A 72,089-nucleotide genomic window follows, 5' to 3' on the forward strand; every position below is an offset into this window, starting at 1 on the left:
TCACAATACCCAGACCCAAAGATGATGACAAAATGAATAATTTATTTTTTTTTAAGCTTATTTTTTTGGGGCATTTTAGGCCTTTATTTGGACAAAATGAATAATAATAATACTACTACAATAAAATGAAAAGTCATCAAGAGTGACACTTCCAAGAGGCATCAAGTGTGATTTTTATTCACCGTGTGAAACAAACAGGTTTTGTTTGAAGGAGAGACAAACATGCGCGCCAAGGTAAAGCGTATTCATTCTATTCAAGCTCAGAGAGAACAGAGAAAGAAGAGCGACTGAAAGAGAATGTCACTAATAGGACAGAAATAATCAACAGCGGTGCCGCCACACATGCACGTTCATATGTTAGAGGGCTGTGGCCAGTCAGCCACATAATAGAACAATCACTCTGTCACTCATCCTCTTGCTATTGCTGTGTCTGGTACTCCCGTTTAAAAATTACAAAAAAAGAAATCCTGTGTTTTATCCTCTTTTGTCCGTTTTTTTTCTCCTGCTGTCATTTTCGTCTCCTTTCTCTGTCCTGCTCTTTGTTTCCCTGTGTTCCTTCTCTCAGATCTGTCCTTGGTCACCGTCTTCTATTATTCCTCCGTCATGATGCATTGTATGTCAATGGCAACCAACTATTTAATGCATCTTCCTCACTCCCCAAGTAGGTTCAAACAAGAATCTGCTTTGATGTGTCAGGATAAATCGCATGGCAGGGATGAAACGCGAATAACTCATGCGTTGTTGTGGAATTATTTTAAGTACATATGAACAGGGTTTTTTTGGGGGTTATGAGGGCATGGAACTTTTCAGGCATGTCAAATTTCAGTTTAGATTCTTCAAAAAGGAATGTACAATTAGACAGCAGGTATTAATCATTATTTGGTATAGATCCAACTCCAAGTAAATACACGGCTAATATCGCCGATACCGATACGATACCGTTACCTTTTAATAATTAAGGAGGATTTTTGTAATTTTTACATTTGGATATTAATACGTTAAAACCAAGGACAGAATTTTCATATGCTTGTTTAAATTTGTTGTGTTACCACTGTATCTTACAGCCTTTTTACAAATTATACAGCTTGTTGTTGTTTCATTTTCGGCCTGAAAATATAGCTCAATGGTGTTTTTTGCCTCCAACGGCGCCTTCCAGGCAGCTAACCCTAACCTTAACCCTAAACATAACCATTGCCGCGCTGCCTGGGAGGAGGCAAAAAACACCAAAGACCGAAAATATAGCCACACAGCGCTCCTGTTCCTCTCTGCCATTCTTGTCATCCTCCATCTCTGTCCTGCTTGTGTGTGTGTGTGTGCTGCTGCCGGGCCTAGCTGCTTGCTTGCTTGTTTGCCCGGTGGAGTCATGTGACGGTACAACATCAAATCACAAGAGGGGTGAGGAGGAGCAAAGTGTGCCTGCACTGCACTGTGACAGGACTTGACCAATTTAAAGCAGCGGCACTTACCCAGACACAGACAGCCAGCTCTTTGATGAAACTGCAGCGGTGCATACTGCAGAGAAACTAAAACTAAAGTATTGATCTCATTACACTGGTATTAATAAATATCAATACCAACGTTGGTATCGATATTATCGATATTTGGATCGATCCGTCCACCACTAGCAGGGATGAGTAAACTTTGCACCTTGCAGAAGGTTGGTGCTTTGTGGACAGAAACAGCCATGACCTGGCTGTTACTATGCAATATGCAAAGAGACAACCAGTCAACCAGACAACCAATAAGCTTTTTTCCCACTGCACAATAAGATAGGAATCTTATTGTGCAGTGGGAAAAACACAAGAGGATACTGTACAAAAAAGCTCAAATTCAGATTTCTAATTTCTCTTATTCTAGTCAAACTTAGTCTAGTCAATGAAAACTGAACATTGTAGTCCTATCTTGTTCAAAGACAACCATGAACAATTCTAGTGTAGTTTTAGTCAACACCAAGTAAAAGCATTTTAGTTTCAAACACAGTTACAGTCCGTGAGGTAAGTGACCTGCAACAGAAACAGTCGGTGAGTTTGAAAATGGAACAGGAAGTGACTGAAACTACACACTGAAAAACATGACCTAGGCATGGGAGCTGTATGTGAGACTACTAAATGACCATGCGTAATGTGAAAAGGGGTCTCTCCTATTGATTAAAGCCCTATTCGCACCACATTAGTATGATCTAGGGACCTTGTGTCATTTAGAAATACCCCCCACATCTGAGTTTCATGTGGCACATTCACACGGGATAAGCAAAGCTTGCTTTTACTCAAATTTACTGAATTATCTGTACCCCAAGAGTTGGATACCTGGAGGCGTGCGGAGGACAGCCAGGGCTAGACCGCCGCACCGCACTTGGGTCGGGGATTCCGTATCTTTGAGGGCCAGGCCCTGTAGCCACATTTTTTTTTCCAACTATGGTCACACCAAGACCCACCCTTCAATAGCAGCTCAATTGGTTGGGGATAGGCGTTGACTTTGAGTGGTTAAGGTTAGGATAGCAGATTGGTCAGGGGCTAGGACCTGTACAAATCAGGTTATGTCACCTTGCGTAAGCATGGACGCCTGGCCAATAGTAGTGTGTGAATGCTATTGAAGGGCGGGTCTTGGCGGGCCCGGTAGAGGTATTTCAGAGGCGCAAACCCTTTTATCCCCACCGCGGCGGCACCCACACAGCATCACCGTCAGCCCTCGGACGAAGCCGCAGGGAGCGCTTTGACTCGGGGACAGAGGTCTCCGGTCGGGCAGTGGTCCAGACTAGGTTGGCCATGAAAGGCCGCAAGGTAGGATTGGGCATCAAGAACCGGTTCCTACTTGGAATCGTTATAAAAATTACAATTCCAATGGAATCGTTTCTTTATTGGAATTGTTTGGAAAATTTGGTTTTGAATCCGATCATTGGTTTCAAATTTAACACGCGGAAGCTTTGGTTTCCGTAGCGTCCAGGCGCTTGTTGTGTTGCAGCCATGGAGCACAGTAAGCAGTGCTCTAAAGTGTGGCTGAAAAAGCCCGGTAAAACTTTAAATAACCATTGAATCTAAATAAAATGTTACTCTTATCTGTGAAATAAGCTTGTGACCCGTTTCAACTCCACCACTCAAAGAATCGGAATCGAGAATCGATAAGAACCGGAATCAAAAGGACGATTCTGAATTGTTACAATCAAAACGATGTCCAACCCTAATGGTAGGTCATTTGCGGGGGCATTTTTTACTTGACAAATTACAGACATGGCCGTTTCGCACAGGATTAAGATCACAGATCACCTCCGTAATTATTACACATGACTAGAGGTCACCAGGTAATACTAATCCCGTACGAATAAGCAACAGATAATTATTACATTTCAGCTCATTGTTTGGATTTTAAGACCTGCAACTGCACTGTTTTGGTCCAGTCTGACCATCATTGACATCCTATCCAGCAGCAGACAGCTGTTTTATGTAGAAAAAACGAATAAGTGGACACTCCACTCCCTCGCTCGAAGGCTCTGTGTTTTATGTTAGCCTCACTAAATATACATACAGCACATTTCTAATCCTGTTTCAGAGTCACATAGTTCCTAATAAACTTATATTTAGCTGCAAGGCCAACTACACACTCACCCACTCTTTCTTTTCATAATTTGGCTCAAATATCAACCTGTTTTTTTTCTTTTCTGCTGCCGAGCCGCGCTGTTGCTATCACTTATTTTTGTGTTTTGTCTCGTCAAAGTGTGAAAATGTACACGGAAATAAACACAACCCTAGGCATCACCCAACCAGGAGAGGAAAGAAAAAAAACTTCCCTTTTTGTTTAATGCATTCCTGTATTTCTTTCATAAGTATACCTCCTCACTCTGGTGGCATATTTTCAATCATTATTAGAATGCTGGCAGCCCAAGGCTTGCAGGCTTTAACCTCTGGTATGTTTGGTGTGTGATAAAAGGCGAAGGCACTATCAATCTTTATTGTCTGGCCCGCACACTGTAATTGCATTCAATAGTCCACTGATTCTCTTGTCTGCGCTAATGTCGGGGAGCAGAGAGGAGCCAGATGCTCTGACTGCACACACAAACACATATGCAGATAGACACACAGGTGCGCAAACACACAGTTCAAGCTTTTATATCAAAAATAAAATAAAAAAATACTCACGCAAGGGTGCTCATACTGGAAAATGCACCGGGAGTATGCTCTGAAACACACACGCGACACACGGGCCGCGCTACTTGGCCCCGGGTTGATAAATTGTTGACAATATAGATTGTGAGCAGCTGTGCTTCCAGAGTGTATATAGAAGAAGATTCATCCTCTAGTTTGCCAGTCAGATTGTTTATATATGTCTGTACAGTTATATACATTATATGTGTGTGTGTGTGTGTGTGTGTGTGTGTGTGTGTGTGTGTGTGCGCACGCTGGTGATGTCACCGCTAGGCCAGGTCATGTATTATTCAAATTTAAGCAAGGGAGGGGAGGGAGGTAAGAAAGAGGGGTGGAAGAGCTGGAAGAGTGCCAAACACTCGATTGGATCTCAATGAATAGTAAAGAGGCAGACAGCGGGAAGGGGGGAGAGAGAGAGAGAGAGAGAGAGAGAGAGAGAGAGAGAGGGTTGGAGGAATCTGGAGAGAGAGAGAGAGAGAGGAGAGTGAGGTGGCACGAGTGAAAGACTGGACAGAAGAGGAAAAAAAGACATAGACCTGTATGACAGTAGATGGAGTTATGTGAATAGCCTCTTGTAATACTTCATCCACACTCTAATGAAATCCAACTATATAAGCCGGCAGAGTTTACCGGAGTATGAAGCGTGTTTGTGAGCTTTGTTTGTGCATATGTCTGCTTGTGATTTGCGCGTGCATGAGCGCTTTCATTCCATATATATATATATATATATATATATATATATATAACCAATCCTTGGCAAGCGCCTTCAAGTCAGGTGGCAGTGCATATTGCAGAGCCTCACACTGTGGCCAGCCTCAATAAGACACACACGCAGAGCTCCAGGTAATAGATTCGGGGCTTGTTGTCATATCCACACAAAGGCTCCAACCCCGAGGATCAAGCCGGAAAAGCTGGCCTTTGATATTGGTTATGCCGAGATCACTCGTACGTTGTTTTTGTTTGGCTTCTGAATGACACATGCTGTACGAATATATATATATATGCATGATTGTTGTTTCTTCTCTGGTGATCTGTCAGAACTTGTGTGAGGGGAATTCACAGCCGTAGTTTACAATGTCTGTGGTTTTGTATTGGTGGGTTATATATGGTGCTAATTACTGCTTTCAGTGGTACTGTTTTTGTTGCACTTTTAAGTGGGCCAAGGCTAACAGGCTAACTAGCATTAAATCCCACTTGGCTGGGCTCTGTCCTCCATCCTACAGTCATGCAGTCATACATTAGAGGTTGGTTATTTTTTTTTGGCCAGCGAGGCGAACAATCTTGGCACGGATCTGCCGGGTTTACCATAAGATCATGATCATCCATGCAGCGCTATACGTCCACTTTATAATGTTGTTCACCGCTACGACTTCTTTGGGCTGCTTGTGTGCGCATACATTTGTATGTTACACACACACACACACACACACACACACACACACATTCACTCAGAGCCATTGGGGCATGCAGCTTGCACACTACATACAGTAATACATTGCTGAATATCAAAGGAAATTACCCTTCACCTTGGTGCATGGATCTTAGCGTGTTCCTTAACCAGAGGAATGGGCTTTGAACCAGGCAGATTCCCCCAGGGCCCGTATCCCGGCCCCTCCCAGGAACGCCACGCCGGATAAGGGCCGTAATTCCCACTTTTAGGTTTCCATTAATCTGATCCTGACACAGGGGAGACGGGCTGCTTTGCATATCGCCTTCCCAAGATGGAGGGCTATTTACATGATCGCCTCCAGATTGAATATGATCAGTGGCCCACCTCCTCCACCGTCCTCTGCGGCTGAGACGGAGAAATGCAGATTTCTTTTTTTCTTTTTTGCAGCGGGGTATTCACTGCATTATCACGGATGAAATATTATTCACTCAGGTATATTCGCTATAGCGTTTTCGATATGTCTCAAGTTAGACTTGATGGATATGTGTTGCGGATATTACGGCGCCGTGCTTGATTCCCTTGACGAAGGCCAAATTTTCTTTTATGAATGTGACAGCAGAGATGGATAGATTGACCCATTTATCATCGCTCACTGATAGCGCTAATGTGAAGAGGACTACCTCCCCTCCCCTCCCTTTCTCAACAAATGTGAGGAACACCAGTGAACAGTGCTCCATTTGAAACCGTGAAGGCAAAGCCCCATGTAAATGTATCTGTAATGAACGCTGCGTACAGGAGGTGCATTATTCTCTTTCTGCTACATTTATTTCTGAATATCAAATGAATATGATAAATGTGGAGTGAGGGGGTGGCGGGGATGCGGCGGGGGAAGCAAAGTAAGCCGAGGATATGAGATGACTGATATTGTTATTACACCACCGACGATGAGCCGCAGAAGTTGAGATGGTGTGAGACTGTAGCGTAGGGGTGAACACACACACACACACACACGTCGTATCCTTGTCCGTCTGTCATTACCCATCCCTTGAAGTACCTTCAATTTTTTTTTCAAGCCGAGACACAATTCCACAGTCATGTGAGTCCCAGTTGTGAGCTGATACGCAGCGAGGCAACAACAATGGAATGCGGGGGAAAGAAATAGAATATTACTGTACAAACACCACCGCTGTTTAGTGTGATGAAAGAGCAAATCCTCGACTCAAACGGCGCCGGTGAAATATTGGTGACAAGGCGGAGCAAATGTGCAGGCTCTTGTCTGTCACTTCAAAGTATCTCCACTCTCAGCAGGGAAAGTAGTAGGTGGCTGTAATCAGACCAGAGGTGCAGCTGCTTTTCGTGTGAGACACAAAGGTAGAGATGCATTTTTTCCATCACAGCCTCACTTCCGTTACATTATATAGGATGAGGTCACAGAATGTGTGAGCCACCGTCCGACTCGATAATCACCCACCAAGATTGTGGGCGAGGCGCTAATTGTCACTTCGGCACACACACTTCATGTAAACAGTGTGATAGAAAGCCGTCGTGTGTCCCCAGTCACTTTGTCTCAGGCTGTCTCGGGGCGCAGGAAAAAACATTCGAGCTTCCCTCTAAGTGCATTTCATGCTTTTAATTGACACCGTTGCATGTTAATTCGAAGCATGTCACGGATGTGTCACACCAGTATGCCGCCAGTGTCCGACCTCATGTAATGTCGAATTACATTCCTGCTGCTCATCGCCGTGACAATAGATAAGCTTCTCCTAGGCAACGCCAGGCGGTTCAAACAGTCACGTGTAGCTGAGGTTGATTTTTTCTTCTTTTTGTTTGTTGGCCTCTTCACTTAGGAGGTGGCCAATAAACGGGCTGCATGATGTTGTTGTTGTTCTTCAAATCTGTTTCCCTGCGTCTGATCAATTTCTGTGTGAATCTCTGAATCTAATTCTTCCTCGCTTGGACTGTATCATGTATCACAGTAGGAATGGTCCATTTGGACCTTGAAAAAAATGTCAAAATACAAAATACATCTGCATAGGCCAGGGGTCAGCAAGCTTTGCTATCAAAAAAGACATTTTGGCCATAAAAATAAATTAAAAAAAATCTGCCTGGAGCTGCAAAACATATGAGCCTTGTGATAAAGGTAACAGCCTATTAAGTCTAAATGAGCATATCAACATTACTAATAGGTCTAAATGAGCATTTATTAATATGGTGATATTTGTAGCCATTTTTATGGCCCTGTCTTTTGACCATTTGATCTAATTCTTAAAAGTACATTTGCTCTCTTTCTCTCATCCCCAGACGGATACCTTTTTAGCAAATGCAGTGTGTTTGTTCTGGAAATGTCTTTCAGTATTATTTTTTTTAGATTTGGAATCCATAGTGAGTCTATGTAAACTCAAGACCGCTATTGCAGTTCGGCAAAATGTAGTAGTAGCAGGCTGGCCCACTGAAATGTTATGTAGCCTAAATGGAGAATGTAAGAATCACTTTAGGCCTACAACAATGATACCTGATAACTAAAATGTTAAAAAAAAAATACCCCAGCTAAATTACCCCTGGCCTAGGTAAACAGCTGCACCTTCACTCCTTAAAAGATGTTCTATAGCAGAACATGGTTCTGTAGCCTTAACCTAGCCCATGTTGCAGGTTAACCACCACTGTTGATTAATAGGTACATAAAGCACTCAACATATGTTTATCATTGTTAAAAATGTCTCAAAATAGTGTTAAAGGCCAGTTTTTGTCGTTTTTGGTATTAGTGGGTTTTTTAACGCAATTCGGTGATGACGTCACGTTGGGGAGACGTGCCTCAGCCTAGTACTAGAACTATGGTGACTGACTGGGATGAGGAAGAGCTGTTTTTACTGTCAGTGAATAGCACCGAGTGAAAGTCAATGTTTTCTTTATATTTAGTGACAGCGATCATGTCGTTAGTTCAGATAAGTACCGGTAAACTTATCTAGATCTAGAAATAGAAGGCATCATGTTAGCTATGGGCTAACTTGCCAGTCCCACCTGTGAAATCCCCCGACGTTGTAAACACATTTTTGATTAGATATCTCACGTTTTGATGGTAGCCTACTAGCTCCAGTAAACAACATATTTGCCTAGTGTTTATTTATTACTTGGACGGGGATGCTGTTCGGCTTTTCACAAGTTTAGACAGCTAGCTAACGCTACGCCGACGTTTTGCTAACGTTAGCGCAACAGCGTTAGCCTAGACGGCTAGGTAAATATTACGACTGCCTTCAGAGTTTCCTATATGAGATCCCTATGAGATGGGTGGGTTTTTGTTACGTTACACACAAAGCTAACTGGCTATAGTTAGCCTGTACGTATGCTAGCAGAATTAGCTAACGTTGCGTAGCCAGCCAGCTACTTCGGCAGTAGTTTCAGCGAGCTAACCACGACAGCTAACACATCCACAAGTGTCTCTATTTCAAACATCACTACAGATTGACTGCTTTTAGCAGCAGAGGTTGATTGTGGGCGACAATACTGTTGTGGTTAGCTCTCTGAAACTACTGCCGATTGCCGAAGTATGCAACGTTAGCTAATGCCCGCTAGCATACGTAAAGGCTAACTATAGCCAGTTAGCTTTGTGCGTAACAAAAACCCACCCATCTCGTAGGAGCGAAGCTTAACATTTAATTCAATAAAAGTTTGGTACAAAACGAGCACTAACGCCACAGGTCTTATGTTGACAACATGGACGCAGATATAGGAAACTCCGAAGGCAGTCGTAATATTTACCTAGCTAGCAGTCTAGGCTAACGCTGTTGCGCTAACGTTAGCAAACGTCGGCATAGCTAGCTGTCTAAACTTGTGAAAAGCCGAACAGCATCCCCGTCCAAGCTGTGTTTCACTTTCCCTCCAATATTATTATACACATAATAAAGACACATGGACTCGGTCGAGACCAAAAGCCATATTTTGCAAGACCAGTGGCACAGACCGAGCCCATAGACAGTGAACCGAGACGGGGCTTTCGTCTGTCGTCTCCCCAACGTGACGTAATGCAATGCATTGTGGGGGAAAAGGGAATCATTGCAAACCGCTGTAAAATAGCACAACTTTTTCGTATTTTATTCCATTTTGTCATATCCATTGTATTTGATGTTGTTGGGTAACAGTTTAAATGTTTATTACCAACAAGCAAATTGCGCAAATTCGTTAGAAAATAAACCCTGCAAGATGGGCTTTAACCTGTTTTATTGCTGCTGTACACAAGACATTCCAGGATTTCCTACAGTGATGGCTCTCAAATGCCACTACTTACAACTTTTATAAGTGCCTATACACTTACATCACCATCATAAAGGGGTGATGGGCGCTTAAAAGGTGAAAAGCATCCGTTTTCTTTCATTTCACTGAAGATAGGTCAGTAGGGACAGAGTGAGCCAATGCAAGCCCCATGGCAGACAGGGCACCAATAAGCAGCATACATATGCCACAGCAGTAATCTCTCTCTTGTTTCGGTCTTAAATAGTGCACTTTGGAGGTATTCTTTCTTTGGCCAGCTGATAAGACACAGGCAGTGTTAGGGGAAAACAAAACATTTTGATTTGCCATTTGAAATGGACACTTTGGCACCCAAGACAAAGCTGAGTATGGCCCTGGTTCACATGCTGGAACCAGACAAATTAAAAGAGTCACTACACCAAAGCAGTTAATATGATTAAGTACCAATTTAGCTCAATTTGAACAACATGGCATTTTCACTAAGCCACTTCCTAATAACAAGTACTATGCTTCTGTCACTGTGGTCTTTGCAGAGCTTTTACAGACAACTGATAGTGTACACTGATGACAGCACCTTGCAAACACTATGAGGGGAAATTAGAAGGATGCATTTGCAACATTCAAAGAACAAAGGCAAAGACAGACATATGTACAATCCAATAAATTAAGCTGAGCTTATACTTTTCTGTCATAGCCAAGATGTGATGAGATGTCCAATGCCATGAGGGTCCGTGCGGACCTGTGTAGATGTCTATGTTCAGTCCAAAATGTATGGCTGTGTAGACCTTACGGGGTGACTATACTTGTGAGTACATCTCTGCTTATAGACACACATATTGTAATAAAAGAAGACCCATACTGTGGCTGCTGTCCATTGTACTGTCCCTCTTAAAATATAACCCTTAAAGAATCTTTTCAGCTTGGGATTACAGAGAAGGATCACATAGCTATAACCTACACATAGGCCTATATTTTCATATTTAGAAGCCCAGTCCATGAATTTAGTGTTGGACTTTCATAAAGTTGAGGGACCCAAAAAGAGACAAAGAATGGTCAAAATCGAAGCAGCAGAGGCTGAGATATTCTGACTTTTAGGCTTTAGTACTGGATCATTCATTTCCCATAATGCAACTCAAGAACATTTATTCATTAGACCCTGCTTACCTGAATTCCCACGGCCCCAGTTTGTAAAGCAAGCTTTTTTGTAGTAACTTTTACCCAAGCCAAGACATTGATGAAATGAAACTATGACATCAACTGGGTTACTTTTTTCAGACTTGACAACACATTCTCACGCCCAACTAATCTGCACCCCTTTGCATCATGTTTTAACGCTCTGGGTCAGGACTGATTTCGGGTCATTTTTCAACGTGCAGGGTAAAACCACTTAGTTAGGGTTAGGAAAAGATTGTGAGTGGGGTTAAAAAATGAGTTGGGAGTGTTACGATTAGGGAAATGGCGGACCCAAAAATGCAGAGACAACAGGGCAGTGGTGAGCTTGAGGATTTAATAAAATAAAAAGTGATACAACAAAAGGAGTCCTGAAGAAAGCAGACAAAAATGGTACCAAAAACTGTTGAGGAACGAAAAGACCAGGCATCCAAAACTAAACTGGCACACCGAGACAATGGGGTAGACTTACACACACAATGATCTAACAAAAGACAAAGCCAACACTGAGACTAAATACACAAGGTAACGTGGGTGAAACAAGGCACAGGTGACACGAGGGCTCAGGAACAGGTGAAACACATCAGGGCAGACAATCACAAAGGCGGGAAAACACAAGGCAGGAAGTAAAACAAGACATGACATGGGAGAAAACAGACTACAAAATAAAACAGGAAACTGAAGCATAAAACATACACAAGGATGAAAATAGGGTAAAATGCAACAGAGAACACAGAGACAGTAAACAACAAGGAAACGGGGAATAAATAAACACAATACAACAGGAAAACTATAACAGAAAATCACAACCATGACAGGAAGTGAGGACAGGTTGGACTTGACAAAGTTCCCTTCAGGGCCACAATAGACATTATACAATACATTGACATGTAAAACCAGTGCAGGATTTTACATTCATTAACACACCTGTGGTGCAAATGGTTAAATACTGTATGAATTTAAATGTTACATTGATCTTAAGTTAACATTTCATTCGACCTAGCTTGCTAATGTTGCCAGTTACCAGGTACCATGTGTTTCTCCCTTACTTTTACTAGAGCATTGATCAATTGAGAGATGATGCAGCAGCTGGTAATTACTGTGTTCACAATGAACATAATGCAAGCTAACGTGAATATTCGGTATGGATTTACAATGAAAAATCACGCAGGGCAACGTCATTTGCTTGCCTTCACTGAGCTAAATTGCTGTGTTCTAAAATCAAAGCAAATTTGAAGATAAGAATCCTCTTAGAATGATATTTTACAGCTATACAAAGGACAATTTGCAAGGCGCTTTGAGATGTGTGAGTAATACGAAGATAAGATGGATACTTCCAAGTAAACAACCAAACTGCTGATTAGTATGCTGTTTTGTCTTTAATTTATTGAATCTGACATGGTTTACCAAAACATCACACATTTTACAGAACATTAGTAAACTAAAAACATCAGTATGTCATATGTTTCACTGAGTGATAACTGAAAAAGATTCGGGAAATTAGTAGTGATCATACTGTTTGGACAAATACTCCCATCTGGCTCTGTGACACCACCACTTGTCACCAAGGTCACACAGTTGTCTCAATCTCATTTGCACCATTTTACAGTTCCAAGTGGATCAAGACAAATTCAAAATGGCCGCTGCAAAATGGGACCTGCGAAAGCGGATGATTGTGTGTCTCACACTGCTGTATCTGGTTGAAGAGCGATAGCACTGGCCCCAAGAATAGCTCCAAATTATTCATAGCGAGGTATGACAAGCTCTGGAGAAAAATATGACTGTGTCTGAGTCCATTGCTGCAGGCCAAGGGAAGAGATTAAATGTAAAGCTGTTAGCCAGTAATACACTATCAGATCAAAGGACAGCAAACTATCACTGAACAGCAACTCTGTGACACGGGGACAATATCCCATAAATAAATGGTCATCACCCACTTCTAAATCCATTGATAATCACTTATCTACTTCCATTATCAGGACATAAAAGTATGTCAAGAAGGTGACTGACCGTTGAATTGTGTAAGCATTACTGAGTGGCTTCAAACAACAAACTTTAGAGCTTGGGGAACTTATCAGAATGAAGACGTGACTAAAGACAGCACCAATTGCAGTCAAAAGTATTATTGTTCTATGTTTTGTTCCTGATTCACTGTAGTGACGAACCCACAAAATCATCCAACTCTGCAGTTTCTCTCCGCTCTGCAGAACTTTTTAGCCACTTTTAGCTCATTGTTTTGGTTTTCTAGTGCACAAATTCCGCTTTCTTCGACCCCATTTCAAGCCGCAGAAAACATCTGTTTTTAGTAAAGAAGACTAAGAGTCTACAGGCATCGTATCGGCTCTGTAACGTTATACTTAGGCATAGCGGTGCTTTAAGCTAAATGCTTTCGTCTGCTTGCTAACATGCTGATGTTAGGTAGGCTTATAACGTTTGCCATGTTCATTAGCATGCTAACATTTGCTAATTGGCACAAAAGTCAAAGTACAGCTGAGGCTGATGGGAATGTCATACGTTTTGTATGTATTTGATCATAAATCAAATTTGTAAAATTGTAATTGTGACTTGACAATCGTGCTAAATGAAAAGTTAGGAAACACCCTGAGTGGGACATACATGTGTGTAGCAAAATTCTTAGCAATCCATCCAATTTGCTTATTCACAAATGTCCACTTCATTGTGGTGCTAGAGGAAAAGTTGTGACCACCAACATCAGGATGATACATAGTCTGGGTTTGCTCCACAAAATGCCATGGCAATCCATCCAAAAGTTATTGAGATATTATAGTCTGGACGAAGCCGGAGCTCTGATAAATCCACCCAGCACCAAAAGGTAGCAATGTTAGTTGGTGAGCATAGTAGAGCACTTAGTAGCTACCTTCCTCTTTCTTTGTGTTGCCATTCTAAACTCCGGTAGATTTATGCAGGGTAAATCCAGACAGCTAGCTAGACTATCTGTCCAATCTCAGTTTTCTGTTGCACGACTAAAACAACCTTTGAACTTACACGTTCCACCAAAACAAGTTCCTTCCCGAGGCTATTTTTGCAGCGGCACCGTGGCTCCGTCCGGCGCTTAGCACCGCCCAAGACGATTGTGATTGGTTTAAAGAAATGCCAATAAAGCAGAGCATGTTTGGGCGCCTGGGTAGCTCACCTGGTAGAGCAAGCGCCCATATATAGAGAACGCAGCGGCCGCAGTTTTGACTACACCCTGCAGTTCCTTTTCTGCATGTCGTTCCCCCCTCACACACACACACGCAGTCTCACTCTCTTACCCACTCGCGCACACGCACACACACACACACACACACACACACACACTGCTCACTTTTAGCCCTCAGGCGTTGCATTTGAGAGTTTCATTTACTTGATTAAATCATATTTGCATATGGAAATGGTTTGGAAATTATATTAATTTGTTATATTAAAAGGAGAATTACTTTCTCATATTAAAGCTAAATCAGACAAAGCCTGCGAGAGTGACAGGTGATGATATTGAACTTTACTCAGTTGGCGCCTGTCGGCGTAACCACACACACACGCACACACACACAATAGATGCATGTTTTTTTGTAGGATATAAGTCAGTTAACTCCTGCTCGTCTCAGGTGGGTATGCATCTACGACCAAATCCTCCTCCTCCGTTTCAATTAAGACGAAGGTCAGTTGCTCAGCAGCGAACGGCAAGATTTTCCTCGACCTCTTGTGTTGTGTCCAGGTGTGTGTGACTGATGTAGCTCGACGAGACGTCACCGCGGGACAGATCTCCTCCTGAGCCAACTTAACTTATCAGGAACACGGACCAAAAAAAAAAAAAAAAAAAATCAGGCTAATTAATTAAGAACAGTATTAGAAGTAATGGGATATTATAATATAAATTGCTACATTCTGGAACCAATTTAATCCAATTACTGGAACCCCTCATGAATATAATACCTCCAAAATCACTCCGTCAGAGTCCAAAGGGAGATGTGTCTGACTACTAAGACTGAAAGAGAAAAGAAAAAGGAAAAAAAAAAAATAAGCTGCTCCTTTTTAATGGCGAACACCAACGACGATGAAAATTGTTAAGAGGAACTGTTAATTTGAGCAATAAACCTAACGATGATTTTTTTCTTCTCTTTTTTAATTGACATTTCGACCATTTACAACCTGAGTAGGTTTTGTTTGAGCTCCCTTGTGCTTGATAAAGATGAATGACTGGAAAGGCTGATTGGTGCTTTTTTCCCCCCTTAATGGCTTCTACCCAATTTAGAAAAATGTCTTAGAAGAGGCAAAATAATACTATTCTCCAGCAGTTAAAGTGGAGTGCGTTTTAGAGGAGTAGATAGGATAAATTGACATAAAAAAAAATAAAAAATAAAATAAAATAAAATCATAGGAACTTTACTGTAGAGGCTCAGAAATCATTTCATGAGGGATAAATCCACGTTACAGCATATAAAATGATACATGAGTGCTTAGGAGAAGATTTAGAGTTAGGTGACAAGACTCTTACTGAGCATCCTATAAATGGGAGCAAATTGCAAAGCAGTTTTTAGAGTAACATTCCTTGTCTCAATGATGGGGGCTAATATACTTTAAACCTTCCTACCATTTTGTCATTGCCGAGTAGTGGTGGAAGAACTACTTACGTACATTATTTAATTGAGAGTAGTGCTACTACAATGTAAAAATGCTTTATTACAAGTAAAAGTCCTGCATTAAAAGCAAAATGTTCTTCTAATATTTGAAGGTGCTGTACTGAAAAACAAAGTGGGCTGGGATTGCCTCCACACGGCTCTCATAGAATGTTCCCCCAACTCGTCAAATACTGACGCTTTTGTCACATCCCTTCGGCATCTGATACCGACGCACAAGGCACTCACATGCACGCACTCACATGCACACGCAGCCAGCTATCAAAACAAAGAACACAGAAGCTCATATTGCAACACACAGAGGGAGTGTGACATCATTCTCAGCTCAGGACACCATTACGCTGCATACATCTGCACTTGCCGTTCCATTGTTTTCCTTGTGCTCTAAGCGATGTTATTTCTTGTTGACGTTCGAAGTATTGTCGAACAAAACGTCCCGTTCTTCCCGCGTGTAACGGAACCATACGCCCACCCACGACCCTTTCCTAAACCCAACTGTCCCGTAGTTCCCGCATGTCACGGAACCGTAAGCCCAACCACAACCTTTTCTTTAACATAACTGCGTCAAAAGGGACGGCAATAGTCCCGCCCAAGCGTGTTTACTTATAGCACTAAAGGGACGGCAATTGTCCCGACCAAGCGCGTTTACTTATTACGCTAAAGGGATGGCAATAGTCCCGACCAAGCGCGTTTACTTAAAGTGCTAAAGGGACGGCGCTAAAGGGATGGCGCTAAAGGGACGGCAATAGTCCCGACCAAGCACGTTTACTTAAAGCGCTAAAGGAGACTTTTAGCGTCAATAAGAACGACAAAGGCACCTGACCAAGCGTCCATATTTTACGAGATGGGTGTGAGAACGTGTTGGAAACAGACATGAACGCACATTGTTGAAGTAGCATACGTGCTAATGCTGTAGCGGTAATGGCTCAACGAACTCCTTCTTGTTGGCTGTTGGCTGGAACACTGTTTGTTTTTTTGAGCTTTGCCTCTCTGCTATGAGCCGTGCCTCGCGATTTTTCCGCGGATCATGTATAGGCGGCGTTAAAGTACTCAAGCACATATTGACGGAATGGCCTCTGTCAGTGTTATGTAAGAAATCATTGACAGTGGTGGAATATAACTGAGTACATTCGCTCAAGTACTGTACATAAGTGCAGTTTTGAGGTGCTTAAATGTTTCCATTTTATTTTTAATTGATCCTTGTACTCCACTACTCAGATGTAAATATTGTTTTAAAGTATATGTGATGAGTTAAAAAGATATGATGGACTGATATGGATTAAACTACCCAGCAGTATATACAATTGTTACATTAAGCACCACTGGACCAACTACAACAGTAAAGGGGCTACTTAGTATTAAAGTAATTTCCATATATTATCCATAAAAGACCAATACTTTCAGACTGCCCTACCCTGGCTGTGGCATTCAGACACAGGCCCATTGGTTCCTACTGAAGATGCAAATCTTAAAAAAACACAAATGTATAGTTTCACTTTGGAAAAAAAAAGCTAAATCATTTAAACAGCTGGACAAACAGGAGGAATAAGTGCATTTGTTGGGGACTAGTGTCGTAAATATCGTACAAACCCGTTCATGACATGTATTTACCTTCACAAAAGTGCTCGCTTTACCAATGACAGGCTGAGATTAATATTCTAAGTATCTGACAACATTATGGAAAGGATTTCTAAGGAGGTCGGCCTTTCTGTTAAAGAGTAAGATCCTTTTTTTAAACATAAAAACATCCGTGAAATTGTGTTCGCTGAACCCACAAAACTCTATGTAAATAAACAGTAATTTGAGCATCGTAAAATATACTTCATTCAAAGTCGACAAAAACAAAACAAAACCATAGAAAGCCGTTTTGGGTCGTCTTTCCACTTTTCCAACCATCACAACTCTAGTTTTTGTTGAAATAAACACATAGTTTACCGATTTACGTGTAAAAATACGTTGGCTCTATACACGCTAAAAGTATTGCTTTTTTAAATGGAGTCTGGTGGGTTTAGCACTAGCGAACGCAGAGCGGTTTCTGGTTAAACAGAAAGATCTCAGAAATTTTAAAAAGGCCTATCGCTGTAGGGATCCTTAACATAATGTTTTCAGACACCTACAATAATAATTTAAGCCTTTTAGTGGCAAAAAAAGCACTTTTAGTGCACCAAACTGACGCTGAACATTTGCCCCATAGGGTTACATTGCAGCCTGGTCTGTGGTTGTCGGTTACAGCGTTCATGCTTTATACTGGTTCCTATCAGTCACTTACACACAAAAACATATGAAAATCGGGTCCAGGTTGAAAAGAACGGTAGTTACCCTTTAACATAGGTTGGTTAGATCAAGGTAACACTTTCATCGCCTGTATGAAAAGGGTTATTGCCGACCACTTAGTTTGGCATTCGTGTGTATGCTCATACATGTGCATAAAACCCATCAGAAGCACTGACACGCTTCTACAGGCTGGGAAGAAAGTGACTCTAAAACTTTCCAAAAAAGAAATGAAATTATTTTACAGGAAAAAAACAAAACTTGGTTGCGCTTTTAATCAGCGACAAATTCAACCATGCCTTAATGCATATTTAATTACATCAACTTTGCCTTTTTTTCTATCAAAGCGAGAGGGAAGATCTCGTTAAACGGAGGCATATGGACGTTAGTGTGAAATATTGAGAAGTATATGAAAGAGGAGCCCTGTATTCCCCGGTGGATACCTCAGACAATCACTGCAAAGAGTGGAGCGGAATGAAGTGAGGTGCTTGTTGTTGTTGAGAGAATTCTCTGCTCGCCAGTAAAGCTATTATCCCATACTACCAAATACAATACAATTTGAGTCAGTTCAGTTTTATTGGTACTCTCACGAGCAATTTAGCAGGTAGTGTTGGAAGTAATAGAGCAACATCTCATCCCACCTTATTCACAACAATCAACAGATAATGCAATACTAGACCATGTAATTGTAATGGTAGATGCAGTGGAGAAACACCATACACCAATGCTGCTTTGGTGGTATTATCATATCATATCACTTAGACATGGTAAATATCCATAATATATTTCATCTGAAATGCCTCAACCCTCTGAGGTCTAAGGGCATTTTCATACATACTGTATCTTCTTAAATTCACCTTTTTAAGGGTATTCTCATATAATTGATGCCCATGTGTTTCATATCAAAATGTTTTCGGAACAAACTTTCTGCTTTCTGTATAGTGAGTCCCGAATCGGTCCTAGAGCAATGTGTGAAGAGGTCATTTGGGCCTAAAGCTAAATTCTTGAAGTACGCTTTTTGAAATTCTTCAAATCTCTTCTGAAAACCAACCTTCACTCATGTGGACGAATACGTTTTGGTGCTTGAAATGAGTTTACCATAGGTTAAGGTTCACAAAAACGAACGACAAACACGTCCAAACCCCATTTCTGCTCTGTATAATTGCTGGGATATTATTAGAGACATTGAAAAAACATTGTTTGTCGCGCCCACGTCAGTCGTACTCAGAGGGTTAAACAGCTTTCTACTATCTGTTGCTGTTTTTCTGTCCAGTAGATTAAAGAGCCCCTATTATGCTTTTATTTTGCTTGTCTTGTATAAAGTACAAAAAAAACATATTTCACTCCAAATGGAGCTTTCTCTCCCACAGACAGCACTTGGTTGAAAACGGCTCGCCCACAGTCCTGTTTGAAATTCCTCAATTAGTGATGTCACTGATTGAGAAAGCCAGCCCAGTTTTTCATATGTAGGTGCTGCCTGAGTAAAAGTTCAGCCCGCCCAGTGGCTTGTTTGAATTTGGTTGACCAATCACAACAGAGTGTGCCAGCTGACCAATCAGAGCAGACTGGGCTTTTCAGGAAGGCGGGCCAAGAGCTCAGAGTGTTTCAGGTGGAAGCGCTGCAGCAACAGGCAGTATGAGAAACATATGTTTTTGAACTTCAAAGCATGTAAACCTATTCTAGTAAGAGTACTCCAAGAGTACAAATATGACGCTGAAAAGGAGTATAATAGGGGGCTCTTTAAGTCATCTCTCCAAACAAAAATACACACTTTAGTTAGGGCTGTGGTAATAATGTTAAATGCAATGACTTGTTGGACCCTCTGATTTTAATTTAGAGAGAACGATCAATGTCTCAAAAAATATTTAGTTCAAAAATGACTTTGTTATTGGTTTTAAACATTTTCTCCATCCTTAATCAGTTCTTTACAGCATTGTAAAGACCCAACACACTCTCACAGCATTACTTGATGCTATGTTTCAGCCATTAAGCCCCTAAAACTTAAGGTAAAGTATTTCTCTTACGTTACATATTTATGACAAAATAAGCAACTATAAAGGTTTAAAAACAGCCTTTCTTTCGTAATTTATTTTATTTCAAACAAATAAATAAATAAATATACACACACACATATATATATATATATATATATATATATATATATATATATATTTTTTTTTTTTATATAAATATATGTGTAGTAACACCAAAATGAAAACAAAAACAAAAAAACAATAACTATAAGGTGTTACAAACAATATGACAATATGACGAAGCTGAAGCTTGTTATTTTTCCCACCCCTTATACAAATTATAAACATGAAGTTCATTATGTGTTCTGTATGTTGAGCAAATTTGGGTGGCTGTTATAATGCTATGTGTGTTGTGTGTAATGCTTTGATCAACTGTACATAATGTTAAATAATTATGTCACTTTCTTTTTCTGATTGAATTCTCCTCTCAAACCTAGCCTCAAATTTTTTTTTCCAATTCAATTTTATTTATAGCATCAAATCATAACAAGAGTTATCTCGAGACACTTTACAGATAGAGTAGGTCTAGACCACACTCTATAATTTACCAAGACCCAACAATTTCTTTAATTCTCCCAAGAGCAAGCATTTAGTGCGACAGTGGTGAGGAAAAACTTCCTTTTAGGCAGAAACCTGGGACAGACCCAGGCTCTTGGTAGGCGTGTCTGACGGTGCCGGTTGGGGGTGTGATGAACAGTGGCAATAATATTCACAATAAAGATAATGGAACTATGACTAGAAATAGTAGTCGTAGTAGTTTATGGCGTAGCAGGGCACTGCAGGGTGTAGCAGGACGTAGCAGGGTGTAGCAGGGCATAGCAGGACGTAGCAGGGCGTAGCAGGGCATAGCAGGGCACGGAGTTTGCCCAACACTGCCTAGATGTAAGCTGGGTCTGATCTGTTCGCAGCACGGTGCGCAAGTACTAGTGTCATGAAGCGGTTAAAAGCCATGGGTTTGGGCCGCCCGTGTGAATTGTGCAGCGCCATTACATACAAAGTCATGAAGCGGGTGCCAGTCAAGTTTGCCATACTTACGTACTATGTTAAACGCTGGCCCCTTTGGCTCTGATGTCAGCCTTCACAGCGGTTCAACCTCCACCAGTGTTTGTGATTGAAGTCATTTTTAGCGCAGGTCTTTGGCAGGAGGCAGAGAGGTGAATCTGTTTGAAGCTGCTGATTCTTAGCCACATTTTTTTAGCCATACAGCGCTAATCACATCAATGCAAGCCTTTCGTTACCGTGTGTACGTGTGTGAAAGGTGTGCATGTCTGTTTGTTGGTCCAATGTTTACTCATCTTCCCACATGAGCTAACTCTATATGTGACTACTATATATATGCTTCACTGACAATAGCACTGGTGACTGTGTGTGTACATGTGTGGCTTTGTATTTAATAATGTTTTATATATATATATATATATATATATATATATATATATATATATATGTGTGTGTGTGTGTGTGTATGTGTGGGAGGAGATTTGGCCCTCTTTGCTTTGTGATTGTGACTTTATTAAAAGGTGTTTGTTCAGTCGGGTGGCAGAGACACAGAGGCAGCTAAAATGGAAAGCACATAATCTGCACATTATACACATCATGTGTCAAAATATAGAAGAGTGATTTATGTGACAATCCCAATCCATGACATTTGGCTGCTTTATGGTATCAGAATGTAATGATAAGTATCATTTATTATAAGCACGGCATGAAATTACCATGAATTGGTAGCCAAATTCTGCTGAATGGAGGATTTGGTTGTTTATCTTTCAATTATTTCATCCCAGGGAACATTGTAAAAATATCCAATGAGACATTTAAGCTAATATTGCGCATAAAAACAAGTTTAAAAAAAAAAATGCTAGTGAGGAAGGGAATTTGTTAATAGTACAATTAGGTTTATTTCAAGTTTTCTTTATTCAGTAAAAGGTAACTTACTGTAGTTATATACAACTAAATGGGCAATTTATTGCTGTAGCTTCCTATACAGTGTTTTGCAGCTCTGACAGTAGTTTCAGAATCATTCATAGCATTGGTCTCTCGAGATTTTAATGTTAGCCACAGGTATGAGCAGCTAACAAAAGCAATGCACTTTTGATAAGTTTAGTGCAAAAGATTCAATGCTTCAACAAATTCTTATGAACGGGTTTGTATTATATCGTACGAAAACTGATGCTAAACAATTTGTATAATATCTTACAAAATGATGGCCGACCGGTCACTCTTAGGCCGACGTGACAGTTCAGTTTAGCCACCAAAAGGTGACTTTGAGATGTCTACCGGTCACCGTAAGGTCATTACAGTGCTTTTAACATGTCTATGCACCAAAACAACTAGTCAAGATTAAACATTTTTTTTGGTTTGGGTTAAAACACCAGCCCCCTTAAGTAAAACTTTGAACATGCCATTTCCTGGGTGAAAGTCTTCTGTTTTCCCCTGAAGTTCTTCCGGGACACGGACTTCACAACAGTTTTCAGTGGTCACCTCTGTTCAACCGTCACTGTCTTCAGAACCAGCTGTCCTGTCAACCTCTTCACCATTTGAATAATGTGAGGAAGTCAGGGGATTCAAAATAATCTTTGGGTTAACTACATGACAAGTATATCGGAAGTAAAGTGCATTGTTTGTTGTTTACTTATTGACTCACGCGGTTATTGTATTACCTCTGCCCACCGTAGCTCTATATGCCAATTGTGAACTTTTTAGGAATGGGGGACATAACTCAGGCGCAGACTGGAGAAGGTGGTAAAGAATCTTATTTATTTGAAGCAGTGAGTGTGGGCTGGCAGTGGGGGTAAGATGGCTGGGTCCGAAGATGGCTGGGCTGGCAGAAGGGGTGCTGGGTCCGAAGATGGCTGAGCTGGCAGAATAGCTGTTCCAGTGCGTGGCGTGGTTATTGGCAGCAGAGGATTCTGAAGGTGGGTTATTTCGAGGACAGAGATCTTCCAGTAAGTAACGTCAGGAAATGGAGCAGACAGGTAAATACAAAAACAAGAAACTAGACTAAATACAAATCTCGAACGCTGATGAATACGCATACTCAGCGGTAAGCAACAATCCGGCAGGGAGAGGAAAGACGGGCTAGTATTTGAAGGCAGTTGAATGAAGCAGGATGAGTAGCGGGTGCGCTGATTGGGATTGGTGCCAGGTGTGAGGAGAGTCTGCAGGGGGGGGCATGTCCACACACTGTGGAACATGCAGGCGGAAAAAGGAACACAGACAGACAGAAAACCAAAACACACCAAACACACGGCAGGCATAATAAAATGAAGAAACAAAACCCATCCACACACACACCAGACTGTTACCGTGTAGAAGTCACGGCAGGCGGGGGCGTGACAGAACTGGAAAGTTTGATTGATCATTAAACGGAGTTAGTGTGGACTGTGGAGTGATACATTTTGTCGCTGTCGGGTAAAAACCTTGTATGTCCAAAAGTGTTGCTTCTCAGAAAATGAAAAAATAAAGGCTTATTTGAAAACACGTTATTGAGCTATTCACCTCGCCTCGTCGCTGTTTAAATATTTGTAAAACCCACAGACTTAAAGGGTGACCAATAGAATTGATTTATAAAAAGAAATGAGTAAATATGGAGATACAAGGTTTCTGCCCGACAGAGACGATTTGTGATTGGCTGCCGTAGTCATGAAAAGGCATTAAAAAGATCATCTTCTGGCTGTAATCTGCTAACAACTCTTCCTAGTTAGACAGCTAACACATCACTGTTCTGAGGAGATGTTAAACTGGTTTGAAGTTAAAGACTAAATTAGGGATGCACCGAATCCAGATTTTTGGGGTTTGGCCGAATACCGAATCCACTGGTTAAGATTCTGCCGAATCCGAAACCGAATACCAAATCCTCGTCCCATCCTCAGTCCATGAACACAGTAAACACATTAATGAAGTAAACAGTGACTGTCCTTCCTTTGCCGTACCTGAAGTTGCTGCATTTTGGCTGCTGTCTGTAGATTCCTTCATGCACAACTCCTATTCTTTCGGATGTTTCATACGCAAATGTTGTAACAGCAGCGATGTTGTGTATAGTTTAGGGTCCTCGCCACCACGAGACAAATCGGCATTGCAAATTGAACATGTAGCTGGACTTGAATGGCCTTCCACCTACGAAAATACCTTCCCGTAGTCAAAAGCGGCGTCATTACGTCGACCAGCGTAGTGCGCGTAGTGCAAGCGTAGGGTTTGGTCGAAAAAAATTCTAAGGTTCGGCAATAACCGAACCCCGTCAAAAAAGCCCAATATTCGGCTGAATCCGAAGCCGAATCCTGGATTCGGTGCATCCCTAGACTAAATGGAAAGTTTAGTAGAAATGTTCAGCCATCATCTCCATATCTACTTTCACTATGTTGTTAAAAGTGGACTAAAATAGAAGCAACACACCAAAAATGGAATGAGTGATGTGTTTGTCAGTATAAACTGAAACAAATTCATTCCTTGCTTTCCCAGCTAGATGTTTTCTCCTAAAGTGCTATTTCAAAAGCATTCTCTTGCAGTGTCTTGAACTGATCACACATGTGAGTGAGATTATGCTCGCCCCCAACGTTTTGCCTCATTTCTTAAACCCTCTCTGTGTGGTTATGTCAGGGCCTCCTGCCATACACCTCTCATGCTGGACGCCCACAACTGATGGCATGTAATTGAGCCACTGTAATTTCTAGTGATTGACCCAGTGGGCTGGCTATTAGCAATTGTCAGCTGTAATGATAGATCCCTTTAGCATTACAGAGCCGTCCCCAGTGTCCGCACCCGCTTAACTTGTTATTTATAGATCATGTCAGGCCTGTAATAAACATAAAGCATAAAACTGCAGCTAATGTGCTGCTAATGAAATCTGGACATGACTTTATGAATTGAAATAATTCACAGGACTGTTTCAGTGACGCTGGGTACCTCTAACTCAGGAAAGGTTAGCACATTGTGTGTGTGTGTGTGTGTGTGTGTGTGTGTGTGTGTGTGTGTGTGTGTGTGTGTATGTGTGTTCTTGTTTAACTATATTCGTGGGGTCCAAAGACCGGGAGTCCAGTATACTTGTGGGGTCCGGACAGCTTTGTGGGGCCAAAATGCTGGACCCCACAAGTTTAAAGGGCTGTTTGAGGGTTAAGACTTGGTTTTAGGATTAGGGTTAGAATTAGGTTATGGTTAGGGTGAGGGTAAGGGTTACGGTTAGGCATTTAGTTGTGATGGTTAAGGTTAGGGTGAGGGGCTAGGGAATGCATTATGTCAATGACATGTCCCCACAAAGATAGTGCCACACACTATGTATATGTGTGTGTGTGTGTGTGTGTGTGTGGTTGTTGACATTGCTCAAGGATGCAAGTCCCCTCTTGGCAACTTTAAAAAATAAATAAATTAAAAGTATATTTGTAGTAATATTAAAGAAAAAGACCATTTTTTCATTCAACCTTTATTCATGCTCAAGAGATCATTGAGGGGCGACCCTCATTTAGATAGATAGATAGATAGATAGATAGATAGATATTTATCTAAATGTCATTTGTAATGTCATTGAGTCAAATTACAAAGACAAAACATAAAACAACACATAAAACACCATCATAAGAAAAATAAAAAAAAAAAAGAAATCTTTCTGAAACATTTAACCTTAAAAGTAAATGTTCTATTCTATTTTTGTCTATTTTTAATCACCAGAAACAGAAGTCCTTGATTGGAGGTCCCCTTTTGGTAATGTTGACATGTACGTGTGTGTGTGTGTGTGTGTATGTGTGCGTGTGCGTGTGTGTGTGTGTGTGTGTGTGTGTGTGTGTGTGTGTGTGTCTGTGTGTGTGTGTGTGTGTATGTAGAGAGAGAGCTGCCTTGCTCATTTGCAAGGTGTAAATGTACAGCAGCACAACTACAATGCAGTAAATGGGACTCGAATTTGCTGTGCTAAACTGTTACTCTCTCTTTGGATAAGTGGTTGAAATAACTACATTTAGTCTTTTTTTTCAACCAAAAGTATGACCTCCATACTTCAATAGTGAAATCACTTGTGTGAGGAGTGCATTTTAAGGGAGCCATCTTGGATCACCGTGGCTTTGGTTTTGCTCCAAAGAGCTTTTACTGTGATGAAACTTAGAACCTGACGCTATGTATTATTTTTTTTATTTTTAAATATAGTAGATACAGAGGTTCCCTGATCATCTTCAAAAACAAACTGTTCAAAAAACATCATTATATCCTTATATACTATTCTGAGCAGCTTGAATAACCTCGACTCAAACGTGAAATGGTGCTTTTCTTATTTTGGGAGAGTCGCTACACTACTGAAGGAATTCCATGTAGTTAACCCTTGTGTTGTCCTCGCATCGACCATGCAATTTTTTGTTTGTCTGAGACAAAATTTAAAATGAATCCTTTTTTTTCAATATTTTGGTCGTCTTTTTCGACACTTTTCTCGCTTTTCCCCCGATGTTTTTGTCACTTTTTCTGATCTCTCTGTCGATTTTATTTCTGCGCCTTTTGACGGTTTTGTGTTTCTTTTTTTGTGTTTGGTGTTTAAAGCCCCCAACATCGTCTTCCAGGCAGCGCTGCCTGGAAGACACTAGGATTAGGCAATGGTTAGGCTACGGGTTTGGGTTAGGTTTAGGGTTAGGTGCCTTGAAGTCGACAGTCACAGCGCTGCCTTGAAGTCAACATTGGGGGCTTAAAACACCATTGAGGGTTTTTTTTCCCCCACGTTTTTGAATCTTTTTTCGACATTTTTGTCACTTTCTTCAATGTTCTTTTATGATTTTTTTTCTCAAAAGCTATAAAATAGAATCAAACACCCAAATTCAATGTAAGTAGTCAACTGATCATTTATTTTAATTATAAAAAGTTGTAGGGAACCCTCTGTGTCACTTTTTTTTTGTTGAAAATTTGGTTGAAAGAAACCCAAATTTCTGATATAGAAACTTTTTGAAAATGGGTCAAATTTAACCCGAGGACAAAAGGAGGGTTAAATGTAATCCAAACAACAACAAAATAGTTGGTGTTATGGTGTGTTTCAGTGGATTATCCTGGTTGCATTTTGCCGTGCTATATAGGACTATATACGTACATTTTCATGTAATGCAGGTTTTAGATGCACATAAAAAGAAATAAAAAAAAATACCTGCAGTCACTGGCCGCAAGAATAAGCAGTCTCCTGTTTTTGAATGCACAGCGCGTAAAATCACACAGAACTCGCACAGCTTTATGTAAGCCTTCCGACACACCAGTAGTCGAAACCTCGGCGCTATTTTACATGCTCACGAGCTCAGGGAAATCAGTTGTAAAACTGCAGCTTTTGTACATGTTTCCTCATGATCCCAATAAATACATTTAGTGTCGTTGGGATTTTTCCATGAGTTTATGTACTGTAAGTAAATCTCGAATAATGACTTGAGTTGTGTCTATCCTACCGTCTACTTTATTTCCTTATGCCAATATTTGATGTTGTCTTTTTTAAACTTTATCTTTGCACTGCTATAGTTTTTATATTACTATGTCTACATTATTCTCTTATATTGTCCATAATTAATGCTGGTCTCTAGACTCCATCCTTGCACTATTGGACTTATGACACTCTCAGAGCACCTTACCATTCATACTGAATCACAGGGTCAGTCCCTGTCCTATCACTGCAAGCGCCTCATGCTTATACATCCCTTATTACATTCATGTGGATTTTTTTTATTTATTTATTATCTTTTCTTTTGTTGTTCATATTATTCATGTGGATTTGTCATTTTATCATCCTGTTTATGATGTATGTGTATGTTGTCTGATGTCTTTAAGCTATTGGGACCTTGAATTTCCCCTTGGGGATCAATAGAGTATCTATCTATCTCTATCTAAGTGGCCGGACTGTCACGGTTTGTCAGGAATGGCTTGGACCCAAATGCAGTTTAGAGGATTTATTTAAACAAAAATGAAGTACATACCAAGAAATCCAGAAAAAACAGGCAAAAACTAATTCCAGAACAGAAGAACAGGATCTCAAAAAACTGGAACTCAGAGACAAAGGGTCGACTCCAGACACAAACAAACTGACAGAACGCAGCAACAGAATAAACTGATCCAACACCAGACAAAGACAAGACAGAAACTAAATAAACCAGATAACGAGGACTAACAGGGGACAGGTGACATTAGGCTGGGTGAACAGGTGAAACAGGTGAAACACATTAGGGCAATCACAAGGGAGGGAAAACTAAAGACAGGAAGTAACCTAGAAAAGACAAGGGAGACAAGACGGACTTCAAAATAAAACAGGAAACCAAGCAAAACAGAGAAACAAGACTACACAATAAAACAGAACCAAATACCAAAACCCTGACAGTACCCCCCCCAAGGGACAGATCTCAGATGTCAAAAAAAAAAAAAAAAAAAACAGAACACAAAGGCAACCCAGGGAGGGCGGAGGGGGACCGGAGGAGGGACGAACGGAGGAACCAAAAAAGTCAAACGGGGCTAGAGAACAGAGAGTCACAGGGAACAGAGAGCATAGAGGGCACTCAGGGGAAACAGAGGGCCGTAGAGGCCCAGGGGAAAACTGGGGGGCCACTTGGGGAAGGGAACAGGAAGGCCCCAGGACAGGGACAGAGTCACTGGGGCACAGGGAAGGCAGAACCCTTCAGGCGGCGAAGGCTGAATCCTTCCGGAGGCCGTCCGCGAAGGCGATACCCCTCCGGAGGTCGGTGGCGAAGGCAGCATCCCTCAGGCGGACAAGCAGGACGGCCAAGGCTGAATCCCTCGGGAGACCTGGCAGGCCAGCGAAAGCTAAACCCCTCTGTGGGCCGGGCAGGCGAAGGGTCAGCTGGGCTGGAGACAGGCGACAGGTCAGCTGGGCTGGAGACTGGCGACGGGTCAGTCGGGCTGGAGTCAGATGGCCAGGCAACCGGGGCAGAGGTTGACTGGGGTGCCCACAGGACACGAGGGGCAGGAGTGGGCCTGATCACCGACAGGACACGAGGGGCAGGAGTTGGCCTGACCGCCGACAGGCAAAGTCTCATGGGGGCAGAACAAAGGCAAAGTCACTAGGGAGGTCTCTGGGACGCCGGAGACCGGCAAGGCCTCAGGGACAGTCTCTGGGGCGCCGGTGACTGGCGAAGTCAATGGCTTACCCATAGACGAACCCTCTGGGAGAGCGGTCGACGTAGACTCTGGGAGGTCTGTCGACGTAGACTCTGGGAGAGTGGTCATCGAAGACTCGGGACGACTGGATGACTCTAGCAGAGCGGTCATCGAAGACTCTGGACGACTGGATGACTCTAGCAGAGCGGTCATCGGAGACTCTGGACGACTGGAAGACTAGCAGAGCGGTCATCGGAGACTCTGGACGACTGGAAGACTCTAGCAGAGCGGTCATCGGAGACTCTGGACGACTGGAAGACTCTAGCAGAGCGGTCATCGGAGACTCTGGACGACTGGAAGACTCTAGCAGAGCTGTCATCGGAGACTCAGGACGACTGGAAGACTCTTGAAGAGCTGTCATCTGAGACTCTTGACGGCTGCACGTCAGCGGAGATTCTAGAAGACTGCACGTCAGCGGCGGTTCTGGAAGGCTGCACGTCAGCGGCGGTTCTGGAAGGCTGCACGTCAGCGGCGGTTCTGGAAGGCTGCACGTCAGCGGCGGTTCTGGAAGGCTGCACAACAGAAGGTTCTGGAAGGCTGCACGTCAGCAGAGGTTCTGGAAGGCTGCACATCAGCGGAGGTTCTGGAAAACTGCACGTCAGCTGGTACTCTGGAAAGCTGCACGTCCGCTCAGGAACAATGGTGAACTTGGAAACACTGGTAGCCTCAGGAACAGTAACTCTGGTCCGCACGGACTCAGGACTGCTGGACAGCACGAGCTCAGGTCCGCTGCACAGTACCGGCTCAGGTCCGCTGCACAGCACACGCTCAGGTCCACTGCACAGTACCGGCTCAGGTCCGCTGCACAGCACGGGCTCGGAACCGCTGGTCAGCTCAGGCTCAGGAACACTGGTCAGCTCAGGAACACAGGTCAGCTTAAGCTCAGATACACTGGTCAGCTCAGGCTCAGAAACACAGGTCAGCTCAAGTCCGACAAGAGGTTGATGCAGGGCATGGCGCTGGGAGCCATGTTTTCCCCTCCTCCGTCTTCGGCCTCCACGACTCCCAGAAAACACAGCCAGGCGGGTCCCCTCAAAGAACTGCTTGCTGTTGGGGGTGCCCGCCAGACAGGCAGCAGTAGAGCAAACAGAAAAAAGTTCCGAGGAGGCAGGCTGGGTCAGGAACAGAGAGCCAGTAGCTAGGAAGCTAGTAGGCCGTGAAACAGGCAGGCTGGTTGTCTGCTGCACATGAGGCTCGGAAAGGCAGTCAGGCTTGAAGACAGAGAGGCGAGTTGGCTGCTGAAACTCTGGAAGACTGACAGGCTTGGAGACTGAAAAGCTAAACTCTCTCTCAGTAGCCTGCCAGCGAGCCTCCATGATGTGCCTAGCAAGGGCAGGATCCTCCTCATACAGGCCACGAAAAAATTCAATCATGAATTCACCATCAGAATCCAACGGGTGAATGAGAGGCTCAAAAACTGCTGGGTCCATTACTGGTCGGATCATTCTGTCACGGTTTGTCAGGAATGGCTTGGACCCAAATGCAGTTTAGAGGATTTATTTAAACAAAAATGAAGTACATACCAAGAAATCCAGAAAAAACAGGCAAAAACTAATTCCAGAACAGAAGAACAGGATCTCAAAAAACTGGAACTCAGAGACAAAGGGTCGACTCCAGACACAAACAAACTGACAGAACACAGCAACAGAATAAACTGATCCAACACCAGACAAAGACAAGACAGAAACTAAATAAACTAGATAACGAGGACTAACAGGGGACAGGTGACATTAGGCTGGGCAAACAGGTGAAACACATTAGGGCAATCACAAGGGAGGGAAAACTAAAGACAGGAAGTAACCTAGAAAAGACAAGGGAGACAAGACGGACTTCAAAATAAAACAGGAAACCAAGCAAAACAGAGAAACAAGACTACACAATAAAACAGAACCAAATACCAAAACCCTGACACGGACTGCTTTTCTCATAGTATTTTTTTGCATTGTTGTGCGCATGTAAATGTCCCCTAATATGAACCACTTAAAACAACCTCTTTTTAATTTTTTAGATGAAATATAGTTGACAGACTAGCGCTTAAAAACTTGTCTGAAGATGAGCCCCAACAGTTTTCTAAAATAACTTTGTGCATACATACTGACAAATGTACAAATGAAATGCAAATCCAGCATAGTGTTTTCTTTGAGGCGCTGTATAAAATAAATGAGATGATTTTCAAATTCCGAATGACAATATTCCAGATAATAATATACTGCTAATGTACTGCTGTACTGTATATCAATCTGGTGAATATGATGTATTTTACACTCGGCTCATTAAACCAGTGATCTGTCGTTGGCTTTTAAAGGAGGAGAGAGGACGAGAGGAGTTGATGTTGATGTTGGAAGTAAGTTTGTTACTGGAGGTCGCCCCAACTCTTCCTGCTATATGTTAAGAAATATAGGAATATTTTTTTTTACCATTTTAAAGAATTTCTTGAGAACTAATGATGAGACAAGAAATCTTGCTCAAAATGGCAGCAATACCAAGACATATTTATAGATGATATTATATTAGATAGACTTTATTAATCCCAAATTGGTAAATGTCAGTGCTGCAGCAGCAAAATATCACACAGCACACAAACAGAATATACAATAAACAATAAATAGGATAGAATACAAGATCAAATATTCAAAAACATAAAGCTAAAAAAATACAAAAGAAAATAGTGTACAAATGTGTATATAATTTGGGAATAAAAATGTACAACTACTTAACCCTCCTGTTGTCCTCAGGTCAAATTTGACCCATTTTCAAAAAGTTTCTATATCAGAAATTTGGATTTCTTTCAACCAAATTGTAAAAAAAAAATAAATAACAACAACGTGGATGGTTCCATACAACTAGTAAAGTAAATTATCCGTTGACTACTTTTATTGAATATGAGTGTTGTATTAAATTTTATGACATTTGAAAAAAAAGTTTTTTGGGATAAAAGTGAGAAAAAAAAAACGCTGAAAAAAATGCCAAAAACATCGGGGGGGGGAAAGCGACAAAAGAGTCGAAAAGAGACGACCAAAACGTTGACCAAAAAGTTTACATTTAAAATTTTGACCCAGAAAAACAAAATGTTTCTGGTTGGTCGACGGGAAGACAACACAAGGGTTAAACAGTATTTATAAAGATGTAAGTAAAACCTATGTCTGTGCAAGTTGCACTTGTTTTTCTGCAAACTGCAGTATTGTGATGTTTATGAGTCTCATCTAACGCTGTGATGAAGGGTTAAAAAGTTGTATTGCCACGTTTGATTGTTATGCTTTGTTGCTTTGGTCAAGTGAGCCATTCACTGACTAAATTAAATATATATTTTGAATTTCCTTCATCACATTTAGCCTATATCACATTAAGCCTTGTGTCGTCTTCTCGTCAACCATGAACTTGTTGTGCTTCCAGGTCAAAATTGAAAAAGAACTTTTTCCGATGTTTTTTGTCGTTTTTTCTGATGTATTTGTCAATTTGTCCATGCTTTTGGCGCTTTTTAAAAAAAAACCTGAGCTGGCTTAATAATATGTTTTACACTTACTCTTGGAAGTCTTAGTCAACAAACGTCATTTATATGAAATTATACATACGTTTTTAGTTAAAAAAGCAGAAATCATGAATTATTTTGACTAATAGTTAAGTGTTGAGTGGATCACAGATGGGTATATGTCAAAGTTTAGTCCAGATACTGTTTTGAAACCATTTAAACATTTTTTTTCAAATGCTTTTTGAATAAAACACCCACAAATTCAATGACAGTAATTATTAATTTTACCTGAAAAACGTTGTATGGAACCATCCATGTTATTTTTGGGCAATTTGGTTGAAAGAAAACCATATTTCTGATATAAACCACTTTTCACAAAGACGGGTCACATCTGACCCGAGGACAACACAAGGGTTAAATGCTACAGATAAAGTCAGAGCAACGCTTTCTAATCATTTGGAAGTGAAGAGAAAAAAAAGAAAAATTGTCAGCCGAGCAGTTCATCTTCCAGGGAGCTTTTGCTCGAGGTAAGCGTGCCGTCTAGTGCAGTGTATTTGTGTGTTTGGATGTTGTTCAGATCAGTGTATTTTCCAGTGTGCGGCGTCAAAGCTGCTTGTCGGTCCACGCTGTCTTGTATTTACTCTACATGGCTGTCTACGCACACATGCACACAATCCTGTTTGTATGTGTGTGTGTGTGTGTGTGTGTGTGTGTGTGTGAGTGTGTGTGTAAATCTCCTGCTGCCCCCCCCCCATCTTATTGCTTTCTTGAAATCCTGTTGATTCGCCCAGTCCCTGAGGCTAGAGACCCATACACAGCAGATGTTCCGCTGAAAAGGCCATGAATGTTTAATCATTTGTGTTATTGATGCCGCCTTTTTGTTTGTTAGCAAGTGTGAGCGACTGTTAGGTTTCTTATATGTCTATTTTTGCGTGTTACGCATTCATCATTTGCATGTGTGTGTTTGTGTGGCAAAGAGAGATATCTCGGAAAGTTTACGAACATCCGTGTTTTTCATTTTCTGTTTCTAAAAAAAAAATCTCACATGCCTCGCAATGAATGAATTATGAAATCTATTCAAAATGTTATTCAGGATCATTATTGAGGGTGCTGCTGTGTCAAATATCACATCAATGCACTCACAAAAAACAAGACAATCTATTTTTTTTTTTTTTGGTCAAACAGAAAGTTAAACCCTACTTTCGCCCGATCATGGATGAACAAACTGGGCTCCGTCTCTAAACTGTGATTTGTTGGACTTAAAGCTGCTGTTTTAGTATTTGAGCTGACAGCCAGATTTGATCATAATTAGACAGCATGCCGTGGGCTTTGATTGGCACGGTAATTGGATTGTCATTGGGGCTGAAAAGCTATTATCTTAGGATCATGCCCCATGAAATTTGTTGGAAAAACTTCTGTGGCCGTCATTAAGTCGGCCATCTTGGGGGCCTTCGCAAATTAGCTTTTTTTTTTTTCTTGCAGCCAGGAAGAGAGTGAGAAGAAAGGAGGAGGAAAAAAAAGAAAAGAAAAGCAGTACCTGTGCACCGCTGGGACCCTTGGATCCTTCGTATCGCAGCGAGGACAATCTGGGCTCTATTGATTAATGATATTAGCGTAGCAGGTAGCGCTAAGTCGAAAAGCGGCACGCTGGGTTATTGCCCATCGCTCTCACCCACTCGCCAGTAACGGGTGGGGGTAGGCGGGGTGAGGAGGGGGGTGGGATGCAGAGGGTGAAGGAATGGGATAATGAGAGAGAGGTAAGACTGGAAGGAGAGCAAGGGAGGGGAGCGATAGGAGGAAAAGGGGAAACTGCAGGGTGGCTTTTCATTTGCAATTGTTTATGTAAAGTATCAGGTGCGATACCCATTTCAGAGGAATAAGTAGCAATATGAGGTAATGGAAATGAGAATGGAGATGTGAGAAGGGAAATAGGTGGCATTTCTCAAAGCCATTTGGCAATTAAGTCAACTTACACACCTCTGAAACCTTGTAAAAAAACACCAGCAAAGATATCTGACTCCCAGTTTCTCACATTCTCGGTTTCTTTGCACCTCAGGGGCCATGAGTCACGATCAGACTTTTAGGCCTTAGTGTCTACAGCAAAGTGAATCACTGGATAAAAATGGACCGGATAATATATTTCAGAATATTTATTACCTGCTTTTCCAGACTTTGGAGACAGTGTTAGCACACTAAAACACATTCAAACCATTCCAAGTTTGTCACTACACCCAAGCCTTTTTCATACCATTTCATGTAATACTGACATTCTTAAATCATCGTACTGGATAAAAATACTCATTTTCCACTTCTCTCAAATCTCTGAGCTCACACATTCTGTTATTCTCCTGAATATTTTCAAATCTGCCAACCTCAACAGCCAAAGGGAGAAAACCAATTCTCAGCTGTGCAACTAAAGATTCCAGATATGTGAGATGTACCCAAAAATGCAGGGCCATACTTCTGCGTAATGTGCAAATACGTATGTTGCTAATTTTGGTTTTGACAAAATTGTTTGTTGTGTTTCTTCAAGCTTGAATACACTCAAATGCTTTCTGCAGGCTTTATTTAAACAGCTACTTTGAAATCACTCCTCCCTACTCACAAACTCAGCAAAAAACACTAAAGACTAAAATAACTCTGATTCATGTCTCCAAGTTAAGGGTTAACGTTAGTTTGGGAGAAGTAACTTTAGGACTTAACTTTGGGACACCTTTGTGTTTGTGTGCGTGCCAACCCGTTCTCACTCACCCAACTCGTCAAATACTGACGGCAAAGTCACCCTTTAGCGTCTGTATGGGACGCACCGGGCAGAGCAGCAGTAGCGAGTAGTATGAAAGACTGAAAATCCACGTAAGTGGATGGGTAAAACAACACAGGACTTTCACCCAGGAGACTGGGGTCCAGTTCCGGGGTCAGCCCTATGTTCCCACAACCCGATGGTCCCACAGCCCTATGTTCCGTCATTTCTAAGATTTTTTTTTTTTCACTGAAAATTAGGCCCTATGTTCCCACAGTCCTATATTCCCACATTTCTAGTACATTCTTAAAATTAGGTCTTGTGTTCCTACATTTCCCTTCAAGGGGTTAGGGAGGGTTAGGGGTTAGGCGAACAAAGGGCCTAATTTTGGAAAATAAATCTTAGAAATGTGGGAACATAGGGCTGTGGGAACATAGGGCCTAATTTTCAGTGAAAAAAAAAATTCTTAGAAATGTGGGAACATAGGCCTGTGGGAACATAGACACACTCCCTGTGTCCCATTCATGTCCAGCGTGTCACTGAAACATACATTTTGTAACCCCACCCACAATATTTTCCTAAACCTAACTGTCCTGTTCTTGTGCCACATGTCAGTTAAACATACAGTACGTCCCGACCCAGAGCGTCAAAAAGTGACGCCAAGAGTCCCGACCAAGCGAGTCTAAAAATGACGCCAAAGGGCTAGCCGCTAATGGAGACTTTTTGCATCAGTAATAACAGCAAAGGCACCTGACCCAAGCGTCGCTTTTTGGCGCGCTGGGAGTGAGAATGTGTTGTGTGTGCATATGCATGTGCACTGTCTCCGTGCCTCAGGCAAATGGCTCCTAATTTGACATTCCCACCCATCAAGGCCAATTCCTGTGCTGTAAATCCTCCGGGGGGCCAGGAGGTGACAACATGGCAGCACTACACACTGTTCCCACACAGAAAAATGATGACAGTAATATACTTGAATAAAACACTGTGTCATGCATTAGGGGGCATTATGTTATGCTGTTTCTTACATAAAACTTAGGGGGAGTGTGTGTGTGTGTGTGTGTGTGTGTGTTGTGCTTTGCAAATATATTAATTCTGGTTTATGATAAAGGCTTTCTGTACTAAACAGAATGTTTTGCATATGTTGATGCACAATTTATGCAAGATAATGAATGCAGCTGTACATAATATCTCATAGGTGTAATACAGCAGGGAAATGTTTTGTCCTGCTGATTGCAGCTCTCTCTGTGTCCCCCCCTTGTCTTCCATTGTGTCTGTGGGTGAAAGTTTCCATGCAGGCACTGTTGATCATGGCCTATCAAGTGTCATCTGATTTGCATTCAGTGGACGCGTCATTATTCACAACATTTGATGTCCACGAAAACACATTAGACCTCTCTGTTTCCGTGCCGAGTGGCGTTGGCCGCGACCGCACAGGCATCATTTGTGAGCCCAAATAGTCCAAATGTAAATTGATATGTAAGAAAATGCCCCATTAACTTTTTCATTAATGGTTATAATGCATTCTGAGTGTCATCCGCGGGGCGGTGCGCTTCCCTGAGCACGGCCACGCACACACGTGTGCCACACACACACAAACAACACAGAGGCACACAAACACGCTCAAACACATGCATGCAAATAAACAAACGCACACTGATAAACCGTACACACACTGAATGGGAATAATAAATACACACACACACACACACACACCTATATTATCAAACTTCACTTACATTACAACTGATGATTGATGATTTATGATGATTATATAGCAGTGCCAAAGGGGTAGCTTCTGCTTCTTCCTTTTCCTTTTCGGACTTGTTAAATTAATATTTTGTTTTTGTTTTTTTAGTTTTCATTGTATTATTTTTTTACGTGTTCAAAATAAAGCATTCATTCATGTATTCATTCATTAATCCATTCAACTGTAGATATTGAGAATAATTTCATTTTATCTTTGTTCTCTTTTATGCCATTTTACTTTGTTGGACCATTATTAAACCTTCACTAGTCTATATCCGCAACGTTCCACTTCCAGGATTGCTCTGTTGCCTACGGAAATTCCGCCAGACTTCACTCATTTAGGCCGGATATCCGTTACCTTGGGCTTTCTTTGTGTTGGCGTTTTACGAGGTGGATTTACGAGGAATATGGGTAACTGCTCCTCAGATCTCTGCAGGGTAAATCCAGACAGATAGCTAGACTATCTGTCCAATCTGAGTTTTCTGTTACAAGACTGTTATATCTTCTAAGGAAGAACCGAATGTCCACGACATCCAAATACTTTTGCAAGTTTAATACAAACGGGCAGGCATGACATCTTACAAGTTACTTAGTTACTTTCACGTCCCTCGCTAGCAACAACTTCTTCGGTCTCTCTTAACTAGAGTCAACATCTGGTCAGATGAACATACTCTGATTCAGAACTCAATGTAATAGCGCCTCCTTCTGGAACATCCGTTATTAGCAGCTAACTTCAGAAACAAATAAGGAAATTAACTATTATTCTTCATAGCTAAGTAACTGATATAGCTTACAGATAAGCATTCTTGTAACTTAATATTACTCTTAAGATATTACAATTAGGATACCACATCTCCCCCCAATTTAAGTTAACAGCTTATTACCTATAGAAGTTAACACCTGTAAGCTATAATGCACAATACATAACTTAAATGACATCAAATATTTGGAACATAAAACTATATATATATATATATATATATATATATATATATATATATATTTTTTTTTTTATATGTATGTATATGTTAAACTAGGAAGGTTCGTCCTTCCAGTGAGATCAAAGCGTATTGTTGCTCTATTCCTGAAACAGATCTCACTCTATTTAACAAAGTCTTTGAGATGCCCAGGCGAGCGTCTCTCCCGCTCGGAGCGTCGCACCGCTGGTGCAACGGGCAAGTCCAGTTGGACCCGAGTATTAGGAGCAAGCTGAAGATCTGGTGGCTCACTAAGAGGAGGTTCTCCTATGTCGTCCAAACTTGTAGGCAAGGGGCCCACAAAACCTCCAACCGTGTCCAACAAGGTCTCCTCTTCACTCTCAGACTCAGAACTGGGAACAGCGTCAGCCAGTCTAGCTCTCACTTGGTCCACGTGCCTCTTCATGGTTTGACCATATCCAACGATCACTGTATACGACACTGGGCCTGATGAGCTCTGGATGACAGCAGGGATCCACTTAGGACCATAAGAATAGTTCCTGACAAACACATTATCCCCGGGTGAGAAACTCCTCACTTTTCTGTTTGTGTAATGAGTCTGTTTCTGTTTCAGTTGCTTTTGCTGCACTTTTGATTTCACATCTGGCATGAGCAGGTCAAAAGCTGATCTGAGCCTCCGTGACATCATCAACTCTGCAGGTGACAAGCCTGTTGTTGCATGAGGTGTGATGCGATAACTGAACAGAAACCTTGACAACCTGGTTTGCAACGTATCATCCTTCATCTTCTTCATTCCCCCCTTGAAGGTCTGAACAGCCCTCTCCACCAAACCACTGGAGGACGGGTGAAATGGCGCTGACCTCACATGACGGATGCCATTCTGCTCCATGAATGACTCAAACTCTGAGCTTGTGAAACAGGCTCCATTGTCCGATACCAACATCCTTGGTATAGACCAAACACACTGAAACTCTGCCGCAGTTTCTCTATAGTAGCCTGGAATGTGGATGACTTCATCGGGTGGATGTCCATCCACTTTGAGTGAGCATCCACTATAAGCATAAGAACATTTGTCCTAGGAAAGGCCCTGCATAGTCCACATGAATTCTTGACCATGGTGACTCTGGCCATGGGTGCAATGGTGCAGTGGGAGGTGCCTTTTGGTGTTTTTGACACTCTTCACAATACTGCACTTCCCTTTCCACATCCTGATCCATACCTGGCCAGCATACATAAGATCTAGCCAGACCTTTCATTCTTGACATGCCGGAGTGTGACTGGTGCAGTATCTTGTCTCTGCCCTTGGTAGGTATGATTACTCTGGCTCCCCAGAGCACACAACCATCCTTTACACTTAATTCCATTCTTCTTTGGTGATATGGCTTGAAGTGAGCATCTGTCTTTTTAGGCCAACCTTTCAGGACATATTCATGAATTTGGGACAACATCACATCCTTAGCTGTTGAGTGCTTTATCTGGGTCGTGTCCACTAGCTTATCATCTAGCAGATCTATCATCAAGACTTGCTCTTTTGCCTCATTATCTTGCACTGTTTCTGACAGGCAGTCTGCTCAACGCGTCTGCATTGCTGTTGTTTTTTCCTGGTTTGTACACAATTTTGTACTCGTAGGCACTGAGGTGCACAGCCCATCTTTGCACTCTCGGGGAACCCATTTGTGGAATGGGCTTTTTTTCATTAAAGAGAGAGATCAACGGCTTATGATCCATGTAGATAATGAAGGCTCTTCCATACAGATATTTGTGAAACTTCTGAATACCAAACATAATTGCCAAGCCTTCTTTGTCCAGCTGCGAGTATTTCTTTTCAGCAGGTGACAATGTGCGTGACATGAAACCCAGGGGTCTCTCACTTCCATCATCCATCAGGTGTGATAAAACAGCGCCCACGCTGTACGGTGAAGCATCACATGACAGTATTAATTCACGGTCGGCTGAGTAATGAACTAACACCTCTGCTGAGTTCAGCAGGGCCTTGGATTTCTTGAAAGCTTCTTCCTGCTTCTTTTGCCATGCACAGCTCACATCTTGTCGTAACAGTTCATGCAGTGGAGCTAACAGGGTTGACAGGTTGGGAAGGAATTTATTGTAGTAATTTAGCAAACCTAAGTATGACTTAAGTTCAGTCACATTTGTGGGAGTGGGAGCCTCATTGATGGCTTTCACTTTCTTCTCCACAGGGTGAAGCCCCTGTGCGTCCACTCTGTGTCCCAGATACTCCACTTCCTCTTGCAGGAAAGTGCATTTATTTCTCCTTAAGCGTAACCCAGCCTCCTCCAACCTCGTTAACACTGCTGTGAGGTTCTCCAGGTGATCTGCTTCATCAACTCCAGTTACCAGGATGTCATCCAGGTACACCACCACCAGTGGAATCCCCCGCAATAAACCCTCTATGGTCCTCTGCAATATGGCTGGTGCTGATGCAACCCCAAAAGGCAGTCTGTTGTAGGTCAACAACCCTCGGTGTGTGTTTACTGTCAAATATTTTTTTGACTCATCATCCATGAGTATCTGCTGGTATGCGTGACTCACATCCAACTTGGAGAACTGTTTTCCTCCTGACAGTGCTGCAAACAGGTCCTCTACTCTGGGTATAGGATATTGTTCCAATGAGGAAACTGTATTCACAGTGAGCTTGTAGTCGCCACATAATCTTACAGTTCCAACAGGTTTCAGGATCGGAACAACAGGTGCTGCCCATTCTGCATATTTCACAGGTGTGATTATGCCTTCTGTCTATTTCTTCATCCACTTTCGCCCGCATGGCGTAAGGTACAGACCTGGGACGGAAGAATCTCAGGACAGCGTTAGCTTTTACATGGATGGTGGCTTTCGCTCCTTTCAGGGTGCCCATCTCCTCTTTGAACACATTCTCGTGTTTGCTCAGCACGTGCTGTAGTGTTTTCTTTTCTGTCGTCATGTGTTGCAACTATTGCGCTTTGTGTTTGAGTTTGATTTCCCTCCATCTGAGATGTATCTCTTCCAGCCAGCCCCGCCCTAGTAAGCTGGGGCCATTCCCTTTAACCACAATGAGGGGCAGTTTTCGTTTTTGCTGCTTGTATTTAACCCTCACGAGGGCTGCACCTAACACATTAACATGATCGCCTGTGTAAGTCTCCAACTGGATGTTAATTGGCCTCAAACAAGGGATTTTTGTATCCTTCCACACCTTTTGGAATGCATGTTCATTCATAACTGTGAGACTACAGCCAGTGTCTATTTCAAAGTTAACACCTTCCCCATTCAGTTTCATCTCCACCATGTAGGGGTCTACTTTTCTCAGGTGTACTTCACTCATGCGTCCCAATCTTAACTTTATGCAATTAAGGGTGAACGTGTCATCTTCTGAGCTATCACTTTTGCTTCCACCCTGCTTTTCTTGCACTTTGTGAGAACGGTATCAACTCTTTCCTTTCTTTGAATCTGCAGGTCTCTTCTTACACTGATTCTGTGCATTTTTGCTACGGCAAGCTCTAGCAATGTGCCCTATTTTTCCACAAGCATGACATTTCTCTTCTTTGTACTTACAGTCTGTTGCAACATGCTTAGTTCCTTTGCAACGGTAACACTCTCTTGTTGCTCCTCTGAATGTACCCGCGTCCTGTGGGCCTTTGTTGACCTTGAAGTGCTTCACTGTTGCAACTGGGTTTTGCCGATCCTGTGCATTCTTGTTTGCGGTCTCCGCTGTAATGTGTCACCGAATTTGCAATTCTGCGCTAGCCGACGTAGCTCTGCCACATACTCCATTACTGATTCATTATGCTTGCGATTACGGGAATCAAACTTGTATCTCTGCACGATTTCACTCGGCTTAGGATCGAAGTGATCTTTCAACAGGCTTACCAGTTCTTACGTTTTATCCTTTGGCTTTTCTGGTCTGAGGAGGTTTCGCATCAAGCTGTATGTCGATGCTCCAGTGACGCTTATGAGTATGGCTCTCTGCCGATCTCCATCGTCAATCTGATTGGCCTCATCAAACTGCGCCAGTATTTCACAATCCTCTTAATTAATTAATAATTAATTAGTTCATTTACGCTCTCCCCTTTCCAGCCGAAGTAAAGTCCGCGCCAACCTGCAGCTCCAACGTCCAGTATGCCACTCAATCCACCTGCATCCAGGCCAAAAAATGTATCCTCGTCGCCAAAAAGATGTTATATCTTCTAAGGAAGAACCACGACATCCAAATACTTTTGCAAGTTTAATACAAACGGGCAGGCATGACATCTTACAAGTTACTTAGTTACTTTCACATGTCCCTCGCTAGCTTCTTTGGTAGACTAGAGTCAACATCCGGTCAGCTGAACATACTCTGATTCAGAACTCAATGTAATAGCGCCTCCTTCTGGAACATACGTTATTAGCAGCTAACTTCAGAAACAGTATAAGGAAATGAACTATTATTCTTCATAGCTAAGTAACTGATAGAGCTTACAGATAAGCATTCTTGTAACTTAATATTACTCTTAAGATATTACAGTTAGGCTACTACAAAGACTAAAACAACCTTTGAACGTACACATGTTCCACCAAAACAAGTTCCTTCCTGAGACTATTCTACAGTGGCACCGTGGCTATGTCGGGCGCTTAGCATCGCCCAAGACGATTGTGATTGGTTTAAAGGTGCAGACTTATAAAACTAACTTTCTGACATGAAGCAGGTAAAGAAAGCTTCAAGAAAATCCAGCTCCTCTGGCACCATCTACAGCCTGTAGTGCGATTTGCAAAAATCCACCGCTCCCTGTTCAGATGCACCAATCAGGGCCAGGGGGGTGTCTAACTGCGTGTCAATCACTGCTCATGCACACGCATTCATTCTCCCTTGTGGGGGGAGGGGCTTAGGAGACCGTTTTGGGCTTTAGCGGAAAGGGGGGAGGGACTGAGAAGATGTTGATGTTCATGTTTTTTGGCTAAGTCCCGGATCTTCGCAATCCTACCTACAGCACCTTTAAAGAAATGCCAATAAACCAGAGCAGCGCTGTGGAGGTAGGTATGGCAATGTGAGACTAAACCTTCACTAATTCCTACTGCCAGATGTGTTTGCAGCTGTGTGAATAAACATCAGGGGGATCATGTTGGCTTTATTTTTCACCACTGCCCATTGCAAGAATATTCTTCACTCCTTTTAGCTCTGTTTTGGTCTCCACCTCTTTCTAAGAACAATCTCTGGCTCTTTAGCTGCTAAATGCTCCACTGTGTTCACCAGCAAGCTGCTAAGTATGTCTGTCTGCTGTTTGTGCTGGGTATGTAGTGTACAGTGGGTTTATCAGAACCTTTTCACTCCTGGAAACAAGGTTTATTGGACAGGAAAACCAGAACAATGAGCTAAAAAAGGCTGAGGGTGTTTTCACACCTATAGTTTGTTTGTTTCGGTTTGAATAAGTTGTTGAGTTTGTAAACTTGGAGGGTTTTACCCTTGGTTCGGTTTATTTTGACACGGAGAAAAATCCAAGCATACCAAAATGCATCACTACCAGCGCTTATTGGTCTGATGTGTCTTCAGCGGGAGCAATGAAGTAAATACAGAAAGAAGGTCCTGTGTTCTGGGCTAGTGCATATTTCTCGCATCTCCATGGTCAAACAAGCTCATTCCATTTAAATCATTTTTCAGACGTTTCGCAAGCGATGTCACCACCGAGACTTCGCTCTGCTCTGCCGGCGTCTGTCTCCAACTTCAGCATTTTGAACATGGAAATGCAAGCGACAGACGGTCTATTTCTGTGAAAGAAACAATGCAAGCTGCTACAGTTTGCATGCTCTGCCGGGGAGCGTGCCTATGTTCCCACAGCACTATGTTCCCACAGCCCTATGATCCCACATTTCTAAGATTTATTTTCAAAATTAGGCCCTATGTTCCCACAGTTCCCACATTTCTAAGATTTTTTTCCATAATTAGGCCCTATGTTCCAACCCGGTCAATCAATAGATTAAATAACGTGACCATTTCACGAACTGCCATGAAACTGGGCTGTATGTTCCCACATTTCCTTTTTCATAAATTTGTATCAGATTGTATCCCCCTTTCTCCCAATTTGGTAGCCAATTACACCTAGCCTATTATCCAGTAGCAATGGACTACAGATGGAATGTAACCCTAACCCTAACCTTAACCCTAACATAGGGCCTAATTTTAAGAAAAATCTTAGAAATGTGGGAACATAGGGCTGTGGGACCATTGGGCAGTGGGAACATAGGGCTGACCCCCTGTGCCGCATCGCAGATTGCAAAGCACACCTGACCACAGGAGCTGTTTAACTCAGATGGCCAGATATCCTGGCTATGGCCCTTATGAAATACTACATTTTTTAAATGCCTTGATCCCCAAAGATGACGATAAAGTTAAAGATAAGAAAATCTGTGACTTTACAATATATCGTCAAGTTTTTCCACTTTATCTCTTTTTCAACTACCTCCTACCTGTGTTACCCTTTTTATATATGTGTCTTTGCACACACATGCTAACAGTGTGTACACACAAACACACCAAGCAGCAGTCACTGCACCAGTTACTAAGCCTATTGTTTGGCGAGCACATCAAGCACTCATCCCTGAGTGTTTGCAGGCGGCTGAAGGGAAAGAATTAAAGGTGAGTATGTGTGTGTGAAACATTCACACACGCACACATACATACACACACACATGTACGCAGGTCGCTAGGCTGCAAAACCATGGCAACATTTATGGGATCAAGCAACTGTGAGAGTTTGGTTTATGAAACCGTTGAAGCATGGAGACTGCATATAACTTAGCACAATGTCTAAGTTGGCCACGCAGCAGAGAAACTCAGATCCATGGGTGCTTCATGGGTTAGACAACGTTATTAACCAGTCAGTTATGGTATGCATAGGAAAAATTGGATGATAAAAAAACAACAACAAAACAAAAATATTTAACTTGTTTTGTGCATCTTTGAGTGGCCTCCACCCTATTAACTTTTGTAGACACAATTATTTTCTCCTGCTTTGTTCCCAATAAAGGGACAGTTCACCCCAAATCAAAAATAGCCTATGTATTTTTAACCTGCAGTGCTATTTATCAATCTTGATTGTTTTGCTGTAAGTTGGCCAGTGTTGGCGATATCGGCCATAGAGATGTCTGCCTTCTCTCCAATACAATGGAACTGAATGGCACTCGGCTTGTGGTGCTTAAAAAAATAAATAAAAATAAAAATGCATTTGAAAAACTCAATGCAGATGGAAGCACACCGATAATGCTAGCTCACTGAGCTAGCTAACGCTACAGCTCAGCTGTCACGAGCCTCTCGTCCATGTATAAAGTACTTGATAGCAATACTTGAATAAAAGTACAAGTATCTTACTAGAAAAGGACTTTGGTAGAAGTTAAAGTCTCCTATTAGAATATTACTGGAGTAAAAGTCTTAAAGTATCTGATATTTACTGTACTTAAGTATCAAAAGTAATTTTCTGATAATAAATATCTAGCAGTTTTTCCACTGCTAGTACCAGCTCTACTCGGCTCGGCTTGGCTTGACTCAGCCGCGGTGCCCCGTCCTCCATTTTCCATTGCAGATTTAGTACCGCCTCATGCATGAGGCGAGCGTGGCTGGTCGTCATAGCGCCGCCGCAGGAAACTGCTGTGAGCTAACGCGACACACACACAGAACGTCGAAGGTGTGTTGTTGTTGCCACAGCCAGAAGACAAATTTAGTTTCAAAAGAAGCTGGAGGCAGCAAAAAAAAAACAACAGCTGGCTAAACTATTTAAAAATGGCGGGTTTGTTCAGGACATAGGCGCTGATACCGAAAATACTGAGCACCCAGTGCCAGACTGCCAGTAGGCTACATTCATTTAAAATTAAACATTGCAGTTGGTGCTAAGTGGAGTGTCTGTCATAGTGTGATTGGTTATGTCGGTGGCATTGATTCTTAATTTCCCACGAAGCTGATCACGGTTACGTGTAGATAAACTTTTCATCTCCAATCCTATCTGTATTTGTGAGAAGTGGCGCTGTCCTGAGTTAAAAACCTACTTTACGGCTTTATTAAGTCAATAGGCGTGTGTGTTCATGTCGGCCGCTGTCCATTTCCTAAGGTTCTGAAATGCAAACATTTTTTGACTACTTTTTTTTTAAAGGGCGTGCACCCGTGAGTACCCACGGAGGACAACATAAATCGGCACCTATGGTTCAGGACACCCCCGTCTGTCGCTAGCAATGCTGATGCAGTGATTAGTGACGATTCTTTCTGACCAATCAGTAGTCTTGCAGGTTTTCACATCACCTTTTGGTATCGCCTCAGCTCGCTTGGAACCTCGACGGAGGTGGTACTACAAAAAGTACCTGATAGCTGGTACCAGGGACTTTTTTTCATAATGGAAAACCAAAAAGGGCGAGTAGAGTCAAGTTGAGCAGGTACCATGTAATGGAAAAACGTCATATCAGTCATTATGCTTCCTTCTTTTCTTCTTTAGTTTTGGCCTATGTTTTTTTTTGGCCGCATGGCATCAAACAGACATTATTAATACATAATGTATTGTTTTGGGCGCTTTGAACACCACAAGCCGAATGCCATCTATAGGGGCATTACATTGGAGAGAAGGCAGACACCTCTACGGCTGATATCTTCTACACTGGCCAACTCACACCAAAATAATTTAGATTAATAAACAGCAGTACTGGTAAGAGGACAAATATGTACTTTTCATTTTGGGGTGAACTGTCCCTTTTAATGATGGTACAGGTTTTGGAGTGTGTTGAGTAGCATGTTCTTTCTCATATTTACAGGCATTTACCGCTTTGCTGTTTTATTTTATTTGATTTATTGCAGTGTTGTGCGAACCCTTATGCAACTCACCTGAGTGATACATTGCTTTACACAATGGAGTATTAGGGGTCACTATATTAGGAAATGTAGTAGTAAAGATAGATAGTCGGAGTGAGAACGGATTGGTCTCAATAGGAGTCATAAACTGTATATGCACATACCCGTTTTTATGTGTTTGTGAAGTCTGTATTACTGATTTTTTCTTTTCCTGCAGCTGTTTATGTTGCTGGTTCCTGCACCAATAATGCAGTTGATCACAACAGGTTTTGGATGAAGTCGAGAGACGCTGATATTCTCTTAATGTAGCCTTGAAAATATAAAAAAAAGACATATTTATTCACAAAAACACGAAGCAACATTAATCAGTGATGATGACTGCCAGCCAGCTAGCAGTCGGCGTATTGCAGCCATCACAGGAACAGCTGGATCCAGTTGTGATCATTTGTCCCTTTTTATACTTAGAATAGATGCATGAAAAACAAGAAAGCTTCAATATTGTTTTATTCTTTTCTGCACTTGTTCACCCACTCCCTTTTAATCTTCCTATTAAATTTACTGTTGAGGAGTGAAGACATTAACAGAGAGAACGCAACAGATAATGTGGACATTTCATGCGTAAGCTGCGTTATGAGCGATGTATTAATGGGGGGAAATTATTGTGCATTCAATTACGGCACAATGCCTTCCAGAGATGTTTGTGTGATTTGGCTGCGGCCTGCCGCGGCGGGGGTCCTCTCCCCTGACTGATGAGCGCCCTAATCTGCTAATCTCGTGACGAGGTGACGAGCGAAGAAATGCCTTGACTCGCTGCCCCGCTAACAGTGGCCAATAAAATTAAAGAGCCAGCGCGTGGCCGGGGCGCGGAGGAAGACGAGAGAGGAAATCAGAGATGGATAAACAAATAGAATCATAAAAAGGCAGGGGCGCTGGTGAAGTGGTAATTCAGTGGGAGTTCATTAGGAGAGAGATGGAGGAATGAGGAGCGGAGGGCTAAACTGTGGATGACATTACCTCTAATGTGGCTCCCCTGCAGAGTTTGTGATAGGGTGGCCGTTTCCGGCGAAAATAGTTTTTTTTTTAGCATGACGCCACGCTCACGGAGACAAACTCCCCGCTAAATAGGAATTTTTTTTGTTAAGCATTGTACTATTTTAGGGCTTCTCGAATGTGTTCAGGCATATAGCCAAGTTGAAACAACATGGACAAATGAGTTTTGTGGCATGGCAAATTTTGCAGGGCTGCTATGCAATGTTTGGAGCGGTAAAATAAAGCAACCTTTTTCTCTCAAAAAAGACCCCACCACCACATCAGTTACATTCCATCAATTGTAGTGTTTAATGTGAAACAGAAATAGTTTTCTTCTTCTGGATAGAGTGTCATTGCTGTCTCTAATAAGAAGCTGCTGAACATTCATTTTGTACACTTTTCAAAGTCAGTGAACATAATCTAATCTCATAAAGGGCCGATTCATTCATAAAAACTGCTCCCAAAAACTGATTTATGATTTGTGGTATCCATCCATGCAGATATATTTGGTTTGATATGTTCAGGTATTGGGGGTACCGGTCTCTGAGATTTCTTCTTTTCTTTCAAGAAAATGTGATTGTTTGCACAGCCCTACTCCATAACGTACAGTAAATATCAAGCTCCTAACGACAAACCCAACGCCATACAGCGTTTGTATCAAGAAAATGTGATTGTTTGCACAGCCCTACTTCAAGAAAATGTGATTGTTTGCACAGCCCTACTCCATAACGTACAGTAAATATCAAGCTCCTAACGACAAACCCAACGCCATACAGCGTTTGTATCATTTTGACTGAGTTGATACGCCATCCCTCTCTATCTTTATAATGCTGATTTTCCATCTCTAAAGCAGCAAGAACACACACTGCCCCCCAAACATCATACACAGCTAGATAGTCTTACAGCTTGAATCTTCATAAAACTGGTGAACTCTTATCAGTGTAAAATGTGCTATTTTTAGAAAAAGTATTTTTTTACACTAGCACCGGATGCAAGACTAGTCGTTGTGTCGTGTGTCGTCCTGTTCAGTATACACACAAAGTCTCGGAGGATACTGTAAGCAACCAAGCATCCAAAAATGAACTGCCACACCGAGACAAACGGGGTAGAGTTAACACACACACACACACACACACACGCAAAGTGAAACACATCAGGGTGGGGTAGACAATTGAAAAGGCGGGAAAACACAAGACAGGAAGTAAAACATGACATGACATGGGAGAAAACAGACTACAAAATAAAACAGGAAGCTGAAGCATAAAACATACACAAGGATGAAAACAGGGTAAAATGCAACAGAGAACACAAGAGACAGTAAAAAACAAGGAAACGGGGAATAAATGAACACAATAAAACAGGAAAACTATAACAGAAAATTGCAACCATGACAGTGTCTTAACCCTCTGATGTCAAAGGATTTTCTTGATTTTTAAATATATTCTTAAATCTACCTTGCATATAACCTGATCCCCATGTGTTTCATATCAAAAATGTTCAGAACAAACTCAGCTTTCTGTATAGTGAGGACCAAAAACGTGGCGATTAAGCTGAAAAGTTGATGTTATCTTTTTGGAATTCCTCCAATCTCTTGTGAAAACATTTACACCTTTAGTCATGCGGACAAATTGTTTTGGGGCTTGAAATGGGTTCAACAAAGTCATAAGTTCACAAAAGTACTGTAATATGAATAAAACAGTGAATGTATAATAAATGTCTTAAATAAAATATTGTAATATCGCTTTCTGAGTAGGAGTGTTGTCGGTTGTCCAAAGAACTTATTTTGGTGGAACATGTGTACAAGTTGTTTTAGTCGTGCAACAGAAAACTCTGATTGACTGGTGAACTCTTCGCAGTGTGAAACGTGCTATTTTGTCATCTATTTTTAGAAAAAGTATTTTTACACTGCCACCCGATGCAAGAATATTACAATGGTCATTTGTGCCATGTGTTGTTCAGTTCACTACACACAGACATGAAATCACATTGACTTTTTCTGACTTTGACTCAAATAAATATCCAAGGAAAAATCACTTGAGCTGCTCATAACGCATGTCTAAATTGCTTGATTCCCCCCCCACACACACACACAAAAACATAAAATTGGAAACCACTGGCCTAGAAAATGTATATACAAATAAAGGAGCTGCAACTTAAAAGGATACATAAGATTTACAGCCAGTCAAAAAGGCCCCAGTACCCCCCAGTGCAGTCACAGATCTTTGCATCCTGTTTCCTAGCTTATAAATAGTCACCAAAGGGGATTACAAGTGAAAGAAGTGTTCCTAACCGTACTGGTATTATCCGTTGCCATTGTCTGCCATCTACCTCTGGATGTCTTTGTAAGACCTCACTTCGTCTGTAAAGAAATTTAAGTTGCTCGTAGCGTTCTGGCGGATTTGTTGTCTGCTAGAGCGTATTTAGCAGATGAAACGTGTTTTTTTGACAAGCATGGTGGAACGCATATGTCGCCGAGGGCTACATCCTCCCCGACTCCCCTGTTGGGGCTACATAAGCAACGGATTGTGTGAAGACGAATGTAGCCGTTGTTGTTTTCCATGTTGGTATCTCGTGGCACTTTAATGTTGCCCGGAGCTCTAAGTGTGTGTGTGTGTGTGTGTGTGTGTGTGTGTATAATAAGAGTAGCTTGTTCTGTTCTGTCTCTCCAATGGGGAAATGTAAGTATGTACATTCACTCAAGTAATGTATTTCAGTGTGAAGGTTGAGGTACTTGTATTTTACTTGAGTATTTTCTTTTCATGCCACTTTCTACTTCTACTCGCTACATTTCAGAGAGAAATATTGTAATTTTTACTGCACTACATTCATCTGACAGCTTCAGTTACTTTACAAATTAAGATTGTTACACACAAAACACATGTAGTGTATAAAATACAATGTTTTATTATAAATTAAACTACCCAACAATATAACGGCCTACAAGTCCAGTTGATATGATTAGACCATTAAACTCAGTTTGGATCGTTTCCAGTTTCTAAAATGGGAGGACTTTTTTTGCATTGAGTACCTTTACTTTTAATACTTTGAGTACATTTTCCTGATGATACTTACATACTTTTACTTAAGTAACTTTTTAAATGCAGGACTTGCACTTGTAACAGAGTAATTTTACAGTGTAGTATCAGTACTTTCACTTATGTAAAGGATCGGAATACTTCTTCCGCCGCTGTTTCTCTCCATTACAGTATTGTTATTTTTCAACCTGGCTTCTCCAGAGTTCTTTTCATTTCTCCTTTTTTCTTCCTCCTCTCCTCTCCTCTCTTCTCTTCTCTTCTCTTCTCTTCTCTTCTCTTCTCCTCTCCTCTCCTATCTTCTCTTCTCTTCTCCTCTCCCTGTTATCCAGCACTTTAGAGTAGATGTAATTGCTCAGACGGAGCACTGTTGATGTAAATGCTGCTCCATGGCGGTGGCTGACTTAATGAACAGCAGGGCTAGCAGCCCTCTGGCAGCACTTAAACTTTAAAACATCTATTATTGAGGCGTGAGAAAAAAAAAAAACAGAGTGGCCAGCGCTGACCCCTCTCTCAACAATCTCTTTTTATATCGCTAGTCATGGGGGCGGAAGGGTTGATGTTGTTGAAAGATAAAGGTGCTGCGTGTAGCATTTTTTAGAAACTTCAGTGCATCACCAGATCATCATTACATTTGATTGTGATAACTTGGTTTAAAGTGCAACAATTGAGCATGCCTTCACTTTTAATGCCAGGAGTAGCACAACTCATTCACATACGTGAAGAAGGTTCCTGAAACTTGGATGCAGGACTTACTGCAGGGTGCAATTTTCTGGGGGGATTTCCCCCTTTCTGGTCTACATATCCCTGCCTCTGCTTAATTATTTTAATTTTATTCTTAATCATTTTTACAAAATGTACCCCGCATCCCCTCAAAGTGATCAATGCTACTTAGTGGCACTTAGTTGTGTTTTATGTTGACACCACATTGGGCTATATCATTTTGAGATTATTTTCCATTGGATATTGAAGTGCATATTTAAGTGTTTTGGCATGGCTGGCCTAGTGGCATTATATCCATGGTATTGAAAGGGGGATTAGGGTTGCACGATATTGACAAAATGTGATATTGCGATATTGATTATGAATATTGCAATATCGCTTTTTTCTTTCTCTTCTCTGATTCGTTCCGTTTTGTTGTCTCTATCTATTTCTTCACTTACACTGTCACTCTGTCGAAATATGCACACACGTTGTACGCTCCATAGGGTTTGTCACGTAGTGGACCCGTGCACTGACGTCCACTAACATGTGCAAGTGGCACAGTAACTGGCCAATGAAACGATGATCATTATAGCGTTTCAAGCGGGCTCTAAATCAAACACATCTAAGCCACACAGCCAATGGATGGGACGCAACGCTCCAGAATTTAAAACAAATATTGCAAATATTGCAACCCCTTTAGATATAATATTGCGCAACGTGATATTGCATTAACGATATTGAGTCGATATATCATGCACCCCTAAGGGGGATTTAATTCTTGCATGTTTTGTTTTGTTGTGCATGATTAAAACCCTCTGCTTTTTCCGCAAATCACACCCTGACTTACTGTACACAAAAGCATTTAATTAAATCTCGATCGAGGAGAATTTAGGTGTAAACAGTGCAGTGTACTGTAGTTCCATCCTAACTTCTCTTCCTGTCTTGCTGTAGGAGTATTTAAAGGCATGCTGGAGGCGTTAAGATTAGCTGAACCTTCAATTTAAAGTGCCCATATTATGAAAGAATCACTTTTTCTGGGATTTGGGGTGTCTCTGGTGCTTCCACATGCATACAAACTTGGAAAAAAAACATCCATGCTGTTTTGAGTGAGATACGGTTTCTGAATGTGTCCTGCCTTCAGTCTACGGGTGAGCTGTTCAAAATCGGCAGGGCTTTTTACGTCACTAGCCGAAACGAGGTGGCTAACCGTAGCATGCTAGCTCGTTCTGAATGGCAAAACACTGCTACAACACACACTAGTTCACCATAATCTACAAAAGAACTACTTACATGTTCTGCAGGTATTCCACACAAAGTTGGAAGTGTTCCCTCGTTTAGAAGAAGTCTCCCAGCTAAGCCTGCCTTGTACTACTGAAGTTGTAGAAACAAACAGCTAGCTAGATGATGTGATCTTACCTAGCTACTGCGCATGTGCGACTGCCAACAAAGATGTTACAGCAGTGAGAGGTCTCACTCTGTAGCTAAAACAGAGACCTGAACACAGGGTGAAAAGAGGAGCTGCAGCAATGAGCAGTACAACAAAAATATGGTGTTTTTTGAAAATTAAACCATGTAAACCTATTCTGGTACAACCTCAAAATACAATTATGAACCTGAAAATTAGAAAATTAGCATAATATGGCCACCTTAAACAAAGATATTGCGGGCGCCGTAAACACGTATGCTTACCTAAATCATGAACCCAAACACCTTAGCTAGAGTGAAAACAGTGTCAGCATGAACATACTGAAGGAGAGCCTATCCTTAGGTGAGTGCGTATGAATGGGAGTATGTGTTATGTGTTAACTTCCCTGACCTTGGTAGGATGGAAGCGCTTGAGGCATCACTGTCTTACCATACAGCTGTTATGTCTCCAGTCTTCTATGGAGACAAGAGGTACATCTCGCTTCCGCTTAAATTGCATCCCTGGCTCGTCCACTTGCCTCTCTTTCACGCGCCTTAGTCCGTCCCACCGAGGCAGCACGGGAGAGACGCGAGGAGAGAGGAAACGAGGAAATGTGTTTTAGGATGCGTTCAGACAGCCTGCGTCGGCCGTCCTACGGTTCGGCAAAAACTCATGGCCTTTTCCATTCATTTTCAATGGGGGTAGTGCGTTTAGGCTGCGGCGGGGTTTACCAAACGGGAGACACTCAAAACAACGTAGTTTGAAAAGTTGAGACCGACTCAACTTTTGGAGAAAGTCATGTATGTATATCATATCATATCATATATGTATATCATGTGTGTGTTTTGAGCTCTGGTTTGAGGCGGTGTGAGAATCCCGTACAGGAAACGGGAAACATCACTGCCTTTATGGCTGCCACAAGAAAGTTTTAAAACACTGATGGAAAAAAATGAAAAACAAGCACTAAACTGCCTGGTAGTTTGTGTAATAGCTGGATGTTTCCTGCAACAACAAAGCACTTGCTATGTCTCGCGGTCGGAAACGTCAAAATCTATAAAGGATATGATAACTCTTGTTATGATTTGATACTATAAATAAAATTGAATTGAATTGATAGTAATAGTGAAATATAAAGTCTACTTGTGCTTTGTTGGGGGGTTTAAGAACACAAAACAGCAGGACGTCACACAAATGGGCCATTTCATTGACACTGCCCCCCGCCGCACCACCCTGCGGCGAATTGTCGGATCGCTTTTTTTGGTGCGAATGCCCCGTTAGAGGGATGAGACTTCCTTTCCTCTAAAGCAACAAAGGAATTTGTCAGCTGTATTGGCAGAGTTAGCAACGGCTTTCAGCTGCATGGCTGCCGGAAAGGCTGCTCTCGTGTACCCTTATCAAAGCTCCACAGAGATCCCTCCTCCATCCTAGCTCCTCTGGGCAGGAATAAGAACTTTGAGATGGACTTCCAGAGGAGGGACAGAACCACTTTTGGTTCAGCCAAGGACCGAGGAGCGAGGAACTATCAAATAAAGGAATTGAGATGCACCTATAGAGTTGAACTACTCTTCTGCCTGAGACAGGTTATGACCTACTGTTGTTATGTAGGACACTGACCCGAATGAGACCTGGGTACCACTGTCTCAATTTACACAGCATGTGTTCGTAAGATGGAAATTCCACCACAACTTCGGATAATGAACATAGGACAATATGAGGTCAATATGGTTGTCTATCGGCAAAATTAAGCTGTAGATGGTGGACCGCTATATTTTGCCCAGTCCCCACCATGATACAAATGTTTTGGGTCATTCCGCCCAGCACTACTCCAGTCCCCCCGGGCTTTAAAGTTCATTCAGAGTTTTTGGGTTCTTGGTGAACGGTAGTGTATATCAACCACATTCCACGGGATGTCCCTCATTACGGCCGGATGTCCGTTACCTTCCGCTTTCTTTGTGTTGGCGTTCTAAACTCCGGTGGATTTATGAGGACTATGGTTAACTGCTCTTCAGATCTCTGCAGGGTAAATCCAGACAGCTAGCTAGACTATCTATCCAATCTGAGTCTCTCGACTAAAACAACTTTTGAACACGTTCAAAAACAAGTTCCTTCCAGAGGCTATTTTGCAGTGGCACCGTGCTTCCGTCAGGGACAAGCGCCTCTCAAGACGATTGTGATTGGTTTAAAGAAATGCCAATAAACCAGAGCACATTTCTCTCCCATTCTGGAATGCTGCGTGGACTAGCCAGACCTTCCTCCGCAGCACTGTGAAGGAAGGTCAGGCATTACTAGGTGAAGGGTAATGAAAGCTGCAAGTCATTATTGGTGAGCTTTTTCTTCTAAAGTAAAAAAAAATCAACATACTATAGATAGAGTGCTGTTAAAATGATATATATGGCACCTACAAAGAGAAAACTAAAAGTGCTGGGCCCACTTTAAACCATTGCCATCCTTTGGTTAAATGTAAATACAAGCTATAAGTGCCGATGAAGTCAGAGTTAGCTTAATGCTAACCCCTCTTTCTGTTTTCCTCTATCTCTCTTCCTCTGGGAATACAAATTTAAAAGGCCATTATACTCCATCACCTCCACCATGCACAGTGTCACTGCCATCGCTGCAGTGTCAAGTGTCTTATTTCTGTGTTAGAGGGGGAGAGATAAGTGTGTGTGTGTGTGTGTGTGTGTGTGTGTGTGTGTGTGTGTGTGTGTGAGTGAGTGTGAGAGAGAGCAAACGTTTGCTTAATGCGCTACCCACTGAATGTGTGTGTGTGTGTGTGTGTAAGTGAAAATATATACTGTACGAGAGGTTAGCTGTGTGTGTGAGTGGGCCTTGCTCCGTTCTGGACGCACTTATCTCTCCTGCTGTGTAATGGATCCTACGGGATATTTGCATAAGGTATGGAGGTGATGTCATTTGGTCCTCAGAGCTGCATTTCAATGATGGTTGACTGTTGGCAAAAGTGGACATACTCAAACAAGCTGCACCACTTCAGTTCCTTCTGTTCAAACTTTGGTCAAACTTTTATTCAGTTGAAACATGGTCAAACAAATGTTTTATTAGGATTTTGGGTCTTATTTTCATAGTTTTGGCCATCGTTTACATTGCAATAACATCGATGTATGGAAGTTAAATGCTGAGATGCGGGACCAACAGTTCAAACATGTGAATAGTCAAACGATCATGGGATCCTGGACTTACCTACCGTGCTTTTCGTAGTTCTGCATGCAGAGGTTTCTTGTGCAAGGAGGAATTTTTGGCAATATCAATGAGAGAATGGGCCCCTGGCCACAGAGGCACAGATTGGTCAATATTAAAGGATAAGGCTGGTAATATGCTATATTTTTTGTTACCTATCCCATCAAAAAGACTTAAACCAACAATTTGTTAATCTGTCTCCCAGTACTTTCCGACTTCTCTACCCATGAGGCTGTGCACATTGGTTTTTAAGAAAGTAAAAAAAAGAAAAGAAAAAAAAGAGTACTAAACAACAGTTGGTGACATTAAAGAACGGCTTGTTTATTGCTAAGGCCATATGGTCAAAATGAAATGATTTAATAATAATGTATAACAATAACAATAATTTATTTCACTAGTAAATTGCTGTTGAACAACAAAAACAACCACCAGATGGGAAAAGGACATTTACAATAACTTCAAATGCACCACGAGGCTGTAGTTTACCAGTTTCATTGAACGCACCGTCTGTGTTGTTTTTCCGTCGGCAGCTACAGATAGTTAGAATAGTGTTGAATCCTCTACAGTAAAACACAGTCAAACTTTACACCGTTTAGCGTTAGCTATCAGCATTTTAACCGTTTTTAATCCAGCTACTAGCTAGCGGTAGGCTAACATTAGCTACTGTTGAGTATAGTGTTAACTAGCTAGCGGTAGGCTAACGTTAGCTGCTGTTGAGTATAGTGTTAACTAGCGTCATGTGCAGTGGTGTTTGTGTTGTCTGTATCGTCTGTTTCAGAGCATCAGAGAGAAGCGCAGACATATCAGTGGCACCAGATTTCGGTAGCCAGGGTTGGCAGGAAGAAGATTTTTACAAGTAAATGTTCCAATCAATGATCCAGGCAGCACATTCTCGTCTCCCTCCTTCATTTTACAGTCCAATGGTGGCTAGAACGGCTCCGGGTCAAACGTCAATATGGAATGGATTAATCTGCGTTATTTTTTTTAACGCGTTATTTTTTCTCAGATTAATTAATCAAAATGAACGCGTTATTTTGACAGCCCTAATATATATATATATATATATATATATATATATATATATACCTCTTCAAGGAAGTCTCGGTACGCTTGTTTGGTCCGTTTTTGGTGTGCGCCAGAGTTCGATTGTCGCGTTCTCACCTGCCCAAACGAACTGCACTAGCGGGGCAAATGAACTTCGATTTCTAGTTCGATTCAACCGACCTAAACGAGGCAGGTGTGAAAGCACCTTTAATGATCTAAATGAAATCTCAAACAACTCACAGAGGAACCATCTCTAAACCATGCAAAACCTAAAAAAAAAAAAATCCAGAGACATAGAGGCCCACATATCCAACCTTTTCTGTGAAGAGCAGGACGGTGGTTTGTGGTTTGTGATGTCAGTGTCACTGTTCAAATGTCAGCATGGCGGAGAAACTTTCATGAACATGTGAAATAGTTCAGTCTACACAAAGGTCACATCCAATCAGTTTAATTGTACTTACAGTATCGGGAACACTCTTGCAAAATCTCCCCTGGAGGATGCTGAGCTCCCTCTCTGTGCCTCGACAACCCTCCCCCTCGCTAATAGCCGCTGTCTTAATGCCAAAGTCGGGTATTTTTCAGGTTAAATTTGGGGTGGCGATGCCGGGCGGCAATATTAATCTCGGCGGCGAACGTCGCAGCGGTGGTAATGAAGGATGGCCGGCGTTATTTGTATCCTCGCATGTCGAGTGTTTTGTCAAAAGTAGGCGAGTTTTGCTTGCCTAGTAGATTTGTGTTCTCCCCCGGGAGCCGTGGCCCAGTAAGAGACAGCAGTTGCTCGACATAATTAGACCGGGAAGGTCCTTGTAAACTCATTAATATCTCGCCCAGGCTGAAACGGCTGGCTCGGCGGTGGTTTCCTTGGCGAAGAACATGGAAAGGTTTTTTTTTGTGGAGAAAGGAGGCGATATGAAGTAAAAGTAGCAAGATGAATGGAGGCTTTTGAGGTGTTAGTCATGAAGGGCTGCAGGGTGTCTGGGTTCACTGCAGAGCTCCAGAGATGGTTGGTAAGAGAATTAAACAGATAATGGCTTTACACTACTTTTAAAACAGGGTTTCTACAGGTTTCACCAAGTCAAATTCAAGACCTTTTAAGACCTTTTTAAGACCATTATGAATGAAATTTCAGACCTATATCACGACATCAAAAAAAAAGTCAGATGTCAGAGTGCGGAAACATTGTCTGAAACGATTCCCCGATTTCCTCATTGGCATTAAAGGACTGGTGTCTAGATTGGCAATATAAGTTGCACATTGGTCTCATTTGTAGTTGTAATACAGATAATTAGATTTGGACTAGCAACAGAAAGAACTACAACATGACAGAATAAAAAAAAAACATTCTAAAGCGCTGCAGGAACATTTCAATGAGCATTAGAGGTAGCGTTTCATTGACATAGAAAAATTAAGACCTGTTTAAAATTATTTATGACCTAGAACACAAGACTTTTTAAGGTCTAAAATTTTAATTTAGAAATGTTAGACTTTTTAAGACGAAGAGAAACAAACCCCCTACATTGAATTTTGTTTGATAGTAGGGAACAATGACTGAGGACTGACGACATTATGATTTGGTCATTGTGATAAACTATTATGGTACATATACAGTACGCGTTGTTTTTCACGGAAGGGTTCGCCCCACTTCCCAGCGTTGGACACTTGGTGGGCGTGCCACTAGCAGTTATCAGTTTCTCTTCACTGACCACTGACAAGCAAAGAAAACAGGCTCCACCCTCCTACAATGGTGATGGCTGCACATGATTGGACGAACACGTCACGTGGGTCTGTCAGCTCCCGGATTTCGGAGTTATATTAACACTGCATTTCAGTCAACTTCTGTCAAAAATTTGAAAAAGAGGCTTAGGACATGTCTGATGAACGAAACTTAACTGTCTGTATGGATCTGAACTATTTATATCTGATTTTGTTTGGCCTTCCTGTCTCTCATAACTACTCACACATACACACATAAGTCCACACGTCCTCAATTTTATCTATATTCTTGTAATTCATTTTATGCCTGTTGTTTTATGTAGCCAACGGTATGCTTGTTTTTAAAATTCAGTGCACACTTGCCTATTTACTTGCTGTTTGATTTGTAGATTTTAGGACTCTTGTAATAGTAATTGTTCATTATATATATTTTTTTCTTCTCTTCATAAGGTGAGATTCCTTCTATAAGTCTCTAGGGGTTTTCTTAATCACACCTACACAATCTTTGTTGTTGTTGCGGTACACAAACAGAAAATTCCTAATGTTAAATCATTTAAAGAATCAAGTTTTAATACTGATAGCAGCAGTAGCACCTTCCGAGGCACTTATTTGTATTACGGTTCTGACCAATCAGTAATTGGCACCACTTTAAGACCTGTTCTCGTTACATATTCCTAATAGAAATTATTCCTTGTAAAGGGGTCACAATCAAAAGTGTTTGGGAATCACTGTGCCAAAGAAATGTTTGCAGGAAAAGTGCAAAACGGCCATTCCACACTAATTTAAGATTGGATTAAACTACAATTTATTGCATTTCTTTGCATTGTATGGCTTTAATCAGTAAATCTTTATTAGAAGATATTAGAAGCACTTTTCCGGTGAGCGCTGAGCGTTACTGAGCAGCCTCCAACTGAGAGAGACGACGTAAATGTGATGTGAGCAACCTGTCTGAAAGGTGGAAGTCGTCTGGTAGCTGTGCCAAGAGAAATCTCAATCATTCCCAATCTTGCAGAGACGGAGAGCGTAGGTATATGTAAGAAGATAACATAGGCACAGGCTAATTATTGATCACTAAAATGCTAGTTAACATTAGTAATTAAACTTAAACAGCTAATGTACAGCTAAGAAACTGCCTGCGAGCTTCTCCTGTACTATACGGTAATTCCTCTACTGTGCGACAGTAAGTCGCTTGGTTAGGACACAATTGTTAGCCTATTTTTACAAAAACGTCTGCTACGGAGCCATAACATGAGGTACAAGGTAATGGAGCCTTTTATACATTGTCGTGTTTCTTTAGAAATAAACAATGGACAAATAGAGTCTTTAAACGCTTCAGATGTAAAGTTATTCGCTGTCAAAGTGACGTCAAAATGAATGGCAGTCAATGGAATGCTAACGGCGGGTGAGTGCTTGGTAGCATCAAAATGGCGCCATAGGCTCTACGGGTTGTTGACAGACTCTTACCCCCTTGGTGATTGCGCACTAAATCATCACATCCCCAGAAATGTAACTATTTCCTCTTTGCCGTGGCTTGGTAGTGTCACATTCCCTCCTACCTGATGATATCCACTGAGCAGAGGTGTCACAAAGTGTGTAGGTGTACAAAAGGGACTTAACTATGCATAGAGCAAAACAGCAGGGCATTCTCGGACGTTCCACAACTGTCCTTTCCTCTACTGCCCTCTCTTGCACAAACAGCCTGCCCCCTAGTTTGTGGCAAATCAATAATTGGACATATTGGACATATTCTTCCAAAATGAAGCATAAACCATGTGGCAGAGGGGTGTGTGTGTGTGTGATAGGTAATGAAGATTGTCTCCAGAAACGATGGTCTATGTCAGGGGTCGGCAATCTTTTTAATATGAAGTGCCATTTTAAAATGTTCTTGTTAATCAGTGTGTCATATCATTTACCTTCACACCACATTCTGTGATGAAGGCAACGAGAACTAGCCAATCAAAGGCAGAGTAAGACGGGTCTTCATGGAATGTGGAAGGGGGAAAAGTCAGTCGAAGTACCATGAATAACAGGCTGTGCTCCTGCCAATGGCTGTGAAAGGAGGACATTATGATTGGAACATTCCCAAAAAAATTTAAAGTTAAGTTAAAAGTTATTTATACAAAAGCTATAAATACTAAGCTATATAGCTATAAAGGCGCTTTTTTGAATTGAAAAAAAATTAGACATAAGTAAGTGCTAGCAAGGGTTGTTGAGATGTAGTGTGAACAGGTGGGTTTTTGCCCTGGGTAGTGACTTTTCTGTCTTCTTTTTCTGTGTGTGGCATTTTAAGGCCTTTATTTCTAACATGAAAATCAAACTTTCATGTTGTTTCCTGCTACAGCTTTCCGGCCGTGGTCAGAAAGCATGGGGGAGACACTTTGTTTCTCTGTCTTTACTGTCAGAGTCAGTGCTCCGAAACCAATCCCCGTCATTCTCTCACCCCCAGGATACAGGACAAGATAAATCAACACAAACAAAACAAGAGGAAGACACAACAAAGTGCGGCAGTGATCCACCACAGCCCCCACCTGAGCAAAGATTTGACCATGGAGGACCACAGAGCGGAGACGAGAAATCTCAACACCCCTTTTCACCCGTCCAACACTCCTCAAACCCCCTTAGCAACACCGACGCCTTTGAGGATCCATCGCTCTCCCCACTCACCCTTTCCCCTGTTTCCCCCTGCCACATGTTGGGGATGGAGCAGCTGGAACCAAGTTTGCCCCACTACCTTCTCACATCACTCGCCCCCAGCATCAAACTGACCCTGTTTTGACTGAACCACTGAAAGTAAAACGCCAGGCACCTCTGCCCCCTCAAGGACGGCAGCTAACTCCTTCTCAACAGACTGATAAGAATACTTGTGTACAGAATGAAACAAGCTTTAACTGATATGTGCTGGGCCCAGGCTGCATGCCTAGTGGCACTCATGACTCTTTCCAGGACAAGCCTGGGCCCTGCGTATTCAATTCTTCGTCAATCTATGTTGTGATAGGTAATAGAAAAAGAATGGTGAATCCGCTAAGTAAGAAAAAGAAGCACTTAACTGCCAACTTAGCAAATTTAGCATCCATTCCTCATCAGCCACAGCCTGTCCCAAAAAACGAGACAGATAATTATTTTAACACACTAACATTAGCCTTACTAAACGTTAGGTCTTTGGCGGGGAAATCATTTTTAATCAATGATTTTATTATTAAGCACAATCTTGATTTTATGTTTTTAACTGAAACCTGGTTAGACCATAATAACAGTGATATTGTTCTCATTGAGTCAGCTCCCCCTAACTTCAATTTTATGGTTGAGAATAGAGCGAATAAGAAAGGAGGTGGAGTCGCCATTTTGTTTAACAACTCGTTCCAATGTACTCAAATAGCTTATGGAAACTTTGCTTCTTTTGAATATGTGGCTCTTCAGCTAAGGTCCCCCTCTCGACCTGTATTTCTAATTATCTACAGGCCACCTAAATACTGTGCATCCTTTTTTGACAACTTTAGTGGACTGCTGTCTTTAATCTGTATTAACTTTGACTGTGTAGTTATTGCTGGTGATTTCAACATTCATGTTGACAACTCCCAGGATCGAGGGACAAAAGAACTGTGTTGCATTTTTGAGAACTATGGACTGACTCAGCATGTGACGGAGCCCACACACAACAAGGGGCACACTCTGGACTTGATTATCTCGAAGGGTTTGAACATTTCCAAGGTTGTGGTGACTGATGCTGCTCTCTCTGATCATTCCTGTGTTTTCTTTAATGGCACTATCTCTGTGCACAAAAGTGTCCAAACAAAGTTAATAAGAAAACGGTATATCACTGACAACACCAGTGAAACATTCATTCAGCTTTTCTCGTCCACACCCACCCTCTCAGGGGTCTCAGTCACTGAGCTTGTAGACAATTTCAATTGTAAAACTGCAAATGTTATTGATGCCATTGCTCCCATTAAGGTAAAAACTGTCTCTGATAAGAAAAGATCTCCATGGAGAAATGCCATACTGGTAAGAACAGAAAAAAAAGAGTGTCGAAAAGCAGAACGCAGGTGGCGAAAAACTAATCTCCAGGTCCACTACAACACCTATAAAGAGAGACTTTGCACTTATAATTTGGAACTGAGGAATGCAAGGCGGTCCTTCTTCTCGGACATTATTGCCAAAAACAATAATAATTCACGTGCTTTGTTTGCTACTGTTGATAGGTTAACAAACCCTCCAGTATCAGTAGCATCTGAACTTTTATCCACCAAGGCCTGCAATGATTTTGCCACCTTCTTCAATGACAAAATTCAGAAAATTAGACAAACAGTCAGTGCTTCCATATCGAGTACAGGGTATGTGTTGTCACAGTGTCCAGGCAAAACAGATTCCAATATGACCCAATTTCATATGATTAACCGTAAAAACCTGGAGGACATTATACATCTGAAAACCTCCTCCTGCTGCCTTGATAGTCTACCAATGGGCCTTTTCAAAAATGTTGCAAATTGTTTGGCTACAGATCTTCTACAGATTGTAAACACGTCTCTTCTCTCAGGTATCTTCCCACAAGCCCTGAAAACTGCAGTCATTAAGCCACTCTTAAAAAAGAAGAATCTAGACACATCACTAATGAGCAAATGTTAAATGTTAAATCATTGAAAAAACGGTTTCTCAACAACTGAACCTTTTCTTGTCACTAAACAACAGTCTTGATGCCTTCCAGTTGGGTTTTCGACCACACCACAGCACTGAGACGGCTCTTGTTAAAGTCTTTAATGACATCCATTTAAACACAGATAGTGGCAAAATTTCAGTCTTAGTATTACTTGATCTCAGTGCTGCATTTGATACGGTCGACCATGACATATTACTAGACCGATTGGAAAACTGGGTTGGCATTTCTGGCTCAGTACTAAAGTGGTTTGAGTCTTATTTAAAGAATAGGGACTACTTTGTGTCTATAGGGAATTATACATCTGAGCATAAAAAATATGACGTGCGGAGTTCCCCAAGGCTCCGTTCTGGGGCCTCTCCTGTTTAACATCTACATGCTTCCACTGGCTAAAATTATGGAAAACAATAAAATAAGTTACCATAGTTATGCGGATGACACACAAATTTATATAATCTTATCATTTTACCAGTTTTTATGCTCCACATATCTGGAACAAACTCCCAGGAAACTGCAAGTCTGCCACAACTCTTAGTTCTTTTAAATCAAGGCTGAAGACCTATCTTTTTGATGTTGCCTTTCTTTAAATAACTGTTCATTTCTTATACTGAAGTTGCATTGTTGACACTGTATGACAATCTATATAAGCATATAAAGAGAAATTCCTATTTTATCTGCTTTTATATATTTAACTGTTTTAATTGCTCTTCAATGTTTCATTTCTTATACTGCACTGTAACTTTTATTGTCGTATTTTATCTGTTTTAATTTTTTTTAATCTGTTTTCATGTAAAGCACTTTGAATTGCCTATACAATGTGCTATACAAATAAAGCTGCCTTGCCTTGCCTTGCCTCTACACACATACCGGCTCTGCTATTCTCTTAAAGAGACACGCTAAAACGTAACAGACACACCTGTGCAGGAGTATAAATCTCCCAACTGCGTAGGCCACTTACGTAAGCTATGGCATAGGCTCTGTGTGGAGCCTATGTACAACCATAAATCAGCCTTTAGGCAAGCCCACAAGCAATAAGTGTGAAAGAGAGTTTTTTGGAAATGTTCCAATCCTAATGTCCTCCTTTCACAGCCATTGGCAGGAGCACAGCCTGTTATTCATGGTACTTCGACTGATTTTTTTCTCATTCCACATTCCGTGAAGACCCGTCTTACTCTGCCTTTGATTGGCTAGTTCTCGTTGCCTTCTTCACAGAATGTGGCGTGAAGGAAAATGATATGACACACTGATAAACAAGAACATTTTAAAATGGCACTTCATATTAAAAAGATTGCCGACTCCTGACATAGACCATCGTTTCTGGAGGCCAAACGCACAATCTTCATTACCTATCTCACACACACACACACACACACACACACCTGCCACATGGTTTATGTCACATTTTGGAAGAATATGTCCAATGATTTGATTTGCTACAAACTAGGGGTCAGGCTGTTTGTGCAAGAGAGGGCAGTAGAGGAAAGGCCAGTTTGTGGATCGTCCGAGAATGCCCTGCTGTTTTGCTCTACGCACAGTTAAGTCCCTTTTGTACACCTACACACTTTGTGACACCTCTGCTCAGTGGACATCATCAGGCAGATTAAAATCCATACACAGTGCACTTTGCGCTAGTTGACTCTGTCACACACACACACACACACACACACACACACACACACACGAACACACACCCACAACCAGCCATTTCTCACTCACTTTTTAAAATTAATACCCATTGTTTTTGCTAAGCAGAGGATGTCCCGGAGGCTGCCTCATGGGGTTGTGTATGTGGTGTGTGTGTGTGTGTGTGTGTGTGTGTGTGTGGGCTACACATAAGATTCAGTGAAGAGCGGGTTTCAGTGGATTACTCCGGCCCCAAAGTGCTGTGCCCTTTCATTAACCTTGCCTCTTAGTCGTCTCATTTAATACAAAACAAATTTCTAATCTGCAGCCTGCTAAACAGTCCAGCATTTCGCTCTGTTGCTGTGTGTGTGTGTGTGTGTGTGTGTTACTGTTACTCTTATTGCCTTGGGTTCCCTCTGCCTAGCCCCCTAATTACTCCCCGAAACAGGCGGCCAATGCTCCTCCTATATGCTATCATCATTTTAAATTTATTTTGATTGATTTGTGTCAGCTTTAACTATGCTTTGGGCCGAGGTCGATAAATAAAGATCAATACTTTAATGTTTTCCTCTGAACCTTTATTAAAAAATAGATTGGCTATAAAGAGGGCTGAATTACGAGGAGGAGTGCCTACTTCCAATGCATGTCAACTGGAATCTAATTGAACAACATTGAACCGGCGGAGATTAGTCCAGGGAATGTGAGCGGCAGGAGGGCCGCAGTGTGAGAGAGGGCGGGGGCATTAGGAATTGATGCTGTGAGGTGTGAGAGAGAGAGAGAGAGAGAGAGAGAGAGAGAGAGAGAGAGAGAGAGAAAAGAAAAGTTAGAGAGTTGTTTGGTCCAGCTGAAAACAACTCTGCTTTAGTCAGGAAAGTGAGTGTGATGTGAGCGGTGGTCACTATTCCACTGATTCATAATAGCAGTGCTATGGTCGAGTCATCAACTGTCGAGTCCTAGTCAAGTCTCGAGTCCCCAGTGTTGGTTTCCAAGTCCCAGTCACAACAGAATCACAAGTCAAATAAATAGTTCATTTAATTTCAAACCTTTATTTAAAACTCTGGGCCCATTGAGGGAGACCTTCATTTTCAACGGGGTCGAGTGAAATAGTGACTTGAGTCCCTCCAGTGAAACTTGAGTCCAGGACTCGAGTCAGAAACTTCATCCAGCTTTCGAGTCCTATTTCACATGTCCGCGAGTTCAAGTGCAAGTCATCAGTGCGCGAGTCAAAGTTGAGTCACAAGTCCAGAGAATAGCGACTCAAGTCCGAGTCCAGGACTTTTCTTTAGGACTTGAAAATACAATTGTTCATCCCAAAGCTCTTTGCTTATTACCATGAAGGGAAGCTGTCTCTGTAACAATTAATGAAACACTATCTTATTCAATACACCTGTGCTCAAAATTTTCACAATGGACCTCTTATTACAGTGCTTTATATTAATTTGGCAGACACTATTGTCCAAAACCACTTAAAATAAGAAGCACTCAATCCAAGTGTTATTATTATTATTAGATTTCCATTGACATGGACATCACAATTACATTGGACGAACCAGATGCATTGCTTGAGTGCTTGAGCACACAAGTTACTTTTCAACACCGGTCCACAGGAGGCTTATAAAGAAAAAATAACTAACTAAAAAAAGTAGTAATAATAACAATGCTAATAATAAAAGTAATAATAACAATGCTGACAATAAAAGTATTAATAACCAGGCTAATAATAAAAGGGAAAAAGGGAAATGATAAAATGTACAATAATCCAAAGAAAAAGACCCAAATATAAGCTATACATACTAAGCTATTTAGCTAAAAAGGAGCTTTTTTTTAGATTTTTTTAGATTTTTTTGAGATGTAGTGTGAACAGGTGGGTTTTTGCATTGGGCAGTGACTCTGCTGTCTTCTTTTTTTGTGTGTGGCATTTTAAGGCCTTTAAGCACAGGACAGCTTTAGACATGAAGGGGGAGAGAGAGAAGGGGAATGACATGCAGCAAAGGGCTGCAGGTCGGAACCGAAGCAATGTACATCCGTTGAGCCATACTGGGTAGTCAGCAGTGTTGTAGTCAAGACCACTTAAACCGAGACCAAGTCATCACCAAGACCAGAGTGTATCTAGACCAGGACTTTGAGGGGATGAGACCGAGACAAAACCAAAACTTTGAGGTGTTGTGACTGAGACAAGACCAAGACTTTGAGAAGTTGAGATAGAGACAAGACCAAAACTTTGAGGGATTGAGACAGAGACAAGACCAATACTTTGAGGGGTTGAGACAGAGACAAGACCAATACTTTGAGGGGTTGAGACAGAGACAAGACCAAATCTTTGAGGGGTTGAGACAGAGACAAGACCACGACTTTGAGGGGTTGAGACAGAGACAAGACCGAGACTTTGAGGAGTTAAGACAGAGACAAAACCAAGACTTTGAGGGGTTAAGACAGAGACAAGACCATGACTTTGAGGGGTTGAGACAGAGACAAAACCAAGACTTTGAGGGGTTGAGACAGAGACAAGACCAAGACTTTGAGGAGTTAAGACAGAGCCAGAGACAAGACCAAAACTTTGAGGAGTTGAGACAGAGACAAGACCACGACTTTGAGGGGTTGAGACAGAGACAAGACAAATACCTTGAGGGGTTGAGACAGAGACAAGACCAAGACTTTGAGGGGCTTGAGACAGAGACAAGACCAAGACTTTGAGGGGTTGAGACAGAGACAAGACCAAGACTTTGAGGAGTTGAGACAGAGACAAGCCCAAGACCGGACCAGTGCCAGACGGCCACAGCTTTCCTCCAGTCTCCCACACTCACTTTCTTGGGACTGCATATTTAAGGGTCGGGGAGAAGTGGTTAACAGTAACAAATTTCAAATTAGAAATTGGTCATGTTATTGGTTCCATTTGAAGCAGGACATTTTACTTCAAATTACTGTAATGCACAGGCAATTTAGTGATATCCCTGCAGTTGTGGTCTTGACCGGTCTTGAAATAAAATCCAGAGTCTTTATTTTTCGAGACAGGGACAAGACAGAATAAAAATGCGGTCGATTCCGAGACAAGACCTTCAAAAAGTGGTCCAGTCTCGAGTACTGCAACACTGGTAGTCAGTGATGCTAACGGGCAGACTGACAGCATCACAGGACCAAAATAAACACAAAAGGCTGAACTATTTAGTAATGTGCATGGAATGGCCCAACTGGGTTAAGTCTCAGGGCAGGGCAGGAAGCGTGGTGAGGCAGGATTAAAATGCTCTTGTTGTTATTCGTGTCACTGTCATTCTCAGACAAACAGACAGAACACTCTGTACTCCGGTGCATCAACTGTCTTTCCAATCCACACTGTGATTAACCTTTTGTACAGGACACACATTATGGCCTAAATGTAGTTTGCTTACACAGACACACATACTGTACTTGACACACAGTCATGGATTGTCTGTGTATCGTTACATCTCTACTTTAAACTAACCGCTTGGTTAGCCAAAATGATGTGGAGGAGAAAACTAAAATATATATTTAAACTGACTCAGTAGATTGAGGGCCGTTGGCTCTTTCAGAGGGACCCTGATTGTTCATTGTACACATGCATGACTTGCAAGAAACAAGCAATAATACACTTACAGTAATGTGCAACCTTTCAACAAGGGATACCCCGCTGAGAAGAAATTATCATTCACTGGAGTGCCTGGCACATAGTAAAACCACAGTAAATCTGGTGGAACAGTCGGTTTAAGAGTGTTGATCCAAAAAGTGCTGAAAGAATCGCCTGACATTTTAACATTCATCGCGTCGATTCCACATTTCCTCACCAAATTGCAATGTCTTTTTTTTTTTCTTCACTGAAAAGGAAGAACGGAAACATTTGCAGCCCAACCCACACTTTTCCTGATTGCTTTTTGACAAGCAAGAATAATAAAAAAAGACAAAAATATCAAAGAGACAGAGTTTACAGAGCGATAAAGTGTTTAACAGAAGGTGGAATCACTGCAGTACTCCGGATCCAATATTTCAGGATACTGTCACTTTTATTTGAATACCTGATGTATTAAAGCCTAGTTAAATGCAACGGATTAAACACAATATAAACTTGATCCCTTTCAGCAACTGGCTCTTAATCTGTCTTTGTCTCTGTCTCAGGTGGAAGGATACTGTACTGCCTCTCAGCTCTCCGCCGCTGCCTGTCTCTGATCTGCGTCTAGTCGGGTATGTGATTGGAAGTCAAACATATGGTGTGTGTGTGTGTGTGTGTGTGTGTGTGTGTGTGTGTGTGTGTGTGTGTGTGTGTGTGTGTGTGTGTATATGTGTGTGTGTGTGTGTGTGTGTGTGTGTGTGTGTGTGCGTGTGCGTGTGTGTGTGTTTGGGAAAAGCTAAGATAGCTGATTTTGGCGTAAGAAGTATTCAGATCCTTTACCTAAGTAAAAGTACAAAGACCACACAGCGTAAAACACTGTCTGTTACAAGCAAAAGTCCTGCATTAAAAGTGTTGAGTAAAAGTATGTAAGTATTATCAGGATGTATTGTAAATGTACTTTTAAAGTATAAAAAGTGCAACGTAAAAAGCTTTTTTACACACCTCTTTTGTCGGGCAGGTGCGTAGGATATGATCAAAAGTAGCAGATCAAAAGCTTAGAGAAGAGTCCCGCACACTGACCATTACGCAAGCAATAATTTATTTAGAAAAATACAACGTTTCGGTCCCAGACCTTCATCAGGTAAATTCACACATTAACCACAACAATAGCCTTAAATAGTTTGGTTGACTAACCAGGACCAATCAGGTCCGGCTCTTGAATGACGTCATTCATTCACAAAGTGGCACTCCCACTTTTCGCTCTTCGTATACAAACGTGAGAAGAATCTCAGAGATCTTCTAGTTCACGCTGACTTTGCGAGATATAAGCCAAGGAGAGCTTCGCAAAGATTATTAAGCCCATTACCTACTGGCAACTACCACTGTGGAGGATGTGCACAGTGCAACAACACCTATAAGACACACAACTTCCGCCATTCTCACAATAACAAGATTTTTCCAATTAAGAGTGTCATCACTTGTGCCTCCACTCATGTAGTGTACTTTTTAACGTGTCCATGTGGTCTGGTGTATGGAGGTAAGGCAGGACCATAAGGCAGTTAAAACAACGCATTAGCAAACATAAGAGCTCTATTCGCAGCAACGACCAGGATTACTCGGTCGCGGTACACTTTAATGATCATAAGCATGACATCTGACCATTGCGCTTTTGTAGCATTGAACAAGTCAGTCTTCCAAAAAGGGGGGGCAACCACGACTACTAAAATGACGCGAGGCATATTGGATATTTACTTTACAGACGCTATCACCAAAAGGCCTTAATGATGAATTTAATCTCAATATCATGTTATGCTAATTTGATGTCTTTTCCTTCTTTTTTCCTTCTTTTTTCCTTATTAGTTTATCCTCAGGAACTGTTCGTTGTACAGGTGCATATGGACTGCTACAATGTAATTTAACCAATGTAATGATCCACTTTTGAATGAACTGTGTGCTCTCTGATTAAGTGTAGAAAAATATTGGGCTAATGACAATGCATTGATCATGAGCCTATAACAAAACTGGTCTGATTATCCATTGTTTTTAAATGTACTGAGTGGCATTTTTTCTGCCTTTTCCTGTTCACAGTCTGTGATGGGAGTGCCACTTTGTACTCGAGTACTCAATGCAGAAAAAAATCCTCACATTTTAGAAACTGGAAATGATCCAAACAGTTCTATCAATCAGCTAAGTGATTAATGGTCCAATCATTTCAGCTGGACTTGTAGACCGTTGTATGGTTGGGTAGTTTAATTTATAATAAAACATCGTATTTTAGAAACGACTTGTGTTTTGTGTGTAAAAATCTTAATTTGTAAAGGAACTTGTAGCCAAAGCTGTCATATTAATGTAGGAGTAAAAAGTACAATATTTCTCTCTGAAATGTAGCGGAATAGAAGTAGAAAGTGGCATGAAAAGTGCAAGTCATATGTTTGTGGCTAGTAAAGTTCCCACCTTTCATGGTGTGTTGAGAAATTTTATGTACACACGTATGTGTCGTGTAAAGCTACATTGTGTAAGAATTTCTCCCATCTAGTGGTGAAATTGTATATGACAACCAACTGAATATTACTTTCTAGCCCCCCCCCATTCCGAGCGCGTTCTAACTCCTACGGTGGCCGAACCCGAAATTAGCTCTTAGTATCTCCATCGTTTACACGCAGCAGTTCTAGCTGTCTGCGTTACAACTGCATGGCGTGAGTTGTCTGCCAGGGAAATCACGCCGTTATGCACAACCATGCTATAGTTAGTCAAGCAGCTATGAAACTTCTAATTTACACAAATAGGCAGAATTACCTTTTGAGAAGAAAACAGGCAACTTTTTAAAATCCTTGCTCCTTATGAGCTATTTCCATCTTGGAAAAGCCACTCCAATATTAACTTTGGTCTTGTTGCTTTGACTGTCGCGTTGTCGTTTTAATTCTCTTTTTAACTTCCTTGGCGACTCCGTTATCTTCTCCCCCTCCCTGGCATTCGTCACGGTGCTACTGAGTGTAAAAGCGCCAAAGGCAGAGGTATGTCCCTCTTTGGCTAATGTATTTTAAAGATGGAGGCGCAACATGGCGGCCGCCAATTGAGCGACTCTATCGTATGTATTCTGAATGATTCTGAATGGCAGATTCTACGCGTACGAGAATACTTTGATTAGTTGGTGGAAGTAATTACACATGAATAAGCACATATTTGTGAAAGGTTTTTGCTAAGAATCAACTAAAAAAATTACACAATGTAGGTTTAACTACAAACTAAAAAAATAATTAACTGACCCCACACAGAGTGACACAAGGTACACTTCTTGCTTTTGGAAACTTTGGAACAAATGTCTGCACGTTTTAAACACTTTGATCTTATGAAATTCAATTTACATCACTTTTTTGTTTCGTCTGTGTTGTTGTGTTTTACATATTTTTGTACCGATATGGACCTGTGTGTCTGAAATAAAGTTGAATT

The 72,089-nt window shown here is 41.6% G+C and overlaps 1 long non-coding RNA gene and 1 pseudogene across 1 annotated transcript; one reads left to right on the plus strand and one right to left on the minus strand.

The window, feature by feature from the left end:
• The first annotated feature begins 2,510 nt into the window (after positions 1-2,510).
• Positions 2,511-17,829, plus strand: LOC116044115. The gene is made up of 3 exons (XR_004103611.1): positions 2,511-2,522; positions 4,911-4,914; positions 17,612-17,829. It is a non-coding gene; the product is annotated as an uncharacterized LOC116044115 (long non-coding RNA).
• A 20,144-nt stretch (positions 17,830-37,973) lies between these two features.
• LOC116044143 lies at positions 37,974-41,584 on the minus strand (annotated as a pseudogene).
• Positions 41,585-72,089: the final 30,505 nt, after the last annotated feature.

The sequence above is a fragment of the Sander lucioperca genome, chromosome 15 (genome assembly GCF_008315115.2).
Source record: "Sander lucioperca isolate FBNREF2018 chromosome 15, SLUC_FBN_1.2, whole genome shotgun sequence".
Classification (NCBI taxonomy): Eukaryota; Metazoa; Chordata; class Actinopteri; order Perciformes; family Percidae; genus Sander; species Sander lucioperca.